Consider the following 72089-nt stretch of genomic DNA (forward strand, 5'->3'; position numbering starts at 1 on the left):
CTCTCTTGCACAACCTTGCCCTTTCAATAGCCATGCTTAAGTAGAGGAGTGTGGTAGCCGTGTTAGTCCACTCTTAAGGTTATCAATAGAAATCAAACAAAATAAAACATGGAAAAGAAAATAAGATGATACCTTTTTTATTGGACATAACTTAATACATTTCTTCATTAGCTTTCGAAGGTTGCCCTTCTTCCTCAGATCGGAAATAAGCAAACGTGCTAGCTGACAGTGTATATAAGTGAAAACATTCAAGCATTACTATGACAGTCTGACAGGGTGGGAGGATGGGAGTGGGTAGGAGGTATGCATGGGGACATCAAAGCATATCATTGATATTCTAACAGGATGGGTGTGGATAGGTGAGGGGTGGGGTGATCAACAGAGAAATACAGCTTTATGGTTTATAATGGGCTAGGAACCCCAGATCCTTGTTAAGTCCTTTCTGTTGGGTGTTAAAATATTCAATCATTCTGACTTCAAAGGTCTTACGTTCTTGTATGGTTTTAAAGTTACCTTTCAGGATTCTCACTGTGAAGTCACTGGTACAGTGTCCTGGTCCTGTAAAATGCTGACCAACAGGGGTGGGAGCCCTACTGGCACCCGTATTGTTCATGTGATGTCTATGTAAATTGAATCTTGTCTTAAGCATCTGGTCTGTTTCTCCAATATAGCATCCTTCGTTACATTTTTTACACTGAATGATATATACCACATTGGAAGATGAGCAAGTGAAAGATTCCTTTATGTTGAATATCTTTCCTTTGTGGATGACTGTGGGGTCCTGTGAAATGTTTTGGCATAGTTTGCAACTGGATAAATTACAGGGAAGTGTGCCCTTCTGTTCCTTTTCAGTCTGTGATGGAAGTTTACTTCTGATTAGCTTGTGTTTTAAGTTGGGTGGCTGTCGGAAGGCCAGTACTGGTGGGGATGGGAATATCTCTTTCAGTAATTCATCCTCCTGGAGTATAGGTTGTAGATCTCTTATGATTTTCCTCAGTTTTTCCAGCTCTGGATTGTATGTCACTACAAGGGGGATTCTGTCTGTGGCGAGAAAAAAGCTTCTGCAAATTACATTATTTCTACTTAGATAAATGTGATCCATTATCAATATTTGCACCACTGCTGCTCTAGTAGTTTTCACATTCCCTCCCCATTAGTATTTTAGATGTAATGCCCACCCCCACACACTGCTTAGCTACTTTTGTTATCTGCAGTATATTAAATAACATCTAAATGTGAAATGTGTTTCTCTGTGCCATCAGTGCTGCGCCTGCCTGTTGGACTCTTGCTCATCAGGCCACCACTGCCTTAGAGATTGCTTCCCTTCCCAATTCCTCTGAACAGCACAAACAAGTGTTCCGAGCATCAACATTCTTCAGTTTTTTTCAGGTAACACCACAAGGATCTCTGAACAACCAAACAACACAATTGTCTCACATCTTCCAAATCTCCCGCTTCTCTAAATACTATAAAAGCATAATTGTCTGGTTAACATGGAAGGGAAACACCTCCATAGACAAAAAGGAAAGAAACAGAAGCAGAACTACTTGATCATGAGACATCACCAGGAAAGGTTCCCGAGGTGAGAGAGCGTGCAACTCCAAAACCCTTCTAGCCAAGCAGATGTCCATGAAAAACACCATCTTCAGAGTAAGATCTTTGTTGGACACCTTCCTGAAAAGCTCAAAGGGTGCCTTACCAACATGGAAAACACTAGGTTCAAATACCAGGTCAGAACCATCAGACTCCGAAGGAGTCTCAACTTCCTTCAAAAACCAAGACACATTCAAATGACCTTAAATCAACTCTATACTCACGCCAAGGCTGCTATTTGTACCTTCAGGGAAGCCATGGCCAAGCCTTTGTCCAAGCCATCCTATAGAAAGTCCAAAATCTCACACATAGAAGAGCACAAGGAAACAAGCTGTCTTTCCTTGAACCATGTTTAAAAGATTCAACAGACCTGGACATAAACTAGGGACGGTGAGGTTTTCCTAGACAGTAAGAGTATCTATAACCTGATCAGAATAACCTCTGCTTTTCAACCTGACTCTGCCGTAAGATAGAATGGACATACATTTTGTCTCTGAACCAGGAGGGCCTTCCCACCAGGAAACACTAAGTGCTTTCCTATCTTTAATCTCACAAGGTCCTGTATAAAGGCCTCCCTAGCCAATCTGGAGCCACAATAACTTAAGAATACCCTACTGGGTCAGACCAATGGTCCATCTAGCCCAGTATCCTGTTTCCAACAGTGGCCATGCCAGGTCACAAGTACCTAGCAGAAACCCAAATAGTAGCAACATTCCATGCTACCAATCCCAGGACAAGAAGTTGCTTCCCCATCTCTGCCTCAATAGCAGACTATAAGAACTTGTCCAAACCCTTTTTAAACCCAGATACACTAACTGCTGATACTACATCGTCCAGCAAAGAATTCCAGAGCATAATTCATTGAGTGAAAAAAAAATTTCCTCCTATTTGTTTTAAAAGTATTTCCATGTAACTTCCTTCAGTGTTTGTACTTTTGGAACAAGTAAGAAATCAATTCACTTCTACTCATTCTACACCACTCAAGGTTTTATAGACCTCAATATCTCCCCTCATCCGTCTCATTTTCAAGCTGAAGAGCCCTAACCTCTTTAGCCTTTCCTCAATTTGGTCGCTCTTCTTTGAACCTTTTCTAATTCCGCTGTATCTTTATTGAGAGATGGCAACCAGAACTGAACGCAATACTCAAAGTGAGAGTGCACCATGGAGTGATATGAGGCATTATAATATTTTTGGACTTATTCACCATCCCTTTCATAATAATTCCTAGCCAGTAGGGCAACCAAACCTAAATGACAGTCCACTTTCTGGACCATTCTGCCTATGCAAAGGCATGGAGGAACATATATAACATTCCGTCCCACAGCCATGGCTGTACTAGAGTATCTAGGCCTGCTGACCAGTGCTCCCTCCAAGGAGCAAGGGCTGAAGAATCAGGGAACCTTGACATTCTCTGACGCGCCAAAAGATCCATGACTGATCCTCCCCAGCACTGTACTCTACTAGACTCCACTCTCCTGGATCCAAAATGTGCCTGCTGAAGAAGTCCATTTGCACATTCTCCACTCTAGCCATGTGTGCCACCATCAGAGCAGTGAGGAGCCTCTCTGCCCAATTCATGAACACCCTTCTCTCTTCCAAGACCTGCTGACTCCTGGTACTGCTCTGCCCATTTACATATGCCACTGCTGTCGCTCTGTCTGACAACACTCAGACTGCTTCACTTCAAACTAACAGCAGGATGGCATGAAGGGCTAGGAATGTGGCTCTTGCTTCCAGGTGGTTTACTAACCACAATGCCTCAATCTTCGATCAGCAACTTTGAGCTACTTCATCAAGACATTAGGCACCCCAGCCATTTAGGCTAGCAACTGTCATCACCAGGATCCAGTTCAGCGATTCCAGGTCCAGCACTATGGCAAGCCAGAAGGGGAGTGCTCAAAACTGAAAATGCTTTCCTAGAACTGAAAACTGAAAGAATCTCTGTCGCTCTACTAAAGTAGGAATATGAAAGTATGCCTTCGTAAGATGCAAGAATATTAGGAATTCTTCCTGCAGGAGTGATACTATCACTAATCTTGCCATTTCCATCCAAAAGCTTGGAATTCTTAACACTTTGTTCACTTATGTGAGATCCAGGTTCAGATTGGCTGTGCCCTCTTTACTGGGTACAAAAAAGCAAATAGAGTATCCAAAAGACCCTTGCTCATCCAGAGGGGCCAGAACTACTGCTTCTAGCTGTAACAAATCTGTCCAATACTGTCCAGACATTTGCTGCTGCCACCTTGAGAGAACAGCAATTTAAAACTTTTTTATTTACGAGATATGTGGGCTTGTTTTATGATATGCAGCATGTGTAAGATGTAAAGAGAACATATTAAAATCGCTACAAACCGTTCAAAACACAACAGCAAGACTGATATTTAAAAAGTCGAAATACGAAAGAGCAACAACCACTGCTCCAAATGCTGCACTGGCTTCCAATCAATGTAAGACTGTTTTTTAAACCAGCATCGGTACCAGCTGAGAAAGTGGTGTCGATGCAGCCCGAGTTACCTTGAAGGCTCTCAATGAGAAATAAGTTGGAGAGAAAGAGAGCGGTCACTGAGCTACAGACGCTTTCTGTGCATCAAGGACGTTGATTCAGGGGAGGTGTTGGTAGAGTGCCTGGATAAAGAACGATGGCAATGCTTCTTAGGTTTTTTACACTGTAGGTCCCTCCATGCGTACAGCACTGACGAATAGGATGTAGAATCCTTACACAGTCACGGTACCAAGCCTGACGTCAAACCACTTCGATGTTGTGTTAGTACACCCAATGCTGATGCCAACGCAGGTCCTGCGTCAAGTGCTGAATTCCCTGCCATGCTCAACGTGAATGCAGAACAAAAACATTTTCACGCTAAACTCTGCAGCTTTAAGGGTCCTCGCTTGCATGTGCAGGAGAGGCACATCTTAAAGCCACTCGGCTCCCTGGTTGACATGCAAGGAAAAAATGGTCGATGCAAGGTCGGAAGGCTCTACAGCCTGAGGAGCTTGAGTAGCCATGTACCCGAAAATGGTTGATGCTCCCCAGGCAAACTAAGGGCACAGAGGCCCCAAAAGGCTGAAAAATGAAAAATTTGAAAAAAAGATTAAATTGAACAAAATTAACACAGAAAAGAAAAATATGCAGAAAAAATACTATTCCAAAAAAGTGAAGGCACCAAAAGGCAAAAGCTTGGCGCACTGAAGAGAGATTAAAACCAACCTCTCTGCCCCGTGAAAAATGATACTGGTCCCATGCTCAAGAATCGGGCAGGAAGGCACCCGTGCATGCATGCTGGGGGCACTGTCTCAAAGATTTAAAGTGAAAGAGTTCTTGAGAAATGTCCGCACCAGGCTCCGTGGATGACGTCATCCACACGTGAGAATGCCTGCTTGTCCCTGGAGAAACACACCCACATGTACACACATAGAATGTAGCCTGACTGCATTATGCTGTTATAACAGTGATGATAAAAAAAGCAGAGCAGATCATAGACAGCTAAGGCAGCCTAGTTATACTGCTCTAACTGGTGAAGATACAACCCTCCTGGGAATGTTTTATCTCTTTCAATTCTTACCTGCAGCAGCCAGTAGCAGCGTCGGTGGAATGTGGGGACAATGGAAGAATGGACATAGCAGCCATAGAGACACTAAGAATAGAAGGGGCAAGGCCGTGGGAACAGCAGCCAGAAAGGAAGTAGGGAGAAGAAATAAAGAGTGGGAGAAAGAAAGAGAGAAAGCAAAATTAATAACTGTAAATTTCAGCTTCATAAAAAAGGAACTGAAAGTGCATGCATCTGATGTGAAAAGTGAGCTCCCAGGGTCCATCTGTCATTACAGGGGTGCCTCCCATGGCCCATAGCTTGAAAGAAATTACAGGCGCATTCCCACAGCCTATCAGAATTTATATAAATGTTCTCAGGAGAATCTCACCAGTAAGCAAAGCAATGCTCTTAAGACATGTGTGCCATCAGAAAACATACACAGCAGCATTCATCAGGTCCAAGACCCATCAAATGGGAGTGTACAAAAGTACCAAGCCCTGTGTCCCACCAGTATGAATGATAGCACTCTTGTGGCCCATATCCTAGCAGCGGGCACATAATGATCTTGGGGCCTGAAACTTGTCCAACAAAAAACATAAAAACAATTTCACAAATATCAAAGTAAAAAAAAAAGGGGGGGGGGGGAGGGGTGGGAATGACTAGTGCCATGAGTCAAGATAAAAGCACAAGTCCTTTATTTATATATACACCAGCATTTATTTGAAGACAAAGTAGCAAACTTCACTTGAAAGTGAATTCAATACAGTCCATGTTTCAGCCTATGCCTTCATCAGGAGTTCAAAGCCAGGATCAGTGTGAGATTGTCTCTTTAGCCATGTCCACTCTGCTTTCGAAATATCACTCTGGCAGAAGTTCCTCTCCCTGCTCAGAAGAAGCAGTATCTCCCGGTTTTAAGCAGATTGTTGGACTAGGAGATACCGTCCCTCATGAAAAGGGAGAGGAGCCTATGCCAGAGTGGTATATTGAGAGAGCAGAGTGTCTGGGACATGGCTAAAAGCATCGCTGCCAGGTCTCAAGCGTCGTTCGTCTCCTTTCAGCACAATCTTACATTGATCCTAGTTTTAGACTCCTGAAACAGACATAAGTCAAAATACAGATGGTGTTGAGTCCACTTTCAAGTGATGCTTGTTTCTTTTCCTTTATGTGCTCTCTTCAAGCAAACGCTGATGTATATATGAATAAAGGACTTGTGCTTTTATCTTGACTCATCTCATTGGTCATTCCTACCCACCCCCCTTTTTTTTTTTTTAAACTTTGGCCCGAAACTAGTAATAGATTTAAAACAAAATAGAAGAAAGTTTTAGTTAAAGCAAAGATACTTACCTTTACCAGGTATCCTCTGAGGACAGCAGACTATATATTCTCACTTCTGAGCAACGCAGCCTGCGTTGCCCCAGTCTAAAGCTTGTAACAAGCTTTCACAGAGCTCTTTGGAAAGCGAGTCACGCTCTACCACGCATGCGTGAGTGCCTTCCTGCCCACCACGAGAGCAAGGGACCAACAATTCTATACTATAGCATACTACAAAATAGAAACAACTCCAAGGGGAGGTAGAAGGGTATGTGAGAATATACAGCCTGCTGTCCCCAGAGAATACCTGCTACAGGTAAGTATCTTTGCTTTCTCCAAGGACAAGCAGGTTAATATTCTGACATGGGGCAAATCCCTAGCTACCAGGCTCACTGAAACCCACAGTTAATGACAAAGGTACACCTCGCCATGGTGAGGTCAGAACATAGATAAACCTGAATCCAGATGCAAATCGTCAAAAGTGTAGCCTGGGACAAAATAAAAAAAATAAAAATAGGCGGGTGGAGTTAGATTCTAAAACCCAAACTACCATCTACTGAAATCGATTGTTACGCCAGGCATGCTGATGAAAGAATGCACCTGTAACAGTAAAGATATATGAATGTGTGGAATAAAGACTTCATGGCAGTCTAACATAAGCCCCCAATGGAGACTAACAACAGAGTAGGAGCTCAGACATCACGAACCGGTTAGAGAAGCCTCCTGGGCAGCCCAGACTGGGCATAAGGAGAAGAAAATATGTTGGTAGCCAATAAGAAATTGTACTTCTCCCACTGACAGCCTACATCCAGTTGGGATGAATGGAAACAAAAAGTTTGGAAAAACTTCCCTTGGTACTTAGGTCAGTACAAGCAGAAAGACAAAACCCGCCTGTAGTCCAAGTTGTGCAGTGCGCGCTCACTAGGGGAATGAGACCGTGGGAAAGGACGTAAGCAAGACAGGCAGCCAATAGAGATAAAAACCGCTGAACAACATGAAGCAGGAATTGAGGGTGTGTGCAGAGAAATACTCTAATTAGGGTAAGGTGGAAAAGCCACAAGGGCCCAAAACTCACTGATCCTGCAAGACAAAGGAACAGCCACTGGAAACAAGACCGCCCAGGCAAAGGACGTCAAGAGGCAGGAAAAACGAACAGCTCAAAAGGTCCCATAACAGAGATAAAGGTGTGACTGGGAATGTGATAAAAACCATCGTCATGAGGTTGAAACAACAGGCAATATGGCGTCCGTGTAAGGGAGCGTTACACGTCGGCTCTCAAGCTCCAGGCTTCGCTCCAGCAGCGCGTATTTTCTCTCACCTGATATTATGGTGAAGAGAAAAGGGAAAGTCGGGGCAAAAGCCACCGTCAGCCCTGGCGGAAATCCGACGCTCCGGCAGCCGACCCTGAAATCTTTTGGCCTCCGTGCATCGGGAGCCCTGGCACCAGCTTTGGTTGGATCCCCAGATCTTTAAGTCCGCCTCTTCAGGCTGCACCGCCGAAACCGAGCGGTGAGAAGAGAACAATGGGAGAACCCCAGACAAGTTTTCTGGAGGTCAGCGGCGGCCCTATTGGGTTCTCAACTCCGGGAGGAACGTCATCTGGAGAGAGGACAGGAGGCATTGACTCCCCGCCCTCCCCCTGCCAGGAAACCCCGCTCAGTGTGCTCGGCGTGAGGAGCAGACCTGCAGCAGTCACTTTGGAGGCCCTCTGGGAGGTGATTCAGACCATCAATTCATCTCTACTACAATTAACTAATTCCTTTAACTCTGAAGTCAAAGATTTGAAAATATTTCAGCAAACAATGGAATCGAAGGCTCAGGAGCAGGAAAGGAAATGCGAGTCAAATTTGCATGAGATAAAGACTTTACAGACAGTTGTTGCTAAAACGGTAACAGATAAAGACTTAACTCAAAGGAAAATTGATTTTCTTGACAACCAGCTCAGGCGTAACAACCTGAGATTCCTAAATTTTCCAAAGACTCCCTTAATATCACCAATAGAAATGTTAAAAAAGTACTTCATTGAAGTGCTTGGTATTCCTAAAGAAGCTTATGCCTCCAATTATAAAAGCTTTTTACATTACAGGAGCTAATACAGCTCGAACAGAAGCTCCAGAATTGAATGTATCACAACTTGTAGAAACATCTTTAGAAATAATAACGGAGCGCACAACTCTCCTTGCTACCTTTGCATTCGAGACTGATAGAAACCATGTTTTCAGACTTTACTTCAGAAATATCTCAACCCAGTTTTTCGGATCAAAAATACACATTTTTCCTGACCTTAGTAAAAATACTCAGAGGAGGAGGAGAGAATTTCTAGGACTTAGGTCTCGGGTTCTCTCCCTAGGCGGTACCTTTAAACTGAAATTTGCCTGCAGATGTATAATTTCTTTAAATGCTGTATATTATGTATTTTTCAAACCAGATAAACTGCGTCAGTTTATAGTTGCTAAAGAGAGTGGAGGTGAAAGAGGCCTGGTCACCCCAGTAGGGAGCTGAAACCGCAAGCTAGGAATGGTCTCTGCCCTCACAGTTTAAATAGTTTACTTTTAAATTTCAATGTACAATTTCCTTGTGTCTTGACCATACTATTGTGGACGAAGTAACAATATAATTTCTTATTTGTTCCTTGATGTAAAGGACAAAATATTTTTCCTTTATTTTTTCTTGATTTTCCTGCATTTATATTATATAAATGTTTATTTTGAAACAATAAAGAAATAATTAAAAAAAAAAAAAACATTGTCATGAATCAAACAACTAGAGGCTGTCAAGAGATGGAAATATCCCTCACACGACAACGAGAAGCACTGAATATACAGTGGTGAACTCACCCAAGTGAGGTTTCAAAAGAAACTCAGAAAAAGAGGAGACGGTATAGGCATATATGGTTGTGCTGGATAAGAAGGAGGTGTAGGACCCTCCCTTCCCCACACAGTAACCGACATACCTGAATCACTATAAAACTAGTGGAAGTTTTTCAGAAAAACAACAAGACCAAGGAGACGCCCTCAGGAAAATGCAAGGAAGCTTACGTGACGCCCTGAACATCCAGTCCATGAGGTCTACAGACAGGAGAAGGGGATGTAGAAGAAAACTCATTTTTCGTGATGAGGGTTAGAAAATATTCAAAGCTCTACAATCCTTGGAAGGAGAGTGCAGAAGTAGAGGAAACTAGATATGCTGGGCCCAGTAAGGAATGACTAGAATCCTGGATTCACAGCCCTGCCTGCACAGCAGTAGAAGCCTCCCTATGCGAGAGATGAGAGGATACATATACAGAAAACAACTGTTCCCCAAGGAAGGAGGAAAAGGGAATCAATGGTAGGCTGTTATGAGCCTAGAAACTAGAACAGAACTGAGGAACAGAACGATTGATGTGATTTGTCAACAGATCCAACAAAGGGGTGTTGCACAGTTAGAAGACGATGCATCCATTTGAAAAAAAAAAACACTTGTGTGGATGCATGGCTTTGCAGATTCTGATGACCAGGTTGCTGGATGTGGTTGCAACTTGAGTGGCTCTGAGGAGCAGTCTCGAACGACAGCCCCCCACTATATCCAGATGGCCCTCTGACAGAGAGGGTGTAGTCAGGTGCCCTCCTGCTTGTCAGAGTAGCACATGCCAACCTGACTAGTCGTGGGAACAAGTACAAAATGGCTGAACAGCCTAACACTGAAAACTTAGAGCGTTTCAGACCTCTCAAAATTCCAAAAAGTTAAGTTGGTATCCTAGGTTACCAAGCAGCTTGACTATGAAGCCCGTCCAAAGGAGCTTCCCAACTTAGATTGGCTGCAGTTACTGTCAAGTTCCAGAATCCCAGTGGATCGTAAAGTTCATCTAAACAGATAGTAAAGAGCTGTGGGGATAGTTGGATGACATCACTCAGGGTCTTTAGGGTTTGATACCACTAAGAAAGTAGGGGTCTACTGGGCAGGTGTCATGTGAAAACAAGGCACGAGTGTTATATGGTGAAGTGCAACCTGCTGGCAGACTGGAACCTAAGCAGCAACAGCAAGAAGAGTGACCACAGGAAGAAATGTTCTGGCCTAATGAGTATGTAGCAAAATGCTAATGATCACAAAATGGAAGACAGGAAACAAGATGAATTAAGGGTATAGTAAAACAAACCCCAGTCGGTCCAAAGACCGAGGAGTTATCCATATGAACTGCCAAGTAGCAATCGTTGACGTACACTGCAGAAGTCGATCGTCCAGATAGGAAAACATGTAAGCGTTGCACGCACAGCTAGTCTCTGAGTGAATACCTTGGGAACTGACACAAGGCCAAAAAGCAGCTTGCAGTACTGGAAGTGGAATGCCTCCTGTGAAAAATCGAAGAATTTTCTTGGGTATACACATCCGGTACGTCCAAAAAGTAAAGGAAATATTGCCCTGAACCATGGAGAGTAGGGTGATCAGAGAAACCATCTTGCAGTATACTTTGACAAGAAAGTTGTTAGGGCTGTTAGGCCCAGGAGAGAACACATTCTCCTGTCCTTCGCTGCTAACGAGAAGGACCTGGAACAAAAGCCAAGCCTTTCTCCCCTGGTAGTACAGATTCAACTATATGGGCCTTTAGAAAGACAAGTAGTGTCTCCACAAGGAGCTGTTTCTGGTGAGAACCGATGTGAGTCACCATCAGCAGACAAGTGATTGGCTGCTAGGCTGATCCGAAACCCTGCAGTTTCCCCCCGACCAGTAGGTCAACAGGGACAGACACGGCAGGCATGTTCCCCTGGAGATAATAGGAAAGTCACCCGCTGCTGTGACTGAAGAGGTATTGTGAGGAGGAGGAATGTGATGAGAAAGCATTTGTCCCTGGGAACAGGAGGAAAGGTAGAAACTACCAATCCCAGCAGCCCTTTGGGGAAAGACACACTAAAAGCTGTGACTACAATTTCCAGAAGCCACTGCAGAAGCTCTGATAGAGTCCAGGACTCACATACCCAACAGCCCCCGGAGGAGGTTAAGGAGAAGTTCAGGGAGGGTAGTTTGAAATACCCAGCCCTGAAATTCGGGGAATGGGAGGAGAATGGGAGTAACTCTAATCAGGAGGATGAAGTACAGGTGGGACAAAGGTGGGGTGAGGAGCCCATGGAATGGAAAGGGACAGAGGAAGAAGAGGAAAAGGAAGGAGAAAGAGGTGGAGAGCCCATGGATATCGCAGTGCTGGCTAAAGCCAAGGGAAAGGAACTGGGCCAGCAAGTAATAGCGTGGTGTGAGGGCCGGGCTCGGAGGGGGAGGAGGTGGTTACTCCAAGGAAGGAGGTGAGAGAGGGAGAGTTAGGGCTGGCTACCACAGGGTCGAAGCGGACGGTTGTCAGAAATCATGGCTGACAGGTAAAGGGGAGCGGACCCTGCTACTTCCCCTGGCTCGTGGAGAAGAGCTAGAGAGGAGGAGTAAGGTGGTGGAGGCCATATTTTGAACTGCAATGTTGAAACTACAGTGATTTCAACTACAAGGGTTTTGAACTGCAATGTTGAAAGTACAATATTTTTGAACCGCAATGTTTGAACTACAGTGATTTAAACTACAAGGGTTTTGAACTGCAATGTTGAAAGTGCAATATTTTTGAACCGCAATGTTTGAACTACAGTGATTTGAACCACAAGGGTTTTGAACTGCAATGCTGTGAACTGCAGGAGGCTTTGAACTACACTGCTTTGAATGGCAATGATTTACGTTGCACTGTTTAAGTGTGTGTGTGTGTGTGGGGGGGGGGGGGGGGGTGTTTGATTCCCTAAATTTCATTTGAACTGTTTTTGGGAGCTGGAGAAACAGCAGTGCTTTTGAACTGCTGTCCTGTGGGAGAAAGGAAGGAGGAGAGGGTTTGAGCTGTGGGTTTGGGTTTTTTTTTCTCTTTCTTTCTTTCCAGGCTCATTGTTTGGGGATCTAAGAAGTGAGAATTGTTGCTGTTATTAACTGCTTTGTTCTGGCAACCTTCCGAAATGGGAGGGGAACTGCATGAAAGTCAAAAGAACCTTGCACAGAGGATTACCATATGTCTGTTTTCTTTTTCTTCCTCTATGTGTGGATTACAATGAGGGGAAGGGCCTAAGAGCCCGGAGGCCCTTTCTCACTCCAGGGGGAGGAGGTCAAATGGGGTATATGTTCCCGAGAGGGGCTGGTGGCCTTACTGGAAGCGGGCTGAAATTCTGGGCCAACGCTATGGGTCCGGAGGGACTGGTGGCCAGGGAGATCTCTAACAGTATCCAGGGCTGAGATGCATGCAGTTGACGGGACTGAGACCACTAAGGCTAGCGAGAAGTGGCATACCCTTATACCAGCACATGGCAGGAACTGTATTGGACTTTTATCACCACTTTTATTTCTTTGTTGCTTTTATTTATGTTTCTTATATGCCTACTACTATATTGTGTATTTGTATTTTATCGAACTGGAGCCTGCCTCTACGGTATTTTGTAAACCACATTGAGCCTGCAACTAAGTGGAAAAATGTGGGGTATAAATGTGTTAAATAAATAAGCTCTCCGTGACCTGCCAAAAACATCTACTAAAGGCGGAAGAAGTTGTGGGAAAACTTCCAGGAGAAGTGAGGCATCTATATATGGATGAGGGTAGCAACCTCCTCCCATCTGCTCTCTAAAACGGTTTGCCCGTGACAGGCATTAGTTCCTGCTGAACCTACAGGTCAGAGACACGCAACCACAGTATGGGTATATATCCTGGAAATCACAGCAAAAGTGTCATGAGCGCTTCTGGCCAAGAACATGCGACATGCCCTCTGAAGCTCAACCATCCAGGAAAGGGACCTGGCCTATTCTGCTGGGAGAGAAAGCAGAACAAATACCAGGGCCTAAAACAGAACAAATACCAGGACCTGTAAGAATGATGTCAAATTGTGTGCCCAAAGAAATTCAGAGGTCTAGCATTCCTGCCAGAAAACACCGAAGCATAGTTACTATAAATCCTGGCTCTCCTGAGTGTAGAGTCAAGCACTATGGAGTGATGAGGCAATTAAGGCCTATGAAAGCCAAGGAGTTCCAAAATCAGTGAATAGAGGAGATGCTCATAGGGGAAGAGTGAAGCCAACAGAGTGGGCTTTCAATTCCATTTGAGAACATCAGTAAGAGAGGTGGAACAGGAATATCACAGCTCCTCAAGGAGGAGACGTAGTCCAAGGTCTCTAAGAGCTCAGTCCTGGTTGAACAATCCACCTCCAGAGGAACTGGAATGGCAGCAACCAAGGCCTTGACAAAAGGAGGGAAGGAAAGGCTCCCATATGGAGATATCCTCCATTCCTATGAAGGAGAGGGGCCAGTATTACCCAGAAGTTCCTCTTCAAAACATACCTGGGATCATCAGATGACTCCCATACACCCCTCATCGGTGTCAGCCAGAAACTCCATATGAGCAGGCTGAGACTGAGCCTGCCTGAACCCTGAGGAGCCATGATGCCAGGAGTGCATCAGGGAATGGACTACAGCCTCGACTCCCACGAAAACTCCAGGCACTGACGTCAACTGACACAAGCGGTGGTCGATGCTGACGCCACATGTGACACCACATGACACATCAGCATCGGAGGCCTCACAACAGGCTGAGGGCCATTTAGGACTGAGTCGAGAGGCATGGTAGGTGCAAACACCTTCATTACTAATTACCTTTCCAGCCAGAAGCTCAATGAGCAAGACCTGGATGCGCCCATATAAAGGACAACATCAGGAAAATCGAGGCATCAGTAAAGAGAAAAGCCGATACCGAGGCTGCCTGAACTATGATCCTGAGAGGGGCACCAAAGAGTGGGCTGCAGCCTCGACTCTGACAAAATTCCCTATATCGATGCCGACAGACACAGGCATCAATGCAGCACCAGCGGGGGGCTGAAAGGAGGAGCATGGCAGGTGCAAGCACCCTCGACGCCAATGCACGTCATTCACCAGCAGCTCAGGGAGCAAGGAATCTGTTCTTGATGATCAGAGACCCATACAGGGGCAGCTGCTGGATGCCGTGTGCCCTGGAGTGTCTGGCACTGTGTATCAAGGGAGATCAATGGCAATACTTCTGATGCAGGAATCCATAATTCTCGGTACCAACGAGGAGGATGCCGAAGTTCCACCAGTCAATGTCAATGCAACTGATGCTGACGCAACCGCCAATGTCACTGCCAACACCGCAGACCTCGAAGCTGATGCAGTGCCAAAAAATTGAGCCTGCCATGAGTGGGAAAGCGCGAGGTACAAATGTAACAAAAAAAAAAAATAGTCCGAAAGCATCGGAAATTGCGCTGAAGCGACTGGGAACTTTCAAAAGAAAAAGGAGACAATGGTGGCCACGGCTGCCGCCTGGACCGGGTCAGCAACACGGAGTGTGCCAGCGGGCTCTCCAGAAGCAAGGAGAAGAGGGACCCCCACAAAGGGAGCAGCTCTGTACCCTGCCGCGAGTGCCATACTAGTGGAGAAAATGGCGGGCTCAACCTGCACTCCACAGCAGAAGGGAAGGGCATCGGCTGCAAAAAGAGGAAGCAACCCGACCCGGGCTCAGGTCCACATAGGGGCTGCTGAGCACAGTAAAGAGAGGAAAAAACAACAGAAATAACAAATGGGAAGAAAATGAACCCAAATAAGAAAAGAAGGCACAAAAAGAAGCACTGCTAAAACCGAACCAGAGGCTGTGAGGAGAGAAGACAAAAAACACGTCCTCTCCTCACTACGGAAAAAAAAAGAAACTGTTGGTCCTTTGCTCTCATGGTGGGTGGGAAGGCACTCGTGCTTGCGCAGTGGAGCGCAACTCGCGCTCCAAAGGGCTCTGCAAAATCTTGTTACAAGCTCAGGATTGGGGCAACGCGGGCTGCGTTACCACATGCGAGAATATTAGCCTGCTTGTCTTCGGAGAATGCAATATTTGTCACTAAAAGAGTAGTCTCAGTCAAGTTTTAAAAAAAGGAAAGAAAAAAAAAAGTTAAATTTCTGGATGACATCTCCGTAAACAATTATAAGTCAGATAGATGGAGACACCCAAGTCTCTTACTTTTCAGTGGAAGAGACTTGGGTGTCTTGAACAGACTTTCCCATTATGATCTTCTGGGTACTCCCAGGTGACCAGGATTTGCTATCGTCAAGATACTGGGCTTGATGGACACAGTATTAGTCAATATCCAGCTGCACAGTCAATGTATAATTTGAAATGTCTAATTCAAATGGTTTCAAATCATTTATATGATTAGTAATCCTATTCATTTAGGTGGCACCACTGAATACTCACATATAAGTTGACTAGTTCAAGTTACGCCTGCTACTGTGCACGCCCGTAGATAATTTTTATGTATGGCAATTAAATAATTGACATTGATACATAGGTTACACGTCTATGTTGCTGCCCCGGAACTACTAACACCCCAAATCCTGTCTTCTTTTTGGAAGGATAATTTTGGCTACATAACAATTTATACGTCTAAAATTAGGTTCAAGTAGCCTGGATTTTTTTTTTTAACATGGTAATACCACAAGTTCTTTTGCATCTCAACCGTATGTCTTTAGGAGTCCCTATAACGGGCACGGCTATGCTCCTGATGAGCATGTCTCAGCAGTATTCTCTTTACCTCCATGCCTTGCACTTTTAGCTTCATATGGTCCTCGCGAGTGGTCTTGCCATCCTTGCGTTTTTTCCAGCAATAACCATCCTTGCGATATTTCACCTTCTTACGGTTGTAGAGAATCATGGATCCATTCTGAGCCCTGGAGGGAAAGGAGACAGAGCAGAGATCCTATCACAGAAGGCAGGTGAGATTTCTGTGAGAACAAAGTTTTGCTTATTACCAAGCCACAGTCCCTCTTTGTCCCCAGTATTCTCTGGTGCCTTCTTTGTATTCTCACATAAACCAGTGTTGAGGCCCTTGTTCTTCCCAATAATCTCCACTGGCTGCGGACTAGAAGTGTCATCTAAACCACACACAGAGGCCCTTGATGTACCCAAGTAACCTCTTGCATCTGAAGCAGAGGCACACCCAAGGTATAGCCCTCTGTCCTCAGTAGTAACCTGTGGCTAGAACCTCTTGCAGTCTCACCTGGTTTTGGGTGAGCAGGAAAGCCATTCCTCATGCTTCTCAAAGGTTATTAGGTAAGACGCAATCTCCTGCATGACAGGGAAAAAAGGAGATGCAGACAGATTCAGCATCTCTGTTCCCCTACTCTTTAAGAGTCACACATAACATATGGTAAAGATTAAAGCCATTCCCTATATACACACACAAAAATATACATATAGACATGCATATTTGTACATATATACAGACAACACACACAGTGGTCAAGAAATCCAAACAAACATAAGAGGTCATGGGATGAGGCTCCTTGGTGGGGGGGTGGGGGGGGGGGCTGACTCAAGACCATCATTCAACAATATGGGGGAAAAAAAGAGTGGAGAATGAGGACAGACTCCCAGGGGAGGCAATGGAGACAAAAAAAAAAAACAACCAAACAAAAACAGTTAAACCAAGCTATTTGCCTGTAGCAGGTATTCCCTGTGGACAGTAGAACACAAGTACTCACAAAATGAGTGACATTGTCAACAGAACCTGGTGTGGAAAATGCTACTCCACCTTAAGTTTGTAGAAGCATTTGAACAGGCTAACCACGCAAGTGTGCCACTTCCCACCTACCTCTATCATGCAGGATCTTTTCAGTCCATACTTTGGCTTATAAAGGAATACAACTCCATAAGAAGGTTGAAGGGTATGTTAAGATTTGCATCCTGCTGTCCACAGAGAACACTTGCTACAAAATAAATAACTTGGTTTTCTCTGAAGACAACAAGACTATCAAATGCTCATAACATGGGACACCCTAGCCACAGGTTGCCTTCAACAGAAGAAAAAAAAGGATAGAAAACTAGAACAGTGATTAGTTGGTTTGGTTTTTTGTTTTTTTTTGCAACAAGCCGTTTTTTATTTAAAAGACAGTCTGGAACTGAAAGAAATGGGCCTGGGGCAGGGTGAGCTGCAGCTGGAATCTAATCTCCAAAGAAATTCTGGAGGACTGAATGGCCAAACCCACTGTTGCATCGAGTTAGTACCTAAGTATTGCCATACTGGGACAGACCGAAGGTCCATCAAGTCCAACATCCTGTTTCTAACAGTGGCCAATCCAGGTCACCTGGCAAGATCACAAAACAGTACAATACATTTTATGCTGCTTATCCTAAAACTAAGCAGTGGATTTTCCCCAAGTCCATTTTAATAATGGTCTATGGACTTTTCCTTTAGGAAGCCATCCAAACCTTTTTTATACCCCACTAAGTTAACTGCTTTTACTACATTCTCTGGCAACGAATTCCAGAGTTTAATTACACATTGAGTGAAGAAATATTTTCTCCGATTTGTTTTTAATTTGTTACTTTGTAGCTTCATTACGTGCCCCCTAGTCCTTATTTTATCATCCCCACCTTAGCAATTCTGTTATCTCCTATTTGTCCTGTTTGTCTGTCCTAATTAGATTGTAAGCTCCGTCGAGCAGGGACTGTCTCTTCATGTTCAAGTGTACAGCGCTGTGTACGTCTAGTGGCGCTTTAGAAATGATAAGTAGTAGTAGTAGTAGTCTTTGGGATTCCGGAATCTTGCTATTATTTGGGTTCCGGAATCTTGTTACTCTTTGGGACTCAGAATCTTGCTACTCTTTGGGATTCCGGACTCTTGTTACCCCCTTTGTCCTTATCCCTTATTTGTCCTGTTTGTCTGTCCTAATTAGATTGTAAGCTCCGTCGAGCAGGGACTGTCTCTTCATGTTCAAGTGTACAGCGTTGAGTACGTCTAGTAGCACTATAGAAATGATAAGTAGTAGTAGTAGTTCTAGTAGATGTATATGATGTCATGCTCTCAGTGTGGGGTAGGGTTCTTTTTTTAAATAAAAAGTTAGGAAAGGGGAAAGGGAATTATATACCACCTTTCTGTGGTTTTTCCAACTACATTCAGAGTGGTTTACATATTATATACAGGTACTTATTTGTACCTGGGCCAATGGAGGGTTAAGTGACTTGCCCAAAGTCACAAGGAGCTGCAGTGGGAATCTAACCCAGTTCCCCAGGATCAGAGTCCGCTGCACTAACCACTAGGCTACTCCTCCACTCAGAAGCTGAGGGCTATGGGGATGAAGTGGTGAAACTTGAGGGGGATTTAAAATTTAACTACACCCTATATTAGACACTTTGGGAAGAGATAGAGGGGGGCCAACATACAGCGTGAAGACAGTTAAAGCAGCTAACAGATATGGGGTGACAGATACTTGGCGATATAAGGAAAAGACTGCCTGTGTATATAGCTATGTAAGGGAGTGTATATGAAGTTGCTGGTCCCCTTTAACACTCCCTCACAGTGCCAAATTAAATCTGAAAATACAGAACAGAGGGCATGGCTCAGTGAGGGCACAGCAGGGAGGGTGTGGTCCAGGCAGGATAAAAACTCTCAAGCACAGCTAAGCTAGGGAGACCCAGGGAAGACAAGTGCATCCCTTCAGCAGATGCCTTCACAACAAATCTATAGGTAGCAAAAGCTTAATTCAGGTAGGCTAAGTTTTACTTTGGATCCTCATGAACTGCTAATCCTCCAGACCTGGTTCTGATTAACCTTTAAAGACAAGGCTACTGCACCCCGAGTCTGCGGGGCCCTATCAGAAACAGAGCTAGAGACTTTTGTTAATAATTTATCGTCTGTGAATGAAACACACTTGTGCACATAAATAAAGGGGTCGATATTCAAAAGGGTTCAACCAGGCAAAAAAAAGAGGCTCCTGCCCAGTTAAACCCCACTGAGCTTGCCAACCACAAACATTCAGCAGTATTTATCCATCCCCTAAGCCCCCAAAAACTGGGATAAAAAGCTTTAAACTCCCAACTTCGCTAGGAAAGAGATTCAGCAGCACTACCTGAGTTCACAGCAGTCTTCACACATGCAACGCCCGCTGACGAGTCTCTTTCCTAGCGAAGTTGAGAGTTTAAAGCTTTTTAACCCAGTATTTTGGGGCTTCCAGGAACATTGCCAGATGTGAACTGTCTCCTGAAGGGGGAGTATTGGGTGCTATATTATACTAGTGTTTTGAATAGTGCTTCATTCATGTATGCATGGTCCTTTAAAGAACACTCCATCATTTCCACTCAACTAAACAATCTCATCTTTACTCCCATTTTACCAGACTCCTGAGGGCAGGCACATCTGTGCTCACGGTGCCGTGTTGAGTCTAGAGTTTTTATTTTGTGTTATTGTGCCTTGCCTTTTACACATCACAGTAATAAACTTTTTCTGTTGAACCTGAGGTTTGTCCAGCCTTCCTTCGTTTCCCACATTTTGGTGGCTGCCTATTTCTCTCATGGGACTTTTGTGTTTAGTTACCGTCTGGTTCCTACATTATGAGCAGGCCAGGGCAGAATTAGAACGGTGCGACAACTTAGCCAGTTAGCAATGATATTCAGTCCACTAACCAGCTAAGTTAGTGTATAACATTAAGACAGCAAAATAACTGCAATTCTTCCTCTTTTTTGAGTGGGACTTGGATGATGCCTGTTCCTGATGGCCTCTGTCAGTACTAGACATTGTATTCTATTCTTGGCATTTATATCCTGCTTCTATCATTAGAGAATCTAAGCAGGTTACAAAAGATGAAGTACAAAGACCAAAAACAAAATACTAAAACAACGTTACATATTCAGGTATTTGTTAAACAGATGAGTTTTCAATGCTTTACGAACAAGAAATAACCAGGAAGAGTACGAACTTGCTCCGGAAGTGAAGTCCAAATTTTACCAGATTGATATACAAAAGAACCATCTAAAACTCTTTTGTAACGTATTTTCTTTGCTGTTGGAAATTCCAATAATAGAGTAGAATAGAAGTGAGAAGTGCCACAAAAAACTGTATACATTAATAAATGAGTTTGAAAAACAGAATAACCATGTAAAATTTTAAACAGTGTACATGCAACCTTAAATTCAACATGTGCACGAAATGGCAGCCAGTGCAAGCTTTTCAAGAGAGGAGTTACATGATCAAATCTTGAGTAATTAAATATTAATTTTGTGCAACATTCCGCAAAAGTTGTAACTTACTAGATAACTTAGAATGTAAACCAACATACAAAGCATTACAATAGTCGAACTAGGACAAAATGATTGCTTGCAAAATCATTTGAAAATGATCAGGGGATAAAACAGATCTAATCACCATCACAATGTAATTTTTAAAAATATCCTCTTACACAATAATCACCTGATGTTTCATTAATAACCGAGTGTCCAATGCACTTTAACAGTAGTAAACACATTACAACTTAATTGACTTTACAAACTGTAAATCTCTCATCATCCAGTATCAAGATCATATATAATCAACCCAAATCACTTTAGAGCAGGAGTTCTCAATTCAGTCCTCAGGACACCTAGCCAATAACGTTTTGGGGATAACCACAATAAATATGCATGAGATAAATTTGCATACACAACCTCCATTCTGTACAAATGTATGTCATGCATATTCATTGTGGGTATCCTGAAAACCTGACTGGCTAGGTGTGTTGAGAACCCCTGCATTAGAGCAATACCTAACATTCTCAACTGCTTTATGAACCTTCTATATTTAATCTAATCCCCCAAACCATTTCCTCATCCCCTCATTTTAATTTATAAATTCTCTATGATCATGAGTAAGGAGCCGAGTTTCTGCTGCTTGGCCTCTGTATCTTGATCAGCCACCACTATCCCCAAGTGGAGTGGAGGAGTGGCCTAGTGGTTAGGCTGGTGGACTTTGGTCCTGGGGAACTGAGGAACTGAGTTCGATTCCCACTTCAGGCACAGGCAGCTCCTTGTGACTCTGGGCAAGTCACTTAACCCTCCATTTGCCCCATGTAAGCCGCATTGAGCCTGCCATGAGTGGGAAAGCGTGGGGTACAAATGTAACAAAAAAAAACAAACCAAAAAATAGTCACAACTTTTCTCCACCCTGAATCCCATGCATCTTTCTATTTGACTCCAGCCTCCAAAACCGCCTCCCAGAAGCCCTTAATATGCTCACAATTCCATCACATGTGCTTATTCGTGGCCCCCTCTAAATACCCTCTCCAACACATATTGCTTCTTTGTGAATCCAGTTTAGAAGCCTCACTAGAGTTATATCAAATCCAAATATGATGGTCTATTGTAGCTGCCTATAAAGAGCACTTAGGTACATTTTTTTCTCCAATCTACATCTGAGTTTGTACACAATTCATAAGTACATAAGTATTGCCATACTGGAACAGACCAAAGGTCCATCAAGCAAGCATCCTGTTTCCAAAAGTGGCCAATCCAGGTCACAAATAACTGGCAAGAACCCAAAACAGTACAATACAATTTATTCTAGAAGTAAGCAGTGGATTTTTCCCAAGTCTATTTTAACAATGGCTTATGAACTTTTCTTTTAGGAAGCTGTCCAAATCTTTTTTAAACCCCTCTAAGCTAACAGTTTTTAATACATTCTCTGGCAACGAATTCCAGAGTTTAATTACACATTGAGTGAAGAAATATTTTCTTTGATTTGTTTTAAATTTACTACTTTGTAGCTTCATTGTGTGCCCCCTAGTCCTAGTATTTTTGGAAAGAGTAAACAATCGATTCATGTCTACCCATTCCATTCCACTCATTATTTTATAGACCTCTATCTCTAGTAGCTTTACCCTTTCCTCATAGGAAGTCGTCCCATCCCCTTTATCATATTTGTCGTCCTTCTCTGTACCTTTTCTAATTCCACCATTTTTTTTTTGAGATGCGGTGACCAGAATTGCACACAATATTCGAGGTGTGGTCACACCATGGAGTGATAGGAAGGCATTATAACATCCTAATTTTTGTTTCCATTCCTTTCATAATAATACCTAACATTCTATTTGCTTTCTTAGCCACCGTCGCACACTGAGCAGAGCATTTCAAATGATGATATCTAGATCCATTTACTGGTCGGCGACTCCTAATGTGGAACTTTGCATTAGATAGCTATAGTTCAGGTCACACCATGGAACGATACAAAGGCATTATATCATCTTCATTTTTATTTTCCATTCCTTTCCTAATTTATTTATTTGTAACATTTGTATCTCACATTTTCCCACCCATTAGCAGGCTCAATGTGGCTTACATAATACCATAAAGGCGATCGCCAAGTCCGGTAGATGTTAAACAAATACAGTATAAAATAAGGGTCAGGTAAGGTTAGGGTATACAAGTACGATAAGGGTCAAGGAAATAAGGAATATATAATATCCAATATGATGTAAGGTTTTGATGCATTGCAGAGTTGAGACATTTAAGTTGGGTCAGTAGGGTAGACCTTGCAAAACAGATAGGTCTTTAATGATTGCCTGAAGTTTAGATGGTCATGGATCGTTTTCACACTCTTTGGTAGTGCATTCCACATTTGTGTACCTAAGTAGGAGAAATTGGATGCATAGGTTGATTTGTATCAGAGTCCAATGCAGCTTGGATACCTAACATTCTAGTTGCTTTCTTAGCTGCCACCAACTGAGCAAAGAATTTCAACATATCATCAACGATGATGCCTAGATCCCTTTCCTGGTTGGTGACTCCTAATGTGGCTATAGTTTGGGTTCCTCTTTCCCACATGCATCACTCTGCACTTGCTCACTTTAAATGTCATTTGCCATTTGGATGCCCAGTCTCCCAATCTTGTAAGGTCCTCTTGTAATTTTTCACAATCCTCTTGTGATTTAACAACTTTAAATAACTCTGTGTCATCAGCAAATTTAATTACCTCACTCCCATCTCTAGATCATTTATAAATATGTTAAAAAGCAGCGATCCCAGCACAGATCCATGGGGAACCCCACTTTCTGCCCTTCTCCATTGAGAAAACTAACCATTTAACCCTACTCTCTGTTTTCTGTCTTTTAACCAGTTTGTAATCCACAATGGAACACTACCTCCTATCCCATGACTCTCCAATATCCTCTGGAGGCTTTCATGAGGTACTTTGTCAAATGCCTTTTGAAAATCCAGATACACAATATCGACCGGCTCACCTTTATCCACGTTTGTTCACCCCTTCAAAGAAACATAATAGACTGGTGAGCCAAGATTTCCCTTCAGCAAATCCATGTTGGCTTTGTCTCATTAATCCATGCTTTTGAATATGCTCTGTAATTTTGTTCTTTATATTCATTCACCCACTGTGCTTTATGTCTTAGGATTACTATATCTAAACTTTGAAAAAAACATTTTATATGGCCTTGAGAGCAATTTCTTCGAGCTGTCCGCTTTTGAACAGCACCCCTTTTAGATCTCTCGTGGATCTGCGCTCAGCAAAAAGAATCAGAGTTGAAAATACTGAAGAAAAAAAATGGGGGGATTCTAAAATTCAACAATTTCTCCAAATCCAACAGACACCAGGAGAATGTGAACTATTTAACTCTCTGAATCTCCTAATCCCCACCCTAATATTCCCAATAATTCTCTCAGGGAAGACAAGAGGGTGAAATCCTTGATCATACTTGTACGGAATGTTTGCTCATGATCAACCTTCTTCCTTACAACTTTCCAGCTTTCAGTAGAAGGGGAAGAAAAGGATGCGAGAGTCTAACACTTCAAACACTGATAATGGGTGAAGTATATTTCATTCAGTTCTGATCCAATGGGCCTCCCTAAGTCTACTACAGTGCCGATTAAGAGTTGCAGTACAAACCCAAACTGAGCATCCTATACCCTCATTCCTCTTCTCCCGTGTCAGCTTTCCTCTACTAAACCTAGCTTCCCTGCTCATATAAACTGCATCATCATTTTGTTCCACGTTTTAGAAACTTTTCTTAGGTCTATACGGATGTGAAGGTGACAGAAGCACCATTATTTTGAACGCTGCAATGCACCCACCCAACTCATGATTAAATTTTTCTACCTTTTTAATTTCTCTTTGACTTTGTGACTCTAACACAGTTTAGCTGAAACAGCTCCTGCAACTGGGCTGATATAAATATACCCCAGTACCACAGACGTTCTAAATGGGAAATTTTCAGGATAATCTTGTGTCTACAGGTCAAACAGAAGTGCCTCCATTTTTTCTATACTGATCTTGAAACCAGAAAATCCAGACAATCTACTGAGCACTTCTAACAAAGGAGAGGAGGGGAATCAAAGAGCTTGATGGACCCTTTATGTAATTTAAAGTGTCATTCATTCATTTAAAAATTTTCTATTCTACCTAAAAACTAAGTGGAGTACAAACATATATAAAAATAGCACCTTGTGCACCTTTCCACCCATCATAATGGGTTGGATCAATGGGTTTTCCCTGACGAGAGGCCAACAGCTCAAAAGCCGAGATAGAAGCAGGTATCCCTGTTTTGTACCTCTATGCAATGGAAATTCCTATGACTGAATGCCATTCACTGGCACTGCGCTGGTAGATTTTGCATCCACTTAAAAAAATTATTTCCTAAATTAAAATCTGCTAGCCCAGCAAACAAGAATCCCTATTCCACTCTGTCCAACACCTTTCAGCATCTAGGGCAGTGGTTCTCAACCTTTTTTCAGTCTGGATGTACCTGACAGACAATGCTCACATATGTGACACACCATATACATGATATGCACGGCCATTTGGTCTGACACAGTATAGCAATTTTTTTCAGTTAAATATTAACATGCTCTGCTCCACAAAACCCCTATCTGATTAATAACAATATAAATCTCTCCACATTGTTAAAGTATAAAATCTAAGAAAATCCTAACATGCATATACCAAACCTACCATAAAACAATTGCACCAATTCCTACCATTCAAATAACTTGAACCCTACACCTATGAGTAGGCAGTACTACAAATACATGGGCCCTTGAACACCAATACACCTACTACTGGTAGAACAGAACATGGAAACAGAATACTACACCTCAATCACAGGTAAAACACAGAAAGACCTTCACCAAATACAGAACAAGGAATCACTAATCACTAGCTGCGGCTAGGAAAGCAAATAGAATGTTGGGTATTATTAGGAAAGGTATGGAAAACAGGTGTGAGGATGTTATAATGCCGTTGTATCACTCCATGGTGCGACCGCACCTTGAGTATTGTGTTCAATTCTGGTCGCCGCATCTCAAGAAAGATATAGTAGAATTGGAAAAGGTGCAGCGAAGGGCGACTAAAATGATAGCGGGGATGGGACGACTTCCCTATGAAGAAAGACTAAGGAGGCTAGGTCTATTCAGCTTGGAGAAGAGATGGCTGAGGGGAGACATGATAGAGGTATATAAAATAATGAGTGGAGTGGAACAGGTGGATGTGAAGCGTCTGTTCACGCTTTCCAAAAATACTAGGACTAGGGGGCATGCAGTTAAACTACAGTGTAGTAAATTTAAAACAAACTGGAGAAAATTTTTCTTCACCCAACATGTAATTAAACTCTGGAATTCATTGTCAGAAAATGTGGTGAAGGCAGTTAGCTTAGCAGAGTTTAAAAAGGGGTTGGACGGTTTCCTAAAGGACAAGTCCATAAACCGCTACTAAACGGACTTGGAAAAATCCAAAATCCCAAGAATAACATGTACAGAATGTTTGTATGTTTGGGAAGCTTGCCAGGTGCCCTTGGCCTGGATTGGCCGCTGTCGTGGACAAGATGATGGGCTCGATGGACCCTTGGTCTTTTCCCAGTATGGCATTACTTATGTACTTATGTACTTATGAAATAGAAAAATGAAGGCAAAACTTGAACTGGGAATCTCAATAAGTCAAACTTGGCTTGTACCACAACATAGGAGAAATAAAAACAGAAATGCAAATTACAAAGACATCCATGATACACATTTCCCAAAGCTAACGTATTCCACTTAAATTCAAAATACAACGCTTTTTTTTCTACCTTTGCTGTCTAGTCATCTGCTGGCCAATACTCGGCGCAAGTTAACCAGTCAGCGGCCAGATAACCAATCATTTTCAGAAGCATTTAGCCGGTATAGCCGCTGAAAATGCCCACTTAACGCTGAAAATAAAGCCAGCAATTTTGGGGCATTCCAGGGGCATGGCCGATCCCAATATTTGGAATTTAACTGGCCAGGCTTAATGGGCAAATAAGACCACATAAATAGCAGTCTTATCTTTACCCGTTAAGCCATGGCCGGTTAAGTCTGAATATTGACTTAAGTGGTCATGCGTTATTTGGCACTGCGAGAACTGGATATTCAATGCCAGTTGCTGGAAATAGCCTGGCACTGAATATCCAGGTAGAACACTGGTAGTGGGCAGGCAGTCAAAGTGCTGCCCGCCAGCGGCTGTATATCGGAAGGGAGTCTGTGTTTATTTTTTGCCAAAGCATGTCGGTCCTGGTTTCTTTTTTCTGCTTTCCTCTCTTCTGCTCTTTCCAGTGTGTGCAGTCAAGTTGTCCTTTCTCCAATTTCCATCTGTCTTCTTCCATTCCATTCAACTGGCCAGCACTATGACACACCAACTGGGTGCTTGCAACACACTAATGTGCTGAGACACACCGGTCAATTAATGCTGATCTAGGGAAATACCACTTGATAGTTCTACAGATGTTATCCCCCATTTGTCATCCTTTTATAAGACATGTTTGACCTTGGGGGGGGGGGGGGGGGGGGTGGGAGGCATAATCCCTTCCAATCTACCTGCAGGAACTTTAGCAAATATTTTCATGTCCCATTTTAGAAGGGCTACTGGATTATAACTACCTCACTTCCCCTCAGGTTTATCATCTTTATGCAAAACGATGTCATTTGCCCTATTGATTGCGACAGCACTTGGCCTTCTAGCAACTCCTGGAAGCATCCAGCAAGTAATGAGCTTAGTATTCTATAATACTCTGCTGGGAACCCATCCTCCCCCACAATATTGCCCTTAGGTAGGGATCTGAATGCAAACTCTACTTCAGCAGAACTAATGGGTCAGCAAAGCCAATTCTTCCACCTATCAACCAATTTGGGCAAGCTGGTTTGTGACAAAAATCCAGTTAACATCCTCTGCTCTGCGTGAGCACTCTGAGCTATATAAAACTTTTCACAGAAGCTCTTAAAGGCTGAGGCTGTGGTCTTGTTAGCTTCTACTTCTTTCACCAGTCTGGGGCATCCCTGATTCTTCAGCTGCCACAGCAATAATTTTCTGGTCATATTTCCATGTTCAAAGAACTACGTTTTAGTGAGGCACACCAGATATTCTATTCTTTATCTCCAATGCGCTTATTTTTGTTTTAATTTCCAACATCTTCCCAAATATTTTCTTGTCAGACTTGTGCTCCACAACCCAGTACGTAGACTGACTCCACCCCTCTGTTTTTCACCTAGAATACCTTGTGACCACTTCCTTCACATCCCCAAAAGTATTCATGATAGGATTTCCTTGGTCATTAAATTTCAGATATTCCCACTCACCCTTATCACAGAACCTTGTGGCAGGAAGTGTATGTCCGAGTGTATGTATGGTCTATATGGACATTGGGCACCCACTGCATTGGATTATTTAACAAACAAAAAAAATCAGTGACAGAATTGTGGATAAGAACTAAGCTAAAGGGAACTAAAGATGATTCCCCCAATGTCACACAGCGAGCTGCATAAGATAGATAGATAGATAGATAGATTGCACCACATGAATTCCAAGACAAAGTTCTGTTTGGCACAATGCCAGTATTAAACAAACACTAGCAGTGAATTTGAAAGATGAAGATCTTACCAAACATACAGAGGCTTAGGACGCCCATTCTTGTCATGGTATATGCAAAACTAACCTATTTGGATACACTACTCCTGGGAGTCACTGGCAGAGCCAGGGATTAGTAATCATTAGTATCAGACTTTCTCATGTTCTGTAAATACTACTCATGGGCCCTTCTTCCTCATGAACTTTAAAGTACAGTAAGAGCGCAGGGACATATTAAGTGATTCTGATGCAGGTGAATGTGTAAGGAAGGTGGGGGGGAGGCCTCCAAGATTAGACCCTCAGAGTGCAGGAAGGTGAACAGGGGCAGGGGAGTAAGGGGTTGGTGGCCATACCTCATTGGTGTTCCAGCGCAGTCGCTCCTTGGGCAGGAGCCCACAGCGGGGCACACACTCCAGCAGTTCCTTGGGCAGGAAGAACTTCAGCTGGGGTTTGTTTTCTGCAAAAGGCATGAAAGCAATTAGTCACCTTCTACAGGCCAGTGCAAGATTTACCCCACCAGAATAAATATATTTAAATTATGCACACCTCTAATTCTCCATAAGGGGCCAAAAAGTTAAGAAACTGGAAAAAAAATGTTAAAAATAAAAAGTGAATTGAAAAACATGATCAAAAGAGGTGGCATAAAGAAGCTGCCCAAGGCTTTGCAGCTGCAAAGACAAAAACATATCTGAAACCAGTCACCTCTCCTTTTGCTGCTTTACTTCAATCTCTTTCATTTTTATCCCAAGATCCTTTCCACTTCCCATTTGTCTTATTTTTGCACAGATTGTTGGAAAGAGAAGGGGGCCAAAATAAGATGGATACCTGATATATATACGTTTTCTTTGCTGAGTAATACTCTTCAGCTATTCATTTTATATTCAAGCCTTTTAGTGTTGGTGTTATCACAGGCATGAGGTTGTTTTTACAGTGTGCCTCCTGTTTCTCTGAGCTCCCAGCTGAACTGGAACTAGGCCTGGGATCTGACACCATGAGCCTTATGTACAACTACACGAAGATCACTTTTCCCCTATTCTAATATTGCCTTTCGATTCATATAGATCGGGACCAAATAGACAGAATAGCTGAGAGAGTGGACCCTTGCAGCACACCTGTAGTAATAGGAATCTCTCTCTCCTTAAAATACCCAGAAAAAAATCAATTGCAGTACAAAGAAAAAAAAACATACAATCCAGAGCTGGAAAAATTAAGAATAATCATAAAAGATCTACAGCCACTACTGCAGAATGAATTACTGAAAGAGATATTCTCAGCGCCAACAGTGCTGGCCTTCTGACAGACACCTCATTTGAAATACAAATTAGTGAAAAGCAAGCTCCTAACACAAGCTCAAAAAGAAGAGAATAGCAGACGTCCCTGCAATATAACAAGCTGCAAACCGTACCAAAACATTTCACAGGATCCCACAGTCACTCACACGGGAAAAACATTCAGCATGAGGGGATCCTTCACATTCTTCTTTCAAATGTGGTACATATCATTCAATGCAAAAAAAGAGAAACAAGGCAGAGGCTAAAGATCAGAATCAATTTACATCTACACATCATATTAAACATCAAGATGCCAACCAGTCTCTCACCTAATCTACCCCACCCTCTTCCTGTGAGACTGTTTCACTTGTATATATATATTCTGATATTTTTCAACATTTGCTCATTTCTGATCTGAAGGGTCACCTTCGAAAGCTAATCTAAAATGTATTAAGTTAGGTATCATCTTATTTCCTTTTCTATGTTTTGTTTTTATTTATTGCCTTTAAAAGTGGACTAACATGGCTACCACATCACTTTACTGGCAGAAGTAAAAATGTCCTCTTTCACTTTGGTTTATTATCCACAGGACACTGCAATGCCTGGTGTACTCACTCAATAAGGACTTGAGGGAGCGATTCCCCAGCAAAATGTGCCTGACTCATTAAACTTTGTTATATTTTTCGGGCCACCAACAGTGGATCCCGAAATGTTGCTGCCTCCTTTTCCGGTACATCTCTTATGCTCAAACTGCATCTACACATGCGGTTCTCAAGTTCCTTGAGTTCTCCCATCTCTCCTGTGTCTAAATTATCCTTCTTTTGCTGTGTATCATCAAGCTCTTCCTCCACTACGTCCATCTGGTTTCCAATTCATCCTGCCACCTCGATATCTCTACCAGATCCTGTTTAATTTCAGCTACTGCTCATTTAATATTGGACAGATTGTACCTCCAATCTGAGCTCCATAAGCAGCACCAAATAAATCCGCACTCAAGGAGGTAGGGGGTTCCCCACTCATGCAATCGCCATCTGCATCCGTTAGGCATTCCATGCTGAATGATTCTGTCGGTGTCACCATCTTTAGGTCTTTACATGGACTGGATGCCTTCTGTGACCCTGAGCCAGATTTGCCTCTGATGGACTTATAAGTTAGAAAGCTCTATCTCATGGTCACTGAACCTCTTAGAGGGAGATTGGTCACTTTACAGTAAACGTGGGTGCTGTTGGAAGGTTTTAGAGCACAGATTTAGTGCAGCCCCAATGGAGCTTCACTCAAGCACAGCCATCCACATCAATGACATCTCTTCCTCCTCACTAACCTTTGTTTTTCAAGCAATGCTTCTCAAGGGCCATACAGTAAGCCAGAAGGGATCCAGGTCCTCCATGACCATTGGCATTTGCCTCAGTGGCCCTTGTCCCCAAAGAAGAGGCAGTGGAGATCCCACCAGAGGGCAGATCAGATCTGTGTTCCAGGGGCAATGTGGCCAGTCTGGGGCTACAAGGATCATAAGAAATAAATGTTTGGCTTCTCTACGGAAGACTCAGCCAATGAGGGGCCATAATACGTAGCAGCTCTTGTGGCTAGGGCTGCACTGCAGTATCAATCTGACTGAGAAACTTCTTTCTGCAGCTGTAGAATAGGTAATATTTTGCATTCTGTTACAATACCAAAAAGTCATGGCAAAGCAGGCTCCACTAGCAGCTGGAAGGCCAGAGGACTGAGTTTCTGCTTTTTAGGATTTAGAAAATTCCTGCTGAGAAAATCCACTTACACGATCTCCATCTCTGCAATATGAACTACTAAGATGGTCAAGAGATGCATAGTCATTCCATGTCAAGTGGCCTGGTGGTCCCTGCGCGACCATCACGGATTTCGATGAAATTTTCTGTGAACATTCATACATGTCGGTTTTACGTTCGTCGATGCAATCAATACCTGCTGAAATATAGTAATCTGTTTGACTCCATACTGCAGCCTTCTATGGTATGACTCCAAGATTTCGCAACTTTAGACACTGAATCTCCGGCAATATTTTGTTGAGAGAAACAAAACAATAAAAAAATCTTCATGAGCGATTTCCATGAACAAAACTTGGAGCAAACTTGGTCCGAAAAATTAGTGGCACAAAAAAATTGTAAAGTTTGGCTTTTTATATCTCTGGAATTAAGGTGTGATAAACGTGAAACTTTGCACACAACTTATCAACACAAGGTTTTCGAATATAAAATTTCATTCTCCTAATATTTTCCATTAGTTCACAAATTGAGTGTAAAGTTGATGATTTTTGCAAAAACGCCAAAAATAGGGTATTTTTAGCCCACTTTTACAAAAAAAGACCTTCTGGAAACTCTTTTTAATCATTTTCATTAGAAAGAGCATTTTTCAAACCCCTTAAAGTAGGGTTGGTTTTTCATCGCTGGCAAATAAGGCCCTAGAAATAGGGACAAAGTTGAGGACGTTGCTATCGCAACATTACATGCATTCTATTATTTTGTTTTATACAGACATTATTAGTACCTAAATTGCATTGGTCCATGGTGACATTGTCACTACCAGTTCAGGAACTTGAACCAGTAACCCCATCGCCATAGGGGTCAAGCCCGATAGCTGTGCTGTACCAGCCACAGGTGGGTTTCTTGGATGAGGATCCCAAGCCTCTAGTTTGGTTTCTTCATCAAGGTTCCAAAGCCTTGTGTGGGTATCTGTCCGGTTCCCAAGCCGACGATTGGGCAGCTTATCCTAGGTTCCTAAGCCTAAAGTGGATATCTTAAATGGTTTCCAAGCCGAAGTCCGTAATGTTTGTATGAACTGCCAAATTCCAACGATTGCTTATTTATTTTTGAATTTACGAGCCACTTTCTTTAGTGTCCCTTCTGGAAATTGATACTGGCGGCCTGACGATGTAACTGATGGCGCTGGAAGCACACAAATAAGATGTTGTGCTGGAACCCAACAAACATCTTTTCTTTCAGGCCAATAAAATGAATGAGCCGGGCCTGGTGGATGCATAAATGTTACCAATGCATCATTTTGTTCGATGGAAATTTCTACAACGTTGCCTACCCACCACTTATTGTCATAAATGCAGGCAACATAACAACCAGGCAATAGTTTGGCCAATAGGATCGACGATATCGGAATTTTGGCCACAAAGTTAATCGTGTCATTTGAAACTTTGCTGATATCTACCTTCCCTTCCAACAAGGAGAGAAATTGCAGAAGCACTAAATGAATGGCCCTCATCTCCAGAAAGGTTGACAGACATACAATTAGGCACAGATATATAGTCTTTTTTTTTTTTTTAATTTGTAAATTTTTTATTAATGCTTCAAAAATTACAAAGTCGTATAGAACAATTCTCCTTCAGAATACAAAAATAAAGGAAAAGAAAACAGTAACATTCAAGCTTTGTTAACAAGTCACAGATATATAGTCATTTTTGTCAAAGGGCCAATATAATCACATCCACTAGATAATATTTATTATACGTGTGCAATTCAGACATTTTACTTTAGTCGCAGCTTGTCTTCTGATTTTCTGTCAATTTTTATGTACAGACTAGCCGTTGAGCCCATGAAAACGGGCTACTTTTGGAATGGGGGGGGGTTCCAAGCCCCCCCCCCCCCAGAGTTGCTGCCGCCGCCGCCCCTCCACCCGGCCCGAGCAGCACTGTAAACTTACATCAGCAAAGCTGCCGTCGGGGCGGGCTTCCTTCTCTGCCTGTGTCCCACCCTCGTATGACGTAACGTCGGCGAGGGCGGGACAAAGGCAGAGAAGGAAGCCCGACGGCAGCTTTGCTGATGTGCCTGCTGCTGCGTGCTGATGTAAGTTCACAGTGCTCGGGCCAGATGGAGGGGCGGCGGCGACTCCGGGGGAGGGGGAGCGGTTCCGACGTCTGCAGCATGCCAGTAGAGACTTCCCTCTCTGTCCCGCCCCCATCATCACGTATTGAAGCGGGGGCGGGGCAGAGAGGGAAGTCTCTACTGCGCATTTGCGAGTGAGTATGGTCACTCGCCGTTTATATGTTTGAGATTGTAATTTAAATGACATATATAACAACCAATCAATCCTCTCATATATTTTTTATATATACTTTTACAGTTTTTTTGCATATAATTCTATATGTGTTATTATTTTATGGTTTTAAATATACAATTGATCAACATGTTCTTAATCTTCTACATTATAGCTGGTTTGGCTGCAATCCAATTGTTATAGGAATATATACTGTCTTATAAATTCCCAGGTATGTCTTCCACATGGACGTAGTTTGACTGTTTTATTTGGGGGAGATATCTCATACATATTCATTATGGTTATTCTCAAAAAAGGCAGCTCTTTCTCCCTTCCTTCTTCCTTATCCAGAACCCTCTCTTCCTCTCCAGTAGTACAGTGGGGGAAATAAGTATTTGATCCCTTGCTGATTTTGTAAGTTTGCCCACTGACAAAGACATGAGCAGCCCATAATTGAAGGGTAGGTTATTGGTAACAGTGAGAGATAGCACATCACAAATTAAATCCGGAAAATCACATTGTGGAAAGTATATGAATTTATTTGCATTCTGCAGAGGGAAATAAGTATTTGATCCCCCACCAACCAGTAAGAGATCTGGCCCCTACAGACCAGGTAGATGCTCCAAATCAACTCGTTACCTGCATGACAGACAGCTGTCGGCAATGGTCACCTGTATGAAAGACACCTGTCCACAGACTCAGTGAATCAGTCAGACTCTAACCTCTACAAAATGGCCAAGAGCAAGGAGCTGTCTAAGGATGTCAGGGACAAGATCATACACCTGCACAAGGCTGGAATGGGCTACAAAACCATCAGTAAGACGCTGGGCGAGAAGGAGACAACTGTTGGTGCCATAGTAAGAAAATGGAAGAAGTACAAAATGACTGTCAATCGACAAAGATCTGGGGCTCCACGCAAAATCTCACCTCGTGGGGTATCCTTGATCATGAGGAAGGTTAGAAATCAGCCTACAACTACAAGGGGGGAACTTGTCAATGATCTCAAGGCAGCTGGGACCACTGTCACCACGAAAACCATTGGTAACACATTACGACATAACGGATTGCAATCCTGCAGTGCCCGCAAGGTCCCCCTGCTCCGGAAGGCACATGTGACGGCCCGTCTGAAGTTTGCCAGTGAACACCTGGATGATGCCGAGAGTGATTGGGAGAAGGTGCTGTGGTCAGATGAGACAAAAATTGAGCTCTTTGGCATGAACTCAACTCGCCGTGTTTGGAGGAAGAGAAATGCTGCCTATGACCCAAAGAACACCGTCCCCACTGTCAAGCATGGAGGTGGAAATGTTATGTTTTGGGGGTGTTTCTCTGCTAAGGGCACAGGACTACTTCACCGCATCAATGGGAGAATGGATGGGGCCATGTACCGTACAATTCTGAGTGACAACCTCCTTCCCTCCGCCAGGGCCTTAAAAATGGGTCGTGGCTGGGTCTTCCAGCACGAAAATGACCCAAAACATACAGCCAAGGCAACAAAGGAGTGGCTCAGGAAGAAGCACATTAGGGTCATGGAGTGGCCTAGCCAGTCACCAGACCTTAATCCCATTGAAAACTTATGGAGGGAGCTGAAGCTGCGAGTTGCCAAGCGACAGCCCAGAACTCTTAATGATTTAGAGATGATCTGCAAAGAGGAGTGGACCAAAATTCCTCCTGACATGTGTGCAAACCTCATCATCAACTACAGAAGACGTCTGACCGCTGTGCTTGCCAACAAGGGTTTTGCCACCAAGTATTAGGTCTTGTTTGCCAGAGGGATTAAATACTTATTTCCCTCTGCAGAATGCAAATAAATTCATATACTTTCCACAATGTGATTTTCCGGATTTAATTTGTGATGTGCTATCTCTCACTGTTACCAATAACCTACCCTTCAATTATGGGCTGCTCATGTCTTTGTCAGTGGGCAAACTTACAAAATCAGCAAGGGATCAAATACTTATTTCCCCCACTGTATTTCCCCACCCCCATTCCATGCCAGTGTAGACCTTAGAAATGTATAAGCTCTATAGGTAGATCCTTCAAGAGGTAGTGTGTCATTGATTTAGGCTCTACACCCTTTCTGATGTTTTGGTGCTACCTCAGTAAGGCCAACACACAACCTCTCCACTGCAAAACACTATACACAAACTTTTGCAAAAACCCACTCAACCTTACCAAATCATAACAGAACTAATTCCAAGGACATGACAAGCTACAACCTTATGCGTGGAAAGGCAGTACTGTAATTACACCAGGCTCTAAAACTACTTAGTGAAAAAAATACATAAATAAAAAGGGCTGCAAATACTACACACTAGCAGAATACTGCACCTTGATCACACATAAAAAACACATGACAACAGATATGACACAAGGAACTAGAAATAAAAAATATATGAAGGCAAAATACTGAACTGGAAAGTTACCTCAAGAAGTCAGACTCAGCATGCAGGGGGGGGGGGAGGGAAGGAAGGAATGAAGAGGAGGGCTGCCAGGGAGCTGAGGGCGGGAAGGAGGGACACAGAGCTGCCTGCAGTGTTGCGCCAGCCCTGTTTTTTTTTTGGGGGGGGGGGCAATGCCCCCCTTCACCCCCCCCCCAAACTATGCCCATGGTCTTCCATATACATGACATATTTTTCCTTGATTTTATTTATTTAGCCATATATTTTTTGTTAATGTTTTTATATTTATTTGTCATAGACCCCTGACGCAGGCCAGTAGGGCCAAAACATGACATGTTGGGTCACTCAATTTTATCAATTTGAATAAAGACTTTATTGTGGACACCATCTGAGAGAGGTTTTTTTGCTCCACCCTTCTTTGCTTGGCAATTGATCTTCAGTGGGGTTGTCTGCCCTCCCACCCTGTCTTGATTTCTGGATGTGGTCTCTCTATCCCCACCTTCTTCATGATACTCGGTAATCAGCTCTCCTCACTGCTCTACTTCCTTGACCCCCTTTCTGCCTTGCTTCTCACCACCACTGATCTCTTCTCAAATCTCTTAACTGTCATCTCCCCTCTGTGCCCCCTTCTCTGGTTCCTTGACTCCTGCTCTTCCGCTACAGCCCCTTCATTAAAAAAAAAAAAAGCTTTTCCTTGATAACTCCTCCCCACAAGCCTTCCCTCCACCTCCTCACTATCCTTTTTGAACTTTCTACCATCTGCACTCCACACAAACACCTTTGAGTGTCATCTCCTTCGCTTACTCTCCTACACCCATGGCCTCATCCTAAGCACCTGTCCTCTCCCAGCTGCAAACCCTTCCCCAGTTCTCTCCCTCCTCTCCTCATCTGATGGCCCAAGTGACCGCCTTCCTGCCCTCTGCCCCCTGAAGATCCTTTACAGAATGCCTAATGGTTAGAGCAGCGGGTTGCAGACCTGGGGAACTGGGTTTGATTCCCACTGCTGCCTGATGGTCGCAGTAGGCTAAGATTCTGGGGAACCAGGTTCAATTCCTTGTGCAGCTCCGTGTGACCCTGGGCAAGTCACTTAACCCTCCACTGAACCCAGGTACAACAGTAGTACAATGTACTACTTAGATTGTGAGCCCACTAGGGACAGACCCAGTACCTGTAAAATGAAACTGTAAACAGCTTACAGCTAAGAAGCAAAGCAGCCAGAACACATGTAACAGTGCCTAGAAATGTTTATCAGGGTTATCACCCTGCTTGCCTCATTTATTCATAGGGAGCATTAGCTAAAAAAGATGGCAGCACAGTTTCCCTCCTCTTTTTGGTGTTGCTTCAGGCACTCTCTTTCTCCGCCTTCATTCAGTTCAGAGTCACGGTGATAGCAACCATCATCTCTCTCCATGATAATTCAGGCTCTTCAAGGCAGCAAATCTCCTCTCTTGGAATGGGCAGCATGGGAGGCAAAAGCCACCTCAGAGCAGAGTTCCTTAGAAATATGGTCAGCCTGCTTTTTTTTTTTCCCCCTCAGCAGCTGCATTTTGGGTCTCTAGAGGACCACCTACAATGGTCTCAAGGACTTCGGATTAGGAATCACTGCTCTAGGTATTTGAACCTTCGCGTCCCAACACACAAATGCTGCCCACCACCACTCACTGCTTGTCAGATAATGTAACTGCCCTCCTCCCCCCGCCCCATACCACACCACACTATACTCACCAGACACCTCCGTTGTCTCCTTGTTACTCATCTTTAGGGGTCTGTACTTGCTCACTTTACATACTGGAAGAGCTGTTTCAGAACTTTGAACATTAACAAACTCAGCCAGGTAACTGCAGAGAGAAGGAAATGACAGCATCAGCACCGAGAGAAACCAGGAGTCAGTCACCACTTCTCCAGCATAGTGCTATAAGGCACCCTCAAGTCAATACTACTGACCCAGTATCCCAGCATGGTATAAGTGGGCACTCCTTCCTCTAAGCTAGATCAATGCTTCCTGAGAATGAAAGAAGCCTTACCATAGTATGAACGTCTTTGAGTCAGTTATTTTAGTGTATTATAAATATATAAAAGATTCTATAACTGTAGGTCCTAAGAGGCCAGAGCAGAAGGATACTGTAAAGGGAGCTTCTGCAGTACAAGGCTTCACAGTTATAGAATCAAAAGTGAGGCAGCCTCTGGCATCTTGTAAACCAAATATTCAATCAAAATTGATCTTTAAATAGAAACTAATAACTAAAAACCATAAAAGTAATTATTTTAAACAAAAATTAGTGGAGAAAAATGTCTCAAGTTAAAACTTTCAAAACCTTATTCAACAAGGTTGGAAGCATCTAATCATAGTTCAGATGCTTCCAACCCCTTGCTGAACGAGGTTATGAAAATTTTTGACTGAGGTATTTGTCTCCACCAATTATGATTTAAAATAATTACTTTTATGGTTATTAGAGTTTTTCTATTGTCATTGTTTAAAGAGCAATTTTGGTTGATTTTCTATTTTGATTTACTCTTTTCCCTTTGTGATGATGTAAACCCAATATTCATCCACCTGACTCAGAAAGAAACTGAACTCGATACATGCTGACATAAGGTTTGGGCCTGTTTTATACTCTTTTTCCAGCCCTCCCAAGACTAAAAACTACCTCAAGAGTCTCATCCCAAGGCTCATAATCCACCTCTGTTTGTTTATAGCCCCTGAAGTAGCCCATGTGTAGGCGAAACACAGTGTCGGGCACTGTCGACATGTTTTACATAAAACTTCTTGTTGGACTTTTCCATTTCTGTTCTGATAAGACTGCCCTCTTTTCTTGGTCAGAATGTACTATCCCGAACAAGTGGGTATTATCCCTTCCTGTCAGCAGAGTGAGGTAGAGAAACTGATCTTCAGTACAAAGGGGATGTGCTTAGAAACGCCCTATACATTTGTATGACAAACTCTGGAGGCCCCATTTGGAGTATTATGTTCAGTTTTGGAGGCCGTATCTTGCTAAAGATGTAAAAAGACTGGAAGCGGTGCAAAGAAAAGCTACAAAACTTGTATGGGATTTGCACTGCAAACCGTACAAGGACAGACTTGTCGACCTGAACATGTATACCTTGGAGGAAAGGAGAAACATGGGTGACATGATACAGACGTTCAAATATTTGAGAGGCAAACAAACCTTTTCCGGAGACGGGAAGGCAGTAGAACTAGAGAACATGAATTCAGGTTGAAGGGGGGCAGACTCAGGAGTAATGTCAGGAAGTATTTTTTCACAGAGAGGGTGGTGAATATATGGAATGCCCTCCTGCGGGAGGTGGTGGAGATGAAAACGGTAATGGAATTCAAACATGCTTGGGATAAACACAAAGGAATCCTGTTTAGTAAGAATGGATCCGCAGAATCTTAGCGAAGATTGGGTGGCAATACCAGCAATTGGGAAGCAAAACCAATGTTGGGCAGACTTCTACGGTCTGTGCTCTGAGAATGGCACAGACAAATCAAACTCGGGTATACATATAAAGTGTCACATACCATGTAAATGAGTTTATCTTGTTGGGCAGACTGGATGGACCGTAAAGGTCTTTATCTGCTGTCATTTACTATGTTACTAGGTTGTTATGTGCAGCAGGAGCTGGGAGACATAAGAACCATACGGGGCAAATCCTCAATGAACTGAGAATGCTCTGTGAGGAGCAGCGGGCAGCCTGAGCGAAGGCCCATGGACTGTTGCAATTAACATTGTTTGCATTTTTGTTTATTTTTCAAATACAATGTTCAGTTATTTCCATACAAAGGTCTCTGCCTCCACTCTCCAAAATATGTATACATTCCCTGATCTGCAAGGCTAACAACTGCTGTGGTCTAAACACTCCTAGGCGACCTTGAGGGGAGGGGGAAGGGTTTAGGGGGGTATATTGATGTTTGCTACATCTCCTGTTTTTCTTTTTATGTTTTCTTCTATATCTTGAAATTACTACTATTACCTATAAACACTTGTAGGCAAGACCTGAGGAAAGGAAAACTGTAGAACATGGGGGGGGGGGGGGGGGGGGAGGTATCCAAAGGGCCCTCAGTGGACACATTTAGAGAAGCTCCTCCTTAATGTCAAGTTCTCTACCAGAGGGCTGCCCAACTGAGAGGAATCCATCACAAGAAGGCCCAGTGGCACTTCAACCTGCCACCCCCAGGATGACACACCATATCCCAAAACCATTATACCATGCCTCCAATTGCTAGAAAAACAGGTGAGGGAATGTGTAATGAGCTGCCCCAGCCAACAATAGTGATGCAGCCCCAAAGACCTCCCCTAATGCTCAGGTTCAAAGTAAAACTACCCTTAGAAATAAGCATCCCATTGCCGAGAGAGAAAAGGAAAAGCCAGAGTGTCCTTGGGAATGGAAGGAAAGACCAGGATTTTCCCTGGTGAGGTAGGGACCGAGTTACCCTGCCGGGTAGACAGGGGCATGAGAGGGATGAAGCCCAATTCCCTGGCTAAAAAAAAGCAGTATGTCATGCCTCCTCCAAAGGAAAGCCGGTAGATGGGTTATCCCCAGAGCAGCTGAAAATGGATGAGAGTAAACTGTTGGAGGGGGGGAGGATCTCATCCAGGATACCAACAGCATGGAGATTTGGAGGAGAGAGTACCCCACTCTAGAGAATGACATGAGGACGGGAACCTGTGGTAACTGCAGGAATGGAGACGGGGGACAGAGCCAGCGGGGGACAAACTTTGTTCCCATGCCACTTTTTACGTTGAAGCCTGTTAATGAACTGGACTATTATTTATGTTTGATTGATGCAGATGACAATTTTCTTTTATTTTTTTTGAAAAATAAGCAAACATGCTGGCCACAGCTAGCAAAATTTGCATGGGGAGTCCTCCTGTACATCCTGCTACCAGCACATCTTCTAAGAAGACATCTTCTGTTGCAGGAGGGACTGTGGAAGACAGGAGAGTTAGACTGAATCCTGAGATTGTTGATGACTTCTTATTCATCCACAGATTAAAAAATCGTAACAGTACTTCTTAGGGCATATTTCTCCCCTCTAGGACATACAGAACAGGTTGTATTTTGTAGCCCTGAATATTTTAACAGAGTGGATTAGGATTCCTTGGGGTAGTAGAAGTCAGCTATTGTTGGGGTTGGAAAGGTATAGGGTGGTGGTTATTATAGTTGCTCATTGTTACTGTTTTTTATTTCTAATTTATACACAACAGTTGCACACCATATTGTTCATTTTTATACTTTAAGATTTAAATATAAAATCGTAAGTGTTCGCAGCTTCTGCAGATGAGAACAGAGCCCACGGGAACGGGCCGGAGCCTGCAGGGACGAGGTGGGGACAGAGACCGAACCCACAGGGACGAAGCGGAGATGGGGACAAATTTTTATCCCCGTGTCATTCTCTACCCCATTCTACAGAATAAATGGAACAGGAAGCTTGACAAAAAGACAAACAAAATAGTGCTAAGGGGCGGTGGGAGGTCACAGTGTGGATCTGTGAAGTAGGAGGTGCACTGCCAGCCCCACAAGACTGAAGGGGCTTACAGCAGTAAGACTGTTTTGAAGCATAACGCGAAACTGTGCACATTGTGGACATGTAAAGGCAAAGGAACTCTAGTCCAATAACTTTTGTTTGCTGAGAACTGTTGCTATGTTTTGGGTATGAATAAAGGCAGAAAACCTGGAACAGATTGTTTTTTAAAGCCTTGGATTGAACTCTAAACAGACCTGCAAGGATTATACTGTTGGGAATTACCAGGTGTGCTTGAGGAGATGGGACCTTGAGAAAGGTCATGTGGAGGGAATTTGTGCAGGATGACCCCTGCCACCCTTAACAGAGCTATTGTCAGCAGCCACGCAAGGTAAGGGGTATTGAGCGTGGAAACTGCTGGCAGAGTGGAGGCTAAGGGCTGGTGAAAGAGGGGCATTTCAGACCCAGGTGGTCGGTTGAACCCTGGGGAGAGGTTAAAGAGGCCGCGCTTGGATTTGTTTTGTTTATAGGTCTGTATTTATTTCAATGGATAGCTACCCAGTTTCAAAAGCAGCAGGAGGGCTCCCAGAAGGCGCTACAGGACATGGTGGAAGCCATAAAGGAGCAGCAGAAACCCCTGTTACAACTAGTGCAGGAGCAAATAAGAACTACGGGGAATTGTTGCAAAAAAAAAAAAAAAAATCGCCCAGACCCTCAAGTCTGGAGATCCCTGACAATGGTGATAGGACTGAACAGTTTTGGACTCTTTTTATTGGGGAAAATTTAGGAAGAGGGACGACGTAGAGGACTTTCTAGTTACTTTTGAATGCATTGCCTCAGCAGTGGGATGACCAAAGGAACAATAGGCGGAGAGGCTTGCTGGCTGTCTCACTGAGGAAGCCTTGGCAGCCTACAGGGCTTTAACCCCAGTTCAAGCTATAGCTTATGCTACAGTAAAAAACGCATTCAAGGACAAGCTGGAGCTTAATAAAGATTATTATAGAAGACTTTTCCAAGAAACTTCGAGGGGAAGAAAGGCCCTCTGCCCTGGTATAAAGGCTTAAGGACTTAGCCTATATGGCTAAAGACGGAGGGGAAAACAGTGGATAAAATAATGGAGGCTATAATATTGGAACAATTTCTAATTGCAGTCCCTTGGGATATAAAGGAGAGGCTTAAAAAGCAAGGAATACATTCAGTGGAGGAAGCCACCCAGTGTGCAGAGTTGTATCATGAGGCCCCAACTATTAAATCCAATCCCTTTGTCCCTTGAGCTACTACTGAAAAATGTAAGCAAAATCCAAATAATAATTTTTATGATTTGAAGCTGGATTTCCAGAGCAATTTCTATATCGGATAGTTACAATGCTACAGTCTCTGAGGGCACAGGTGACAGTAAACTGGATATGTATGAGGACTCTTTTGTAGAGGATCTTTGTGAGGATTCTAGGACTACTAGGGGTCTTATCACTTGCTTGTATGCTTTTCAGCGTAGGCTAATGCGTCCCTATCTTGCTCATAGGGAGCGCTGGCATTGGGAGCTAGGGGTGACTATTGATGATAATGATTGGTCCTTTTTGGAGAACGGATGGATGAGGGTGTCAATATCAGTTCCCTTTAAAGAGAGTGCAGTCCCCTCCGAAGGGACACCACCTTGTAGTGGTGGAGGGGCTTCTGTGTTTCAATGACTCAGAGGGTTATGCTGAAGGGTTACCCATATCAGACAGGCCTCTGAGGAGAAACCAGACAAAGAGTGTCCCAAACTGGGAGAGTGGTAAGCTGGCAACCTGAAGTTCGTATGCCCAACGGCCCAGCTGCCCTCTGAAGTTTCGTCTTCTTTACGTAAATTTCCTCTCTGCAATTGCAGTTCGTCTTCTTTACGTAAATTTCCTCTCTGCAATTGCAGTTACCTTAACTGAGAGGAAGGGGACAACCGGCGGTCAGCCACCGATGGCCAGCGTTTTGTTCCCTGAGCAGCAAGTGCAGGACTGCTGTGCGACGAACTGCCCACAGATGAAAGGGTTGGCGAGTCCTTTGATTAGTGCCGAAGGAGCGTTGATATTCTTGGACCTGGAAAAAACAACTCCATCACTCCCGAATTATTCAACCACCATGTCCAAAGGAGTGGAGGAGTGAGTTAGAGGCATATGCTGAAACGGAGGACATTTACAGCAGAACCCAAATCGGCGAACCACTCAAACACCTAAGAGAAATCAACTTGGAGTTTTTGGCTCCCATGGAGGTTACACTGAATACCATTTGGAAGGCGCTTCGGGACCTAACAGTGGCAGTAAATAATTTTGTTTCAGATATAATTTTATTAGAGAGTTACATGGACAATTTAACTGAACCCTTTGAGAGTGAAAAATTTATATAACAAATGATTCTACATGAGCAAGAACTGGTTATGATTTTGAAAATGATAATAGACCAGAAACTTTGAATAATAAAATGAATATTATTATAGATGACTAATATCGAGATTATTGTTTTTCCCAGTTCCGGGTATGACTCCTAAAGTTTTCCTCAGAAATATTTCCTCAATTATTACTTTAAAAGGAGTGAAGCCTGTGAAAACTGGGATTACTTTAATCAGTGGGATTTGAATTAGGGACCAAAGTATATGTATTGTTAAATAACTTCTGGTTTTTAAAAGAGAAAGAATGTAATCAGATGTATTATTTCTAACTAATATTGGACAATAAGTATGTTTTCAATTAAATGATTTGACTATACACCGTATTGGCCTTGAAGAGGCCAACCAGATGATCAATGTGGAATAATGAATTAGACGAGTAATATCTGGGGATAATCAGGTTAATACCACGTTTTTTTTTCTGTTTACTGTTTAATTCATCTCCTTGTCTTGTTTCACCCTATTTAGTGGTCTAAGAAAGAGAATAGAATTACCTGACTGAAATACTTCCTATATATTACTTTCTCTGTATTTCCAGCAAGTTGTTTTATCGCTTGTAAAAATGTAAATGGTTATAAATAAAAAATTAAAGAGAGTGCAGTCAAAAGTACTCTATAGGTGGTACTTGACTCCTGTACATTTCCACCACGTTTCCAAGTGCATCCCCATTGTGCTGGCGTGGCTGTGGTCAGTGATACTATGGGCCACATTTGGTGGTCCTGTTTTAAAGTGCAGGCCTACTGGAAAGCTATACAGCATAGATTACAAAATTGGTTTCTTAGGCTAATCAAATGATCTCTTGAATATTTCATATCTTTATAAATAATTCTCACCTCCAACATTCTGAAGCTCAGTCTGTGGCAGGGAAACAGTGAAGCCCTACACTGTTGGTAGGCTAGGCTGTCAGAGCCACTCACTCTCACTCATAGACCCACCCTCTGCCACGCCCCTTCCGGACATAATTCGCAACCCCAACGTTCTAAATGATGGTGTAGATCGGAATTTCTCTTTTTCCACCATGACTTTTGCCCCGCCCTCGCGTCGAAACGTCATGACCAAACACCATCGCTCACCCGCCCCGCCCTCGCCTGTAAACCTCATCCCCTCCCACCGACTTGCACACTCCGCCCTCCCTCCGAATTCAACAACCCCCCCCCTCCGCGTTAAGACCCCCTGGACTCCCCTTCCGCGACTCTGTCGACCCCTCCCCTTACCGCCAAAAAACGACCACCACCGCTGTTCAGTACCTGTGCTGACGAGGAACCCCAACCCCCGACAGCCGAAGTCCTGTTCTAGCCTTCCCCGTTGCTTCCTGAATGCTCTTCTGTTCAATTCCTCTGCCTGCGTCTGACGGCAGACGCACGCACAGAAACCTGAAGAGAATTTCATTCAGGAAGCAACGCCAGGCAACACGACAACAGAACTTCGGCTGACGGGGGTTCAGGTCCCCCATCAGCATAGGTACTCGACGGCGGCCGGTTTTCGCCGGGAACGGGGTGGGTTGACATCGTCGCGGAAAGGGGCGGGTCCACGGGGTCGTCACGCGGAAGGGGGGGTGTTCAATTGAACTCCTTGGGCGGGAGGGAGGAAAACCTTTCTAGCACCCGTTTCATTTGCCTCTGAAACGGGCATTATTTACTAGTCTACTAAGAAACATCCTGGTCTCACTAAGTCTCAGGCTTTGTTGACTAGGCATGCTATGTCTGTTGCGAGAGTTGTGTTAGCTGCCCACTGGAAATCTCCCACCGAGATGGTTAAACAAATTATGGTACATATGTGAAATGGAGAGACTCTGGGCTGTTCATTGTCGCACTCTGGCAAAATGGAAAGCTATATAGGAACCCTTCCTGAGGCATTGCTCTTGTTATGGAGGGAGTGGGAGGGGATGTGATGTGTGTGTGGGGGAGAGGTTGGTTTAGGTGGGAGGTTTAGTTGGTTTGCAGTGGGGTGGGGAGGTGTGGGCACTGGAACAAAAAATTCCAAAAAATGTGAGGTTATAGTTTGTAATCATAGGTGCAATGAGACTGTTTTTATATGTTCTTATATGGTGGCAGAGTTTAGGCTGAATGGTATTCTGGTTGTGTGTACTTTGTGTTGCATTTTGCATTTACTTCTACATCTACTCTGCTGTTGTATTGTCTTTTCAATGCTTAATAAAGACTTCTAAAATTTAAAAATAAATAAACAAACAAAGCTGACCTAGAGTAATACATATCCCTTCCCATTACTTTAGATGGCAGCATTAATATGATAAAAATGATTACATCTGTCAATGTGGAACTGTGTCAAAAGTCTTGCTGAAAGCCAGGTACACTACATTTAGCAGTCTCCCCCAATCCAACGCTGTAGTCACCCCATCAAAGAAACTAGACCCATCTGGCAACACTTACCTCAGGTATTTATTTTTATTTAAAACCATTTATGTTCCACCAAGTTCAGTCAATAGACTGTCCAAGAAAGAGAGCAAAACTATAACACTTATATAACATTAAACAAAAAAAAAAGTCACTTAAAAATAATAGTAGCAGAGCTGAGGATGGCTTAAAGGCCACCAAATAACTATTCAAATACCAGGCTTTCAGATATTTATTAAAGATCATACACACTTAAATTATTTCAAAGGTGTCTAGAGAGATTGATGTTGAAGAAAGAAAAAATGAGTAACCCCAAAAAAGTGCCATTGCTTTTCACTTATAGATGAGTCGATCACTCTGAACACCTCTGAGATCATTTTAAAGTGGCCTTGATTCCAATGATCTTTGCTGGTCTTGCCAAAAATCAACATGGTATTCTTCCTCATCTCATATTTGAATGCATCAATCTACACACCTTCTGAGATGTATATGGAACACAATACTAGATATTTTAAAATATAAAGAAGCACTATTCCTAAAACATGTCATTTGGAAATTCTTGCTCACTCTCTATGATGAAGGGAAAGCCTTATTTGATTTTTTTTTTTATTTCTATTGCTTTAAAGGATAATTCAAATTTATCAGTATGCATGTGGTAGAACTGGGTTATATTGTTGAAACTATGAAAACAAATCAGCAAGCAAATCCCCACTTCACATTCAAATGGAAGCAACGAGATGCCTCTTCTGTTAATGAATCCACAATCAATAACATTTGCTACATTTTGTTCTTGTGCTGAAATACACTCGTTAAATGTTCTTACATATCATTGCTCAAATGTTAAAAGCATTTGTTATATTTGTTATGTATCCTTTTATATATATATACACACACATTTACAGATCGTAACAGAGCTTTTATCGTGATAGCTTGCTGTTTTATGTGGCAATTTGAATCAACTGATGTATCTGTTTATTATTTATTTCTGTGGAAAGATGTTGCGACAGCAGTTCTGGAACACACTACCACGCAACCTGAAAGCGATCTACGAACAAACCACCTTCCGCAAATTATTGAAGACCCATCTTTTTGAGAAAATTTACGGAAAGAACTAAAACACATAAAGCCCACACTCATTGTTCAGTCATGCATCAATACAGCCACTCCTGTATTCTCATCCCCCAAAATCATACCACACTCATACCTTTACTCACAGAAAATGTATACCAAGTGTGTTCCTGTTATTATATATTGCCCCTTTTTGTCTCCCTTGCTTCCTTCCAATGTTTCTGTGCTTTTTCCATGATTATACTCCTTATCGATACTTTAACTTTGACTCAAACGACTCATCACAATGTAATCCATAACCAAGTTGTAACAAATTGTATTTCCATGATTCATAATGTATTGTAAGCCACACTGAGCCCGCAAAAAGGTGGGAAAATGTGGGATACAAATGCAATAAATAAATATACAGATACCTAGACTCCTGAATCAGGCATATTGTTGCCGAAACACGGGACCATGTCGAGTCCACAGTATCTGTGCTTTGACAGATAAAGACATATTTATCTACCTCTGGAGTCCAATGAATGGTTTGTGGACCTGCGTCCCTTCCCTATTTCTTTGGACAGTACTTTCTCCATAGAGTTCCTTCTTTGTTTATCACGTTGCTACTGGCACTACATTCGGATTAGTTTTCAACCTCCACTCCCTGAATCATGTGTTGCCCAAACTTCATGTAGTGCCAAAAGAAAACAGAACAGCACTTCCAGACACTGCCAACAAGCCTGTGCAGCACGAATTCTCAACCCAGTCCTCGGAACACACCCAGCCAATCAGATTTTCAGGATATCTGAAAATGCATGAGAGCTTTGCATGCATATTCATTATGGATACCCTGAAAACCTGACTGGCAAAGTATGTCTCAAGGCCTGAACTGAGAACCAATGCTGTGGACTGCAGCAATATAGAAGATCAACTGAGGGGGGGGGGGGTCCAGCTTGAAGGAAGTGGAAACCACTACTACTTAACATTTCTAGAGCGCTACTAGGGTTACGCAGCGCTGTACAAATTAACGAATAAGGACGGTCCCTGCTCAGAAGAGCTTACACTCTAAAAGACGAAATGTCAAGTTGGGGTAGATGAGATTTCCTGAGAAGGGATGAAGTGATTAGGTGCCGAAGGCGACATTGAAGAGGTAGGCTTTGAGCAATGATTTGAAGATGGGTAGGGAGGGGGCCCGGCGTATGGGCTCAGGGAGTTTGTTCCAAGCATGGGGTGAGGCGAGGCAGAAAGGGCGAAGCCTAGAGTTGGCGGTGGTGGAGAAGGGTACTGAAAGGAGGGATTTGTCTTGAGAGCGGAGGTTACAGGTAGGGACGTAAGGGGAGATGAGGGTAGAGAGGTAAGGAGGGGCTGCAGATCGAGTGCATTTGTAGGTGAGTAGGAGAAGCTTGAACTGTATTCGGTATCTGATCGGAAGCCAGTGAAGTGACTTGAGGAGAGGGGTGATATGAGTATATCGGTTAAGGCGGAAGATAAGACGTGCGGCAGAGTTCTGAATGGACTGAAGGGGGGACAGATGGCTAAGTGGGAGGCCGGTGAGGAGTAGGTTGCAGTAGTCAAGGCGAGAGGTAATGAGAGAGTGGATGAGAGTTCGGGTGGTGTGCTCGGAGAGGAAGGGGCGAATTTTGCTAATGTTATAGAGGAAGAAGCGACAGGTCTTGGCTATCTGCTGGATATGCGCAGAGAAGGAGAGGGAGGAGTCGAAGATGACACCGAGGTTGCGGGCAGATGAGACGGGGACGATGAGGGTGTTATCAACTGAGATAGAGAGTGAAGGGAGAGGAGAAGTGGGTTTGGGTGGGAAAACAATAAGTTCAGATTTACCAGATGGTAAACCTGATTGCTAGGGACTGAATGGGGATGGGGTCAGAGACTAGCAGGACTATTCAAATCTAGACTAAAAGCACACCTTTTTTAAGCCTGCTTTTCACTCATAACCCCCTATGCACCTTTTCAGTACCCACATTTGTTTTAAATAATTCCCCAAATAAATAATTCCCTAATCCCTTATTTGTCCAGTTTGTCTTGAATAGATTGTAAACTTTGTCAAGCGAAGCAAGGACTCTCTCTTATTTGTTTTGTGTACAGTACTAGGTATATCAAGTACTGCCATAGAAATTAGCAGAAATGTGCTAGGGAACAGGGATTAGAGAATGTGTGTGGGGAGATGGGCATAGGGAAAGAAGAAAATATGCAGGTGGGTAGACTATTTATTTATTATTATTATTTATTACATTTGTACCCTGCGCTTTCCCACACATGGCAGGCTCAATGCGGCTTACATAGTAACAATATAAAGAATTACAAAGTCGTAAGAAGAATATACAGTTTGTGGTAAACGCAAAACTAATGGGGTTAACGGAAAGTAAGTTAAACAAAGGAGGAATAGGGTTCAGAAGGAAATGAGCGTTGGGAGGTAGGCGTAGAAGGATGGAAAGGAATGGATATGGGGTAGCAAAAAGGATAATGGGGAACATGGTCAAAATATAACTATTGTCAATAATAATAATTAGTTACATAAATTATTCAGAATGTGCCCGAGCAGCCAGGCTGTTATCAGAAAGGGAACTTCTCAGGACAGGACCCCCTCACACCCACCCAGTGTATTGTCCACTTTGTCCAGTAACAATCCTGGCTCTTACACTGCAGATTTTTTGGCAATATGGATCCTGCTAGAAAAATAGTAAAGATCACTGCTGTAACCCTATCGTTCATTACTCTGAGATCAGCCGAACCAATTTGTAATTGCCAATCTGCTACTTACTTTCACTTTTGTGAAGAGGAGCCACGTTCTTCTATTTCCAGTATACCAGAACCACTCAACTCCGAAGAAGCACTGAGAAGGTTTGACAGCACTGCTGCCACAAGCCAGGTCAGATTAACACTACATTGGGCCCTAGGCAAACATATTTGTGGGGCCTCCCCTCCCGGTGTGGTGGCAGTAATACTTTGTGAGTGAGCAGGTGGACCGGAGTGGTTCAATGGTTAGAGCTGCCAAGATACCCAGTTCCAGAAGGGAGATTCTGAGCTAGTCCTGGATTTTTAATAACCCTATCCTGGTACATTATGAGATGTGAAGCACTGATTTCACTTGGTACCATCAGGGACTACAAATAGCATACTGAATTAGGATAGAAGTTCAAACACTGGACTAGCCAAAAAGTCTCTCTCCTGGAACTGGGCAACTTGGCAGTAAGCCAAGAACCAAAGCAGTTGGGCAAGTCATTTTCACCTACATTGCCTCTGGTACAAACCAGAGGTGCCTAGGGACAATGTGTCTGAGGTATATATTTACCAAGTTTTACATGTGAAAAAGCTTCACAAAAAATGGAAGCTTATGAAAAGCTACAGACAGAGAGAGGCAAGTATTAGGAATTTGCCCAATTCCCCAGACTGAAAACTTCCTTTCTTTCTTTCTTTCATTTAGTATGCGCACAGGTACATTTCTAGCAGCGAACTTTCAAAGGGAAGATTTTCAAAAGGAAGCTCAGACCACATTTAAAAAAAAATACAATTGCATGCACTCTTTCAGGCAGTGTTCCCGCTTCTACACCGCCATGCACAGTTCTTACATTTGCTCTGGTTCATTTCCCTCAGCTTCTTATCTGTTCCCTTCTCCACTACTGCCAACTCCAGACTTCGCGCCTTCTGTCTCGCTGCACCCTACGCCTGGAATAAACTTCCTGAGCCCCTACGTCTTGCCCCATCTTTGGCCACCTTTAAATCTAGACTGAAAGCCCACCTCTTTAACATTGCTTTTGACTCGTAACCACTCGCCTCCACCTACCCTCCTCTCTTCCTTCCCGTTCACATTAATTGATTTGATTTGCTTACTTTATTTATTTTTCTGTCTATTAGATTGTAAGCTCTTTGAGCAGGGACTGTCTTTCTTCTATGTTTGTGCAGCGCTGCGTACACCTTGTTGCGCTATAGAAATGCTAAATAGTAGTAGTAGCAGATCCTTCAAACTTTATCCCATTCTTCTTAAATTCCTACTCCCTTTTCAACAATCCCATTCCCCCACAAACACTCACTGGTTCCACAACTCTTCATTAGCCCCTCAGCCTCCACCTACTCCACGGTTCTTGAAACAGCCCCACCGTCCCGCGACTAGAATCCTCCTCATTGACTGGATCCTACCACAGTCTCTGAACTGGAAGAGGAAGGACTGGAGAGATACAGAGGGCTAAATCTTGAAAAATATCCAGGAACTTTTGCTGTCATTGAGTGGAGGAGTAGCCCTATGGTTATTGCAGTGGCCTGAGAACCAGGGGAACCAGGTTCCATTTCCATTGCAGCTCCTTGTGACTCTGGCTAAGTCACTTAACCCTCCATTGCCTCAGGTACAAAATAAGTACCTGTATATAATATGTAAACCGTTTTGATTGTAACCACAGAAAGACAATATAAGGTATATCAAATCCCAACCACTTCCTCTTAATTTACAAATTTGTAGAATCTTGAAAAAATCCAGAACATTCAATAGTGCCCACTAAACTTCTGCACCCTAGGCACATGCCTAGTTTGTCTATGTCCAGAACTTACCTTAATACACTTGAAATGTACCCTGCCCAACCCCACTGCTTTTTCTTCTCCTCATGAGCACAGACTTAAAAAAAAATTTAATTGAGGTCTACCTTACTTTTATATTTATTTGTATTAGTTTTCGGCAGTCCTGCTCCCAGTTCTTCCTCAGTGAATATCAAATGTTTATTACCTTTTTTTTCCTTATTAGCCTCTATACTGTGTCCCCCTTCACCTTTTCTTCTATCACATACACAACTCCAAAAATGTATTTCTTAGAAAACCAAGCAGCTTTTTTGTCTTAACTTTATTTATATTCCTAAAAGTTTTGTCCACTGCTGTTCTACTTATTCTAAATATTTCCATTCATCTAATGGCTTCTTGAGGTATTCCATCTTAAATTAGTTTTCCTGAAGCCCGAGACCCTCACCTTTGGAAGAACCACATAAATATCAGGTTTACACAACACTTATCACGCAAAATAGATATAAATATACGTCACAGTTGACTGTTTTGAAAACACTTATACAGCCCAAATGTGGTGTGCATCTGCCTGGCAGCACTGTTTTTACATATACAGCACATAAGGTTGCAAAGAAGTAGATTCATATTGAATAGTTCCTCCCTCTCATTTGTGCTTTGAGAAAACAGTTTGAAGTTATTAAATTGGATTTTGAGGTCACAAAAGGCCAGTATAGCTTCCCTAGTGAGTGCAATTCATTTTTACAGCTTCTGAAAATACGGTAGTGATGCCAGTACCCAAGAAAACGCAATGCATGAGAGGAAAATAAAGGACAGAAGATTAAACGTGCACTATGAGGAAACAAATCACAGAACTACTGCAATCAACTTTGAGAGACCTTGCAGCAGAAGCATCCTGGAGAGGCAGATGGGGAACCAAGGTGTATTTCTATCTCCAAGATGGATCACTAGCACAAAACGAGATACTGTATACATCAACCATCAGAACAGAAGCAGAATCAATGTGACGTCATCATCACATATGAACTCACCCTTAAACCAAGTCAAAGTCCTGCAAAATGAAGGCTTAAAGCCTAGCAAGTCAAAATGGGGGGGGGGGGGGGGGGGGGGGAGGAGAACCAGAACTAAGACCTATCTCTTTAATAAGGCATACCACAAAGATCAACCAATGTGAACATACACAACTCCTCCACATATATTCAGCATTGTCTTATAATATCTGATTGTTATATTACTTTCACGTTTCTTCTTTATCATTTTACCAATGATCTTTCTGTAACACTACATGTCTATTTTCTAATGTCATTCCACTATTCATGATGTATTGCCACATTGAGCCTGCAAAGAGGTGGGAAAACATGGGATACAAATGCAATAAATAAATAAGACGAAAATCTGCAGCAACACTGCACCCCTTGCTCCACATCTTGCACAGAGAATCAACAGGCCCGATCTCATCAGTTAAATATTGCCATAACCCTCAAAGACCCTCCCCTCTAACTCATTTCAGACTCTTAACGGAGCATTTACCATTCTTCAGACCCTCCTCCATTTGTATTTATTTGTGACATTTATATCCCAAACAAGTTTGAGTTCAATATGGCTTACAATAAACAGTACACGATACATAAAGAATAATGCACGCTCTCCCCATCCTCTGAGGAATACACGCATTTCTCCCCCTCCTCCTCTTCTTACAAACCCGGTCCAGAAAGCTCCTCTCTCTCATCTTCTATATCTGCCTTCCTCACATCCTCCCCCGCCAGATCTCTCTTCCAGCATCTTTCTCGCCTCAGTTTTTTTTTTCTCCCACCTACCTCATAGCTATTCCCAGACCTCCCTTCTCTCCCTCCCCTCTTTAGCTCAGTCCTATTCCCTACCCTAAAGCTACCAAAAAAAAAATCACACGCATTCAGCTACTCTCCAAACGGCGAGCAAGCACCCCTCCTCACACGCATTCGGCCACCAGACACCCCCCCCCCCCCTTCCCATGGTCTAGCCCGTCTCCTCCATATCCGCGATCAGACAGCATCAAACCGACACCTAAGGCTACCCACCTACAAAGCCGCAGCTTTCCTTCTCCGGTACATTAAGCCGTCTCTTATGACACAACTTCTCTCTCTCTCCCTCAGGCTGCGTCCAGCCCTCCTCTGACGCTACTTCCTGTTTCCGGCAAGGAAGGCGGGACGCTGGTCGCTGGAAACCTGTGGGGGCCTGACGTGGGCGATCTCTCAAAGACGAGCTGGAAGCAGAGAGCGGCACGGGAATGGGGGGTTTGCGGGGATGGAAGGAGTTCCCGTGGGTGTTTACCAGCCTGTCTGACCGACACCTACCTACCCAGGGCTCTCCGAGACGTACAAGTACCGCTGCTGCCTCCTGCCTTCAATAATTCCGCGCAGCCGCACTTACTCTCTGCTTGGGCTGACGCAGCAAGGCTCACTCTGACACAAGGAGGTTTAATGAAACGGTATGACGTCAAAAGGGTGAAGCCGACCATCCCTCTGTAGCCGCCATATTGGTCAGAACAAAACAAAGCTGCTGCTGTTGCACCCACGTTCTCTTTCTTTGTTATTTTATATCAGTTATACTTAAATGCTGGCTTCTGCAGTATACGGATGTACACAGAGGAAGCAAGTATCAGAACGGATCGTAATCAGTGTGTCCGTTCGAGGGGCTGGTTTGTCATCTTTGCTGTGTTGGTTCATCTATAGGGACATCCTATTATGCATTTGGGTATCGGGGCTCAGATTTTTTCACCTAATAAAGGGTAACCAAAACATGCCTCGTTTTCTGAGAATCAGGCGCTCAACATTCACAGTTTTTACTTTTAACTACAAAGGTTGAAACCTGGGAGCATTTAAAATCTTTTTTTTCCCTGTGCCTAGATCAAAAGTGAAATATGATATGTGGAAACATGCTCCTTTTGTTTTGTGGAATGCAGTAGTATATTATAAAAATGCACTTGAAATTTTTTATTACTACTATTTAAAAGGTTTTGACTAATGAGGAACGTGCTGTCTTCATGCAGAAGTCCACAGTCTGTCTAAATGTGCCAGTTTTGTTGAATATATTTATTTCTACTTAAGGTCTGTTTGGATGTAAATGTAAGTAGCACACTATTAGCTGCCAAGTTAATTATTTTCCGTGGAAAATAAATCTCTTTGCTGCTTGCTATGTGAATATTCCATCACTGTTTCATTATTCCTGCCAAGTACTACATACTTTAATGGTTTTAATTTGTTTATCCAGACCTTACATGCACAAAGGTATTGCTTTTTAAACCCAAAAGGGAAACCTAAGGGTGGTTCAACAATTAGATTTAAACTGTGTCGTTCTGACTTTGTTTTGGACAGCTTTGTGTCCTAATGATCTTTACATCTGCTGTATGGAATTTTGGAAGATGGAAAACAGGAAATAAATAAATTTTGAATGTACTCTGTTGAAGTTGTTTACTTTTGCAATGTGTGTATGGATGCCTGTACTGGTGTGTGCGTGTAATAATGTTTGAATAATTGTGTATACTTATGGTTGTGATTTATGAGCATGCGGCATTATTAAAGGGCAGACTTTTAAATACCTGGTTGGGTATAAATGCTAATCTCAAAATTGTTAAATGTTTCAGGCATATCCATCAGCTTGCTCCCATGATGTTGTTATAGTTCAGAAAGAAGTTTTCAGTTTTGGCACAGTATAAGTTAACCACGAAAACCAATGGACTGCATTTTAGCCCATTTAGTTATGTTTCAACAGATGAGAGATCTGCATGAAACCAAATATTCTTACTATTTTGACTTATAAAATCAATTGGCCCTGAAATATGCTCAAAAACAGAAAAATCCATTTGTGTGTCTAAAACAAACCTCTAAAAAAAGATGATGTGAAGATGTGATTCCATGTGCCCCAATGAAAGGAGAGCTTAATTTTACTTCCATTTAATTTCAATATATTCCATCTTAATAACTCCAGGGTTTCCAAGGCAGATTACAACAACAGTTAAGTTGAACCCTACAAGAAAAGGGATATCCTCACTAAGATTTGGCCATGTATTACTGTATTGTATAGAACAGTGTAGAAAAATGAACTTATTCCTCAGCGACCCTCCAGACCGGTCAAGACGCGTGGGTTATGTCCTCCTACCAGCAGAGGGAGACTGAGAAAACACTAAGCTTTTGAAGCCTGTATATATAACCTGTGCAGAACCTCCACTAGCCAGTATTTTCTCAGTCTCAGCAGAGGTAGCAGTTGACAGCCTGTGCAGTCTCCAATAGTCTGGTGAGGTAGTTTGTCATTGGGTCGTAGGATTTTTTCCTTCCAAACTTTATTCTGTTGCAGTACCCTGTACGTGTGTGTGTAAAAAAAAAAAAAAAAAAAAAAGTGCTTTGGGGCCCTGGGTCTGGTGGGGCCCAGTTTTTCCCCCTGGGGTGTTACACCTATGTTTGGGTCCCTCCCCCTGTGCTGCTCTCTATTTCTGTTTGCTTGGCAGCTTTGTGCCTCGGCTGCTTTCTCAGTATTGTAGCCTTGAGTGCCTTACAATTTCCAGATGCCAGAATTAGAGTACTGTGCCTTTAAGGTCAGTTATTCTATTTCGTTTTGCTTGGCAGCTTTGTGCCTCGGCTGCTTTCTCAGTATTGTAGCCTTGAGTGCCTTACAATTTCCAGCTGCCAGAGTTGGAGTACTGTGCCTTTAAGGGCATTTATTTCTTTATTTTCAGCGGACCGAACGGGGGTTTTGATTCCTTGCTGGAACGAGAGAGCAGCGCTTTCTCCAGTGCTTTTGCAGTGTGAGTGAGTTTTTGGTTTGGCGCGTTTGCGGAACAGCTTTTCCCTTCCCTCGTGGTTTATGGCGGCCCAGCTCCTCCGATGTCGCGCGTGCTCGTGGCGAGGGGTAGAGGCGCCAGGTGCTCAGTGTAGCTTTGCGGTGCACCTATAAAGGTAGCTGCGGCACCCCCCGACTTGACCGCGGAGGGATCGATGGTGTCGGGAGTCTCCGGGTCAGCGGGAGCGTAGGCAGGGCCGCTGTCAGCGGGAACAGTTTCGGCGGGAACAGCCGCCATCTTGAGTCTGACGCGGCCCGTGGAGCCGGCTGGTTTTGGGCCTGCGGCCTCCGTTTTTGGCACAAAAGGGCCTAATGACGGTCCAGGAATGGTGGGCTTTCCTCCAGATTTTGTCTGGATGCGGTATCAGGCCTGGAGATCGGGACCCCCCCTCCCCCCCCCAATTGGAAGAGGGGGCTATTTCCGTCTTGGCTGAGAGACCACGGTTAGAGTGGTCAGAGGACAGGCAATGTTTTTTCTCCTGTAGCTGCAGAAGCTGCGCTTAGTGATCTGGGGGAGTCAGATGGAATTGACGGCTCTCAGGAGCAGGATTGTTGGATTCCTGGAGAGGATCCTTCAGTAGTGCGGATTTTCCATAGAGATGAGCTGTCAGAACTCATAGATCAGGTGTCGTCCACTCTTCAGTTTGGTCCTGAGGTGGCTTTGGGGGAAACTGTCCAGGATCCGTTGGTGAAGGGCATTCAGCGTCAGGCGTGATCCTTCCCTATGAACAAGGATCTCCGGGAGATGATTTGTCAGGAATGGGATTTGCCGTGTAAGGTGGCAAAGGCAATGGCGAGGCTTTATCCCCTCCCTCAGGACGATAGGGATTCCTTTAAGGCTCCCACGGTAGATGCAGTAGTGACGGCAGTAATTATAGCTACGGCTATCCCGGTTGATGGAGAAACGGCCCTCCGTGATCCTCAGGATAGGAAGTTGGGATCTTTTCTCAAGCGTAGTTTTGTTTTGTCGGCTCTAGCCCTGCAGGCCTCGGTTTGTGGGGGTCTGGTAGCTCGGGCATGTTTTCGTTGGGCCGAGAAGCTCCTGGATGATTCGGTAGATGTTGGTTCTTCTGGGGGTCAGGAGTTAGCCGACTTGGACATGGATTCATCCTTTTTGTCTGAGGCTTTTATGATTTGTTGCCTACTTCAGACAAAAAATATGGCTATGGTTGTGGGTCTCTGCCACTTAAGGGAGCTATGCTCTTTGGAGAAGATTTGGACAAGTTAGTGTGAGGTCTTAGTGATACCAAGGTTCTATGGCTTCCAGATTTTCGGTTCAAGGCAGGGGCCAGAACTAGTTCCTCTCTGGGACGGTTTAGGGAGGCTCAGCGGTATAGGCCGGGCAGATCGAGTGGGACCTACCCCTAGCTGTCTGTTTGTCCAATTTAGATTGTAAGCTCTGTTGAGCAGGGACTGTCTTTTCATGTTAATTTGTACAGCGCTGCATAAGTCTAGTAGTGCTATAGAAATGTTTAATAGTAGTAGGACCTCTAGGGGTCGGTTTTTCCAGCGCACACAGTTCTTTCGTGAGAGTCGTCGCAGAGGGCGTGGCTTTTCCGCGGGAGGTTAGTATTCAGGCCACAATTCCCAGGCTCTGGTGCATGTTGGGGCTCGGCTGAGTCTGTTTTACCAGAGTTGGGCCCAAATCAGGTCAGATCAGTGGGTTCTCAAGGTGTTTCGAGGCGGATGTGCGCTGGAATTCGAAAGCTGTTCTCCCGAAGTGTTTCTGGAATCCCTCTGTCGGTCTTGGAGCAAGAGGGCAGCAGTGAGGGACACTCTGCGGTGGCTGCTCGCGTTGGAGCCGTGGTTCCTGTTCCTTCAGATCAGCAACGCTCAGGGTGCTATTTGATCTATTTTGTGGTCCACAAGAAAGAGGACACTTTTCGTCCCATTTTAGATCTCAAAAGGGTCAATGCAGCACTCAAGGTGCCCTCTTTCCGGATGGAGACGTTGCGGTCGGTCACTGGTGCGGTCAGGAAAGGAGAGTTTCTCACTTCCCTGGATTTGACGGAAGCTTATCTTCACTTTCCTTTGTGCAGCCTTTTGGTTCCAAGTTACAGGGTCCGATTCGTCGGTTCCTTGCAGAGAAGGCGCCGACGGCCCGTACTTATCGTCAGGTCCTGGGCCTGATGGCGGCGACCATAGAGGTAGTTCCGTGGGCCAGGGCGCACATGCGTCAGGTACAGTCAGCTCTGCTCAGTCGTTGGTCCCCTCTGTCGCAGGACTTGGAAATGTGTTGTCCGCTGTCGGTGGCCCCTCGTCTCAGTCTCCGCTGGTGGCTCAGTCCGCGCAATTTGGGAAAGGAATGCCGTTGGAGTCCCCACGGGGGCTGGTAATGGTCACGGATGCCAGTCTGCAAGGTTGGGGGGCACATTGTCTCAGTCAGGTAGCTCAAGACCGGTGGTCTCGGGCAGAAGCAGAGTGGTCCATCAACCGGCTGGAAACTCGGGCCATTCGGGTGGCGCGCCAGGCCTTGACGTCGGTGGTTCGCCACAAGGCAGTCCGAGTGCTCTGTGACAATGCCATGGCAGTAGCATATGTCAACCGTCAAGGGGGGAACAAAGAGCCTTGGCGGCGCAGTTGAACTCATCTTCAGGCTCTCTTGGCAGCGCATGTGGCCGGGGTAGGTCACATAGATGCAGATTATCTCAGCAGGCACACTCTAGATCCCAGAGAGTGGTCTTTTCTTCGGTCAGTGTTCCAGTGAGTTGTGTCGGTCTGGGGACTTTCGGTGATCTTAGCGCAACGGCTCGCTATGCGCAAGTTCAGAGATTTTTTTTTTTTCAGTCTCTGAAGAGACCCTTGAGCGGAGGAAATCGACACTCTTCTGTTGCCTTGGCTTCGGGAGTGACTGTATGTGTTTCCTCTGTGGCTGTTAGTCGGTCGAGTAATATAGCGCATCGAACATCACTCCGGTCGGGTGATTCTGGTAGCTTCGGATTGGCAGCGTCGACCATGGTATGGAGACCTGGTGCGGTTGGCAGGGGCGGCGGCCCTGCCTTTGTTGGGATCAGTTCTGTGTCAAGGCCCGATAACCATGCCGGATCCGGCTCGGTTTTCGCTTATGGTTTGGCTCTTGAGCGGCACAAGTTGAAGAAGAAGGGGCTTTCGTCCAGTGGCTTTGCTACGATGTTGAGTTGCCGTAGACGATCCACTTCCTTGGTGTATGTCCGGGTTTGGAGAATCTTTGAGCACTGGTGTGAAGACCATCGAGTTCGGCCGTTTCACTCTTCGGTGGCGGAAGTTTTGGAATTTTTGCACGATGGTGGTGTTAGAGGTCTGGCCTTGTCTACACTGAAGGTTCAGGTGGCAGCTTTGTCATGTTTTCGTGGGAAGCTTCAGTGAAAGTCCTTCGCGTCTGTGCCTGAGGTAGTGCGTTTTTTGAAGGGTGTTAAGTTGCTGCGTCCGCCTCAGTGACGGATGGTGCCTCCGTGGGATTTGAAGCTAGTTTTGGATGCTTTGATCAGGCCTCCGTTTGTGCCTCTGGTATCGGCATCTTGTAAGGATTTATCTTTAAAGGCGGTCTTGTTGGTGGCGATTACTTCAGCACGGAGTGTTTCAGAGCTTCAGGCTTTGTCTTTTAGGGAACCATTTTTGTCCTTTCTGAGGGAAAGGTTTCGTTGCGGACGGTGCTTTCCTTTTTTGCCCAAGGTGGTTTCCGAGTTCCATGTTAATCAGGTCATCTCTCTGCCAGTGTTGGGTGATATGGCTGGAGATTCGGAGCAGCGTGGTATTGCCAAGCTGGATGTCAGGAGAGTTTTGAGTTGTTATCTCTCTGGAACTCAGGACTTCAGAGCCTCTGACCGTTTGTTCGTTCTTCATGGTGGCCCAAAGAAGGGTGCAGCGGCTCCTAAAGTGACCATAGCACGGTGGTTGAAGGAGGCGGTTGCATCTGCTTACTTGGTGAAGGGTCCTGTGGTGCCTAGGGGCTGGTCTGCTCATTCCACTAGGGGAATGGCAGCCTCATGGGAGGAGAATAGTATGATTTCTCTGTTAGATATTTGTCGGGCTGCGGTTTGGTTTTCGTTGCATTCCTTTGTGAAGCATTATAGGATTCCTGTGCATGCAAAGGACGAGGTGCGCTTTGGGGCAGCAGTTTTGACCTCTGGCCTTAGTAGATCCCTCCCATAAGTTAGTTACTGCTCTGGTACGTCCCACGCGTCTTGACCGGTCTGGAGGGTCGCTGAGGAAGGTGAAATTAGATCTTACCTGCTAATTTTCTTTCCTCTAGACCCTCCAGACCGGTCAAGAGCCCGCCCTGTCTGTATTGGAGGCCAGGAGGTGTATTTGTTGGATAATTCTTGGCTGCTGTAAATTGTTGTTTCTCTAATTGCAGACTGTTTATTTCTGTTTTGTGATAGGAGTCCGGGACAGGTGGGGCTCTTCTTTGATAGTCCACCTGTAGAAGCCCAACTGTTTTATCAAAGGCAAAGGAACATGTTTCCGTAAGAGCAAGCGGAAGATGTTTCTTGTTTTTGCAGTTTACTGTGACCACGTACAGGGTTGCTAGTTGTTGTTAGTGTTTTTTGTTTCTCTGCTTTGTCAGGGGTATACTGGCTAGTGGAGGTTCTGCACAGGTTATATATACAGGCTTCAAAAGCTTAGTGTTTTCTCAGTCTCCCTCTGCTGGTAGGAGGACATAACCCACGCGTCTTGACCGGTCTGGAGGGTCTAGAGGAAAGAAAATTAGCAGGTAAGATCTAATTTCACCTTACTGCTGTTTCTATCAGCTACAATCCATTTTTAATGCTGTTTTTGGGGCACTTTTACCAAGCTGTGATAAAAGGGGCCCTGTGGTAGCATCGGCATGTGGATTTGCCACGTACCTAGATTGTAAGCTCTTTAAGCAGGGACTGTCTCTCTATGTCAAATGTTCAGCGCTGCGTGCGTCTGGTAGCGCTATATAAATGCTAGTAGTAGTAGTAGTACTGACGCCCCTTTTACCATAGCGGGTAAAAGGCCAAAGAAAGGAAATGGCAGTGCGGTAAATAAATACTTGTAATGTGATCATTTCTGGGGGAGCCCTTATCACCACCTGTTACCTACCACCAGCGGTTAAAAAAAATTTTTCAGGTCACACTGGAAATGGCATTTGCTGGTGGCAGCACCTACTGCTGGCTCCTGCGTTAGGCTAGCAGTAGTGCTGGATTGGCACATGACAAAGCAGAAGTAGCTCTACTGCCACATTGTAAAAGGGCCCCCTTAGTGATTTTCTGTTTTATTTAATTATTATTATTATTATTTATTACATTTGTACCCCGCGCTTTCCCACACATAGCAGGCTCAATGCGGCTTACATAGTAACAATATAAAGAATTATAAAGTCGTAGGAAGAACAATTAATGATATATATCTACATATGGGAAGCTTTACAATAATTAAAAAAGCTGTCAAATAAAAAAAAAAAGCACATAGGCAGTCATAAGCGTTTCCTATTTTTTTTAATATAGAAATGTATTTATTGTCATCTTAAAAAGCAACAAGGCAAACGATCTGCAAAATCCAACGTGGAGAATGAGCCAACAGATCAATGTAACATCAAAAAGTATTTTATTCAAGATACCGTATACAAGACAAATGCCCGACACAGGCCGTGTTTCGCCCAAGAAAGGGCTGCATCAGGGGCTAGAGTAAACAAACATATTAAATCATAAAATATAAACAAATAAATCATGTATAATATTAAAAAACATAAAAATGATAAATTATAATATAAAATATACATGGGAAGCATAGACATGAATTATCAATAATAAAAATTGCTTTTCAAATTTGACTCCATATAAATAAAATAAAATTACATAAAAATAAAAACCAACGTATAAATCATATGAGATGCATTTATATATATACTAATATAATGATCTAATACAATGTCACACATCTTAACGTAAAAAGTATACATTTAAAAATGTATGTGAATACATATAAATATATGCGTTAACAGCAAAGAAAGGGCACTTATGCAAACATATATATATATGTGAAAATCGAATTAATTTTATAAAAGATTGAATAGAATCATGGAATGATAATAGCATGAAATTATAAAAGGACACGTACCTAGTCTGTATCTTTCTAAAAAAAACAACTATGAAAAAACATTTCGTTATGCCATTTAAAAAAAATAAAAAGTGATTTGAAAATATATATATTGTTATGCCATTTGAAAAGGTGAAGAATAAAAAATTAAATAAATAAAAATAAAGAAATAAAGAATAAAAAATAAGACAAAAAAATTCAAAAACTATGTAAAATATATAATACTTATAATTTGCATGTCAGAATAAAAATATATTGAAGAATAAAAAACCAGCATAAACAGCATGTACCTAAATAAAATAAATAAAAAAATAAAAATGAATGGAAAATGATTGTAAAGAGCATACAAGTACTTAGAACACCCAAATGCTGTTTATGCTAGTTTACAGTATGTATGGGGCGGAATGGGCTGAATTGGCGAAATTGAGTTTTGCATTGTTGTTCGTTTATGTGGGTATTTTGCGTATGTTTCGGTGGTCTCAAAAATTAAGCTGATGCTGAGGGGAAGAACTTCCTGAAAAGGTGGATCTTAAGGATTTTTCAGAAGTTCAGGTAGTTGTTCGTGAGTTTCAGGTCTTTTGGCAATGAGTTCCAGAGTTGGGTGCCTATAAAGGAGAAACTGGAGGTTTATGATGATTTGTATTTCAGGCCCTTGCATCTGGGGTTAGGTATGATCTTGGTGCTTTCATCATGTTTCTTATTGGTAGATCAGTTAGTTTGGTCATGTATCCCAGTGCAAGTTCGTAGATAATTCTGTGTACGATACAGCATATATTGAAAGCTATGCGCTCATTAATTGGTAGCCAGTGTAGACTTTGTAGGAGGGGTTTCGCGCTTTCGAATCATGTTTTTCCGTAGATAAGTCTGGCTGCTGTGTTTTGTGTCATCTGTAGTTTTCTTATGATTTGATCTTTGCAATCTATATAGATTCCATTGAAGTAGTCTACGTGGGCTAGTGTCATGTCGGTGCTCACCTCGCCCTCTGGTGGCCAGAACCGGTGGCTGCTGTGGACCATCACCCGTTCCAGATTTCAGCGCGGTCCGGTCCGGATCTTCTGGGCTGCCAGACTTGCTTGCTTGGATTGAACCAACACAGCACCCATAGTTTCCTGGTGATGGTTGCAGCTGAGCTCCAGGTGCTGCTGGGCTTATTAGCCATTCTGAAACCTTGCTGCTTTGCCTTTGCATTGCATCTAAGGCCCTGGTATGTTGGTGCTTTTTGCACTTCTGCTAGTCCGGTTGTTTGCCTGAGATTCTTGCCTGTTGCTAGTTAGTCTGTGTTTAGTTTAATTTAGGTTTTACTTGCTTTCCTTGCCTGGTTTCTTGTTTGTAATTCTGTGTTTAGTTTCTGTTTGTCTGTGTTCTGGCTTTGGGGCTGCTTGCAGCTCTTAGTTCTGTGTCTTGTTAGTCAGTGTTTGTTTCCTGTTTTGTGGCTGTTCTGCAGCTTTCTGTTCTGGCCTTTAGCTTTCCCTTCCTTGCCCAGTCTCCTGCCTTGCTGCCCATGTTCCTCCCTTTCCCCTCTGACCCTCAGTCCCTGTGCTGCCTTGCTGTTATCCAGTCCTGCCCTGTCCAGCAAGTCCTGCCGGCCACCTGAAGCCCAGAGCTCAACTCTTGGTGAAAAGTGGCCAAGTGCAGGTGAAGCCTAACTGCTTGCCTGAGATTTGCCCTGTTTCTAGCGTGGGGTGGTTTCACCTGCCACTGCCACTCCTCGGCAGTGGCCCAAGGGCTCACAACCTAGTTTCCAGCCGTGAGAACGTGACAGCTAGCACCATTGTTTGAATCATGTTACGGAATATGTCCCTAGGGAAGTAAGGTTTTATATGTGAGTTTCCACATTGTGTAGAACATTTTCATTGTTGTGGTCTTGGCTTGGTTTTCGAGTGACAGGTTGCGGTCTATGGTAATGCCTAGGATTTTCAGGTTGTCTGAGATTGGGAGAGATGAGCCCAAGGCATTGATGGTAGTGGGGTGTTTAGTTTTGTGTTGGGATGAGAGAATGAGACATTGTGTTTTTTCTCTGTTGAGTTTTAATTTAAATGCTGATGCCCAAGGTTCCATGATGGTCATGCTGTTTATGATTCCATTGGTGAGTTCTGATGTATTCTTTTTGAAGGGTATATAGATTGTGATGTCATCCGCGTAAAGAAAGGGGTTAAGTCCTTGTTTGGATAGGGATCTGGCTAGTGGGATCATCATTAGGTTGAATAGTATGGGCGAGAGTGGTGATCCCTGTGGTACTCTGTATTCCGCTTTCCAAGATGGGAAGATATCTGAGTTTGATTTTACTTGGTATGTCCTGGAGGTCAGAAATCCCTTGATCCAAGTAAGTACTTTTCCTGTAATTCCTAACTTGTCGATGATTCTTAACAGTGTATGGTGGTCTACCATGTTGAATGCGCTCAACAGGTTAAATTGGAGAAGGAGGATGTTTTTGCCCATTGGTATTTCCTGCTTGAATCTGGACAGGAGTGTAACTAGTACTGTTTCTGTATTATGGTGGAGTCTGAAGCCAGATTGAGATTTGTGCAGTATGGTGAATTTGGTGAGGTATTCTTGGTTGTTAGAGGTATAGATGCAGTCGGCCTGTAATTTGTGATTTTGTCTGCTTTTTTCTTGTTGTATTTTGGGATGGGTGTTAGTAGAATGTTTCCTTTGTTCCGTGGAAATAGGCCTTCTTGGAACATGAAATTAAGGTGGTCTGTGAGTTTGGTGATGAAGCAGTCAGGGGGGCCTTTCATAATATAGTTGGGACAGGTATTTAGTTGGCAATGAGCGGAGGAGAACTTTCTGATTGTATGAGCCACTGTTTCCATGGTTAGATGGGTGAAGTTTGTCCAGGTACAGTCTGACAGGTATTCCCCTAGGTTTGGATCTAGTTCGTTAATGAAGGTTTCAAGTTTGTTGTTACCTTGATGCAGCCTTTTGCATAGGTTGACAATTTTTTCTTCAAAGTATCTGACTAGTTCTTCTGCAGGTGGGAAGTTTGCATTCAGCGTTGTTACTGTTTTGGTGTTGAGTATGTTGTCCACTGATTTGTATAGTTTCTTTGTGTGTTTGTAGTCTGTACCTATTTGTTCTTTATAGTATTTTCTTTTGGATTGTCTTATTTTATTTTTGTATTTCTTTTGAGTCTCTTTCCATGTCTTTAGTGTTTGTTCATTTTTGTTTTTCCTCCAGGTTCATTCGAGTCTTCTGGATTGTGTTTTTAGTATTTTTAGCTCTTCATTGAGCCAGAGTATTGTGTTGCGTTTATGTGAGGTTTTGGTTCTTATGGGCACTATTTCGTTTAGTACCTTATTTCATCTTTCGTCCCATTCTGCGAGGTAGTCTATGGAGTTGGTTTGTGGCAACTAGTTGTTATTGTATATTGTTTGCCAGAATATTGTCAGGTCTACTGTTCCTCATGTTTTGTAAACGTTCTTGTGTTTGATGAGGTCCTTTCGTCTTCCAGCATAGCAAGGGTCTATTCCACGTTTGGCCACAAGAGGAGGCTAATGCTACATCAAATCCACACTCAGTTTTCCAGCACAATAAAAGTGTAAGTAGCATCTCACTTCATCTGCCAAAGCACAGATCATTAAACCTCTCAAATGCTTACACCCAAGGAGGTTTTATGACAGGAGCCATGAGCCTATCTGGTCCATTATCTGGGCTGAAAGCAGTGGGCGGAGCTTGTTGCCATATTAAGTGACCCCAAACATTCGCAGACACTATTGTATTGTATTGTAACATTTATACCCCACGCTTTCCCACTTATTAGCAGGCTCAATGCGGCTTACATAATATAACAGGTATAGAAGATAACAGAAAAAGGATAAAACAGCTAAATACAGTATATAAAGAGGTGGACAATAAAAGTGGGTAAGTAAGATGGGTAAGGGAAGAGGTGGTAGATGAGGGAGTGGAAAGAATGTGTAAATTGGGATAGTGTGTTGTAAATTAAGGAAGAATGAATAATGATGGATGGGAGAGGGATGAATTCAAAAGGATAAATGAGGAAGCATATTTCAAGTTCAGTCAAATAGTCAGATCTGGGTATCTCAGATGGATTCCTAATTTAACACTGGATCAATTAACACTGCTATTTTTAACTATGCAAAATCCCAAAATGAAATGGTCACATTAGTGAAATAACAACTGGCGACTAGACTTCACTTCATAGGTGGACCTTCCACATAATGGCTGAGTGTGTGAGTACGTTTTACAGCAACAGCATGTGTACAGCATCCAAAACACTGCTGCACGACTCATTTTCCGACAAAATCGCTATGCTCACATTAGCCCTCTCCTCAAGTCACTTCACTGGCTCCCTATCCGTTTCCGCATTCAATTCAAACTTCTCTTACTGATCTATAAATGTATTCACTCTGCTGCTCCCCAATACCTCTCCACTCTTGTCTCTCCCTACACCCCCCCTCGGGCACTCCGTCCTCTTGACAGATCTCTCTTGTCTGTCCCCTTCTCCTCTACTGCTAATTCCAGACTCTGTTCCTTTTATCTCGCTGCACCTCACGCCTGGAATAGACTTCCCGAGCATGTACGTCTAGCCCCGTGTTTGGCCGTTTTCAAGTCCAAGCTAAAAGCCCACCTCTTTGACACTGCTTTTGACTCCTAACCACTGCTCACTTGCCCTGTACCTTTTATCCCCTCCTCTTTAATTCCCTTACCTCTTAGTTGTTCTGTCTGTTACCTGTCTTATTTAGATTGTAAGCTCTTTCAGCAGGGACTGTCTTTTATGTATGGTGTACAGCGCTGCGTATGCCTTGTAGCGCTATAGAAATGATAAGTAGTAGTATTTTTCCTGCAGTCTTTTCCTCCTTCTCCTCAGGGCCACTCTGGATAAGGTGGCCCCAGTAAAACAACCATGGTATCACTGGGGATTTTCAATCCTTAAAAAAATAAGAAAGACTGAAATGGAATGGTGCTCTACATGTACAAATGCTGCCCTTGCTACCTTCAAAGAACAGTCTTGTTTTTATAGACATGAGATTAATGCTGTAAAGAAAAATGAATTCTCTGCTCTCCTCGCTCGAGATGCAAATCCCTCTCGTCTTTATGGCCTACTCAATAAACTAAATAAAAATCCTTATATCACTCTTTCATCTTCCCCTTTGCACAACACTTTGGCTATTTCTTTACTAAAACGGATTATTTGCATGATAATTTTTCCCAAAATTAATATCTCACTTGACCATTCCTTGCCGTTAGACCTTGACACTCCTCTATGCTCTACAATATCTGCTTCTTTATAATTAATCTTCCTTCCTCTGCACATCTGGTTAACATTATCTCCATACTGAAACCTTCTTCCCCTCATATGACCCAATTCTAGCCCAAATATTGAAGCACTTTCTTACTATTGTGCCGTTTATCCTCAGTATGATCTCTATCCATAGGTGTATTCCCTTCTATAATCCATCCACGATGCAAGGATCCTAAGGGTGACCATTCCTCTCTCTCTCAAACTTCTGTCCAACATCCAAACTTCCCTTTCTCTTGAAGGTTACTGAGAAACGGGTCGCTCAACAACTTACACAGTTCATCGATGATTAATGCTCACTGGGATGCACACCACTCTACTGAGCACTTGTTAGGTCTTGTTAACACAGTTAAGCTCATCTTAAACGGTGGTAGACATGGTCTCTTAATTACACTTATCCGCTGTGTTTGATATTGTGAACCATTCCCTTCTCCTCAGGCATGTAGCTGATTTCAGTATTTGTGGGACTGCTCTACTGTGATTTCAGATGGTGACACAAAAAGTAAAACAGATGAAGAAATCTCTATAGATTCTCTATAGATTTCTTCATCTGTTCTGCTTTATGTTTCGCCATCTTGGATCTTGCAGGTAGACTGCCCTGTTGTTTTCTTGGACCTATTGTGAGTTTGGTCATACCTAACCACTAGATTTTTCCAAGTTCATCATCTTCCCCATCTATCAGACCCAGGGCTCAATTCTTGGCCCCATCCTCTTTAACAGTTTCCTTTCCCCTCTTGCCCTTCTGATCAGGTCCTTATATCTATGCTGATGATACACAGATTGTTTCTCCCTTAGATGATCTCAGTTCTGATTCTCTTGTCTTTGATCTCTTCTAAGCTGGATGCCATTGCTGACTGGCTATCTGAAAACCATTTGAAACTTAGCACAAATAAGTCCAAAGCAATCATTTCCCCCACCTCTTCCCCTCCTATGCCCTGTATGCTGTATTCATGGTGTAGATATTCCGCTCAAAGAATCTGTTAAACTTGGACAACACCCTTCCTTTTCATACCCAGATTTCCTTCAGTGTCAAACAGCTTTTTTTAACTTTGTGTCAGATTTGGTCTGTTCATTCTAGGCTAGATACTTCTTCGCTTAGAATCCTTCTTGCAGCATAAAAGCGTGCTACACTTGAGGGCAGTCTACCTGAATGTTTTACCTGAACTTTTCTGTCTGATCAGGCAAGATTGAATCAGTTTTGTGATTCTGCTTCTATTAGTCTGCTATTGGGAAACTTTGTGGTGCAACACTTAGCCCCATCCACTCTGCAGTCACATCATCAGTACTGTAAGGCTAATACAGTTATCACACCTCAGGTAGAAGGAAGGTAATTAGGGGACGTATAGTCATAAATGATGGGAAAATATGAAAAAGTAGCACTCTGGAATTTAGATTAGGTGTAATGACATTCCTCTAAGTACAAGACAATGTATTATTATTGGCAGCAGAAGCAATAGTGCTAATCAGAGATAATACTCAAATGCTGAATTAACCAAACATGGTAAAGCAATTGGTACCTGTGTACCTGTCAAGACAAGGTAAAGAGAACACACACTTATACCCTAAGTCCTAAACTGATTAGGACTCCTAACTTCTCCAGCACTATAGAAAAGACAGTTACAACTTGACTGATGACGAAGGGTTCTCCCACTCTTGCGGACTCTGGAGGCTAAGATGATCAGAGAGCTGTCAAGTGCTATCTCTGGCAGGAGCAGGCGAACAGCAGGCTGCAGGAGGCAGACAGCAGGGCTGTGCTTAATGAACTTTAGATATCTTCATAACATGGCAGGTTCGGATCAGGCAGTCATCTGTTTCACTGTCAGCAGTTCTTCCGATAACTGTTCCAGATAACGACCAGCTAACCTCTTATCTTTGCAGAGGCCTCTCAAAGTCAAGAACAACAGGTTTATTGATTCCCCAGTGTTATGATTTGGAGTACTAAAACACTGTGTTGCATGCGTCCTTTGACAGAGTCATTCTTTTTTAAATTCTTTATTTATAATTTCAAATATAGTACATTCATTCAACATAAATGCTGGCAAAATAGGAAACAAAATTACTAAGGAAAATTTACATTTTCCTCCAAGTTTTTAAGGAGAAAAAAGAAAGAAAAATATTTTAATACTTAGTCCACAAGTTGTAGTCAAGATAGAAGGTAATAATTATGAAGTAAATACAGAGCATTAATCTCTTAAACCATTAATTGAGAGGGAAGAATCTAAGGTCTCTGCCAGCGGTTTCAGCTCATCACTGGTGTACTCGAAGCACCAACACCACCGCTTTCTTTAGCAATAACAAGTTGCCTCAATTTATCCGGGTCAAAAAATACGTACTGATTCCTATTTAAAGAGATAAGACATCAACATGCAAATTTAAGTCTAAAGGTGCCCCCAAGAGAAAGAATTCTGAGCCGCAACCCCAAAAATTCTTTTCTTCTTTTTTGAGTTGCTTTACTAATGTCCGGAAAGACTTGAATTTTTGCACAGTAAAATTGAGCTGCAATTAATCTGAAGTACAGTCTCAGTATGTTGTTACGATCAGATTCAAAGGCGAAAGACACAAGAAGAGTTGTATGCTCAGTGATAGATTCTATAGAAGTTTCAAGCAATTGGGTCAGATTTAGTTCTGGTGTCTCCACTGAGAGAGTTTTTGCTCCGGTAATATAGTATGCTTTTATTATTGGTGGTATAGCTTCAGTAGGAATTTTTAATATGTCATAAAAGTATTTCTTCAACATTTCTACTGGAGGTATCAAGGGCGTCCTTGGAAAATTTAGAAATCTTAGGTTATTACTTCTAAGTTGATTGTCCAGATATTCAAATTTCCTTTGAGCAATGTCTTTTTCTATAGCTATATTACTGACAGCTAGTTGTAATTTTTTAATCTCAAGTAAATTAGACTCACTTTTGTATTCCTGTGCTTGCATCTTCATTTCCAACGTCTGTTGGTATAATTTCAAGTCCTGTACTTCCGTTTTAAACAAAGAAGAAAGTTGAAGCAGGGACGTGTTCGTGGTTTGAATAACCTCCCAGTGGGACTCTACTGTTACGACCGCCGGTTTCACACTCACTCCGAGAGCCGCTGGGGGAGACGCCAGGGTGAGGGAAGAGAAAGTTAACCTCTCTCTCCCTCCGTTGTGATGTCATGTCCTCCGGCGTCGAGAATCCGATTGGTCCGCTATCAGCCTCGCACAATCCTGAAGAAAGCTCTCCAGTCGGGTCCGCTACTCCCCCCGGTCTCGGAGGGGCAGTCTGGTTGGGCGGGCTCAATGACACCGCCTCCGGCTGCACGCCAAGATCTCCAGAATGAACTGGGGATCCAACCTGGGCAGGGACCTGAGTTCCACGAGTCTGGAGTCCGAAATCTTCTAAAGTCAGCTGACGGAGCGCTAAGGTACTCGCGGGGTTAGCAGCGGCTTTAACTCCCGTTTTCCCCTTTCTTTTCACCATTTTGAAAGTGAAAGAAATCAAAACGCTGAGTGAGGCGGCTTGAGTTCCAGGAGCCTTCAGACTACGCTCCCTCTCACGGACGCCATCTTGACCGACAGAGTCATTCTGACCGTGAAGTGTGTGTTCCAATAAACAGCATGTTGTTGTTGTTGTTTATGTTCACCGACAACCTTGGTAATATTTAGCAGCGTCCTTCTGACTGCACACAAGCTTGAGGCCTATTCTAGCAACAGGGCTTAGCATGAGAATTTAAGTTAACCAGAGTCTGTATATGTAAAGTCAGGTTAGTGATGCTGTATATGCTATGCATACATAGTGTAAAAATTTTATAATATTGTTATTTATTATATCTTTATATACATATAAATATTTTCGGCATTATTTTTGGAGGTATGTTACATATTGGTTTTAGTTCCTTTACATCTTTGGTGATTTCTTGACTTTTGTTTAAAAGACGCTACTCCCTGAGTGGTTTATAGCTAAGCAATCAAGCAGAGTAGGTGTTTGTGCACACTTGCCAGCTCTGGATTTATCCCATGTTTTCAGTTCAGTTTCACTTTGCGTTCTATAGTGGACTGTTGATAGTTAGTTCTTTGTAGCAAGTAATGGTTCCTTAAGGTAAGTGTAGAGATTGAGAGCTTTATGTATATGGCTTGTTTGTGTTATGCTAGCACTCTGTTTATTTATTAAATAAGATAACAGCTATGGTGTTTTATTATCATTACTAAAGGAAGATTTAACTTTTAATATATAAAAATTTAAGTCTCTAAGTAGCATATGGAAAGTTGTTTTTTTTTTCTCTCACTTTTCGCAATTTGTTTGCAGTGTCCTCATCTTGACTGAGGAAAGCACCCTGCTGGTTTTTTACGTTTCAATCTCATGTCCTGCTTGGACTATTGTGAGTTATCTGTTTTTTATTATTTTGATTATGTATGTTTTCAAGTAACATTATAG

At 43.2% G+C, this 72089-nt stretch overlaps 1 protein-coding gene and 1 long non-coding RNA gene across 2 annotated transcripts in view; one reads left to right on the forward strand and one right to left on the reverse strand.

Annotated features, from left to right (window-relative positions):
* The window catches only part of LOC115458106, a 79415-nt gene extending 75556 nt beyond the window's left edge, over window positions 1-3859 (forward strand). Inside the window, exons 3-4 of the long non-coding RNA XR_003940029.1 lie at window positions 483-489; window positions 3849-3859. This is a non-coding gene — a long non-coding RNA (uncharacterized LOC115458106). The remainder of the gene's footprint in view (window positions 1-482; window positions 490-3848) is intronic.
* A 12604-nt stretch (window positions 3860-16463) lies between these two features.
* On the reverse strand, window positions 16464-54649 carry LOC115458266 (calmodulin-binding transcription activator 1-like). The gene is made up of 4 exons (XM_030188127.1): window positions 53903-54649; window positions 37490-37602; window positions 28431-28534; window positions 16464-16535 (listed from the first exon to the last, which is right to left on the reverse strand). The coding sequence occupies exons 1-4, from the start codon at window positions 54064-54066 to the stop codon at window positions 16464-16466; spliced, it is 453 nt and encodes a 150-aa protein (XP_030043987.1). The 5' UTR covers window positions 54067-54649.
* Between the last annotated feature and the right edge of the window lie 17440 nt (window positions 54650-72089).

This window comes from Microcaecilia unicolor, chromosome 14 (genome assembly GCF_901765095.1).
Source record: "Microcaecilia unicolor chromosome 14, aMicUni1.1, whole genome shotgun sequence".
Classification (NCBI taxonomy): Eukaryota; Metazoa; Chordata; class Amphibia; order Gymnophiona; family Siphonopidae; genus Microcaecilia; species Microcaecilia unicolor.

Bases quoted from the DNA above. Each gene is read 5' to 3' on its own strand.
- LOC115458266 (XM_030188127.1), bottom strand. From the start codon at position 54,066: ATGGTCGGCTTCACCCTTTTGACGTCATACCGTTTCATTAAACCTCCT. The intron at 37,603-53,902 runs GTAGGTGTCGGT...TTCTCTCTGCAG, and splicing joins TCTCGGAGAGCCCTGGGTAG to TTACCTGGCTGAGTTTGTTA. The intron at 16,536-28,430 runs GTATGGCCACCA...CCTGTCATGCAG, and splicing joins TGCGCTGGAACACCAATGAG to GAGATTGCGTCTTACCTAAT.